Below are 72,089 nucleotides of genomic sequence, written 5' to 3'. Positions count from 1 at the left end.
ACCCCCTATATGTTCTTCAGGGTGAGACACCGATTGAAGAACTTTAGTGATGTGATCTTGATAATGAGGCAGTGGTTGCGGACCATGCAGTGGGAGAGGAGCATCAACCTACGACCGAAGGCGCTATCTTTGCCGAAACAAATATTGGTCCGGAAGTGCACCGAGTCCGTTGCAAGAGTAAATAGTTGCATCGAGTTCGTATCAGGAAGACTGAAAACTAATACTTTATCTAATTCTGCTGGTGTTGAGCACTCTTATTATTTGCCTCCTAGACAGAATCGTGGCAAGCCACTAGTTAGGTATTCACCAAGGGAAGATTAGGTATGCTATTGCTTATTCCGTATCTGCTTATCGACTCTCACCACAGTACAAGGCAATGGTAAGCCAAATGCTAGCGAGCTCGTTTGGATGTGCTTTTAAAATAACTGTAAACGCTTTTGGTGAAAATATTTTTGAAAACAATCCTTAGTAAAAATGCTAATAAATCTTGGAAAATCACTTAAAGTGCTTCCTGAAAGAAGCACATAACTGGTGTTTTTTGTAGAAAGCACTTAAAGTGCTTTTGGAATTCAAAAACATTTTCTCTAAAAGCGCTTTCAGTCATTTAAAAAGCACATCCAAACGAGAACGGATTGAATGACTTAATTAGTTATCGGAAAAAGTTTGGTAGGAAACTTGATTGTATGATGTTTCGATGAAGTTATAAGTTTCCGCGTTATTTACGATTTTGTTTGGTCTTTTATTTTCTTGTTACATCCGATTTACTCAATCATTACATATAAAAAAATATTTTGAGTAATAACCTAAGAAAAGGCCCTATGTGATCATATGGGAGGACTTGAGAACTCAAGGACCCTTTTTAGTGGCTCGTCCCAAAAATTTCAAGGCTGGCTCTGATCACATACATACTAACAAGCCTATATATATTTACAATAAGCAAATACCGACACATTTCTTTTACAAATCGTTCTGTGAAGATTTGGTACACTGTAGTTGAAGTTGATTAATTACTCTAATTAAGGCCCCATATTAGTAGGTTTTAAGCATTCTAAACTATGTATTACATCTACTTTTCGGTCCATCACAGTCGACATGGAATAAATTATAAACAAGCTAGGGTTGGCAATATCCATCACCATCAGCATGCCTTTGTTATTCCCTGGATATCATAGGCTATAAATCTAACCCTATCTTCCTTCGCTTTTTGTTTTTGTCAAAGATATCTTCCTTTCTTTAAAGCATACGTCTTTTTAGATTAGGTTTGATCGACCAAAGATTTAATGCTGCATTCGTCATTACTTTTCAGTAAAAAAGTGGGAGGCAAAATATTAAGCATTACATATATATGTGCTTCATCCAATTAGGGGTAGACTAGATATTCATGCAGATTTACATAAACATATATACGTGGTTTTTTTTTTTTTATTACAAATGAAAGATATACTAAATTAATCTCAACTACCGAGAAGAAAATTAAAACTCAAGTGTGGAGGGTTGAGTAAATAGTTCTAGCCAACTTAATTAAACCTAATTACTTGATGAAACTTAATGTGCAGATTCAAAATACTTGAATTAATTATGCATAAATTAATCTTGGTTTTAAAACATATATCTTATGTGTTAATTTATATTAGAGATTCTTTGGCAATTGGCATGTTGGCTAACAATGCTCGTCTAGCAGACCAAATCCAATGTTTGCAATTGATTTATATTATCGTCTAGAATTAACAAGCTATTGACTTGTAGACTTGTAGTTGGTGGATGATGGTTTTATATATTATATGTGTATAATATTTAATATATTTTAAACATGTGGTCAATCGTTTTAGTTATATTTAATAAAGTATTAATAATCATACAAACATATATTTGTTTATCGTAATGATCTTTCCGGAAGAAACATACAGAATAATGCAAATTCCCAACAACCCCTTCCTTCGTGACAACTGATTTGATTATGTAGGGAATTACAAAGGAATTTAGTGTTATCTTTTAAGGGCAATTGGGAGGTGGCAGTAGTAACTGGGTGAGAGAGCAATACCATGAAAACGATCGAGAACATGGCCAACAAAAACTCAAAATGATCGTTCACTACAACTGTAATTTAAGTTGTGCTCACTTTTCTTGTGGTGAACACAACTTTATTTGAAAATGAAAATATATATAATATTTCAGGTCGTTAGTTGCTCCGATCAGTTTTAATAGTCTATTAACAAAACATGACAAATGTTACTCAAATAACATTTTCAGCATGTGTACAGAATATGGTACATGTCATTTTTTGAGCTCACACGGCCATGATCTAAATCATCTATTTTTTAATGTCTACCTTAAAAGATTAAGTACTAAAACCATTATGTAACTATTTTACATGATGGTTTGAGTGTTTAAGAAAGATACTAACTAGTAAGTGACTAAAGATTTTCGGTTTAGCTGATTTTTGTAGAGTATCATAAACGTAACAAAACTCTGCATATTTTCAACATAAAATTTAGGGCTTTTACATGTAAGGCTATGATAACATATTTTAGCGAAATCAGCTAAATCGAAACACTACATTAGAGAAAAATACAACTTAGTTTGTCACACCAAAAAAATTCCACAGCTAAAGATGAATTAGAGCATGACAAGTGGATAGATGAAGTTATATTTGTATTTATGTTTCTATATTTTTGTCAGAGTCTGACGTGCATCGCCGAGAATTTCCCTTTTGAGATTCAAAAAATTGGAAAGGATTTGAATAGCCATACTTCAATCTTGCCAGTAGAGACTAGGGTTTATAAGAATTGCATGCAATTTACAGATCATTATTTTGGGATCAGTCTAGAAGTACAATCTAACGTCTGCAATCGTTACATTCACTCTAGCTTAAAACGAGATCTACCCGTTATAAAGATCCATTAGATCACTATGTGCAAGATCTAACCATTAATTTTCCGAGGAACTCAGTGGTATGTACATAAAAGAAGAGATGCAAAATAAGAGCTACCTTTCAAATTATAATTAGTTTCAGTCGTACATTATGACAAGTGAGACCAAATCACTTTCCAGATATGCAGACACAAAATTACATCAGTGGGAGTAATGCCTGGTATCATTCTCTGGAAAAGAACACCAACAACTTTTACAATCAAAGAAAACAGATCTGGGTTTCACAATCAAAATTCTTCAATTACCTCGATATTCGTTAAACGATTACAATCTGGTGTGGTTAGACTAACATGATTTCTATCTTGGAATTAGTATTGGATTTGCGGTGTAACCGCAGGAAGGCGAAGAGGGTGAAACAAATAGTTTAAACTGTCTCACATAAGCATCAACTCTGAGAGATCATCCATTGGTATTTCGAGGCCAATTGAATCATGATCTTGCAGGCCGTCTTCGTCAAAGTTCAACCAAGTACTGAGATCTTGATTCTCTTCCAGTGAATCTAATTCAGGTAGTTGCAGGTTTGCAAAATCAGTGGGTTCATCTGCCTCTTTGGACGAAGGTGTACGAGTATTACCCGGTAATGACGGGCCCACCCCACTCCTTGTATTGCTGGCATTAGCAACTGATTGACTTGGTAACTGAGTATTTTTTTGCTTGGAATTTCCTTGAGTTTTGAATTCACTTCCAAAGGAGTCCAACGACGTGCGACCAGCTTCACTGGGCAAATTCTTTCTTAAATTATCTGAATGTCGGCCCCTTTCTCTCTCATTTTTCTTTTCCTGTACTTCGTGATGAGTGTCGTCAAGAGCTGAAGTTACCATTGAGGAGGCACTTCCACCAATGTCGGTAATCAGCACTTCCCTCTTCTTCCCCTTGTTCAAGTTCAACATTGAACCATGCTTGGAAGAAGCTTGACCAGACGGAAGAGCCACTGATGAACCCCTTTCAAGATTATCACCCCCTTCGAGATTATCACTATGGGAATCATATCTCCCACTCACATTTGATGCTGCCCCTGCAAAATCAAATGGAACAACACATCTTACATTTCTATTTACTTTGTACCCCACAACAATTACTGATTTCAATTTCTGAATGATATAGTTAGATAAATTTTTCCCTAAAACTGGAATCATCTAAGAACAAAAAAGGAAAGGGTAAAGAAACATATAACATATGCTCTGCAAGAAAACTCGCAACTTTCATGGATATAAATTAAATGAAAAGCAGTTATGAACATCATAACACAAGTATTTAAAAGTCTAGTCAACATACCGGATCTCTTGACTTCCGCTTGATGGGAACCTCCATTGCAGGTATTACTAGCAGTTCCAAAGCCAACACAATCAATAGATTTTGCAGCACTGTTGCATGACGGTTCAGAGAACATAACCTTCTGTAGTTCAGGATCACTAAAGCAACTAATGCCCCTTTCTTCAAATTTTCGACATCTAGAAAGTGTACGTTTGAGAAAAGCCAAAGCTACTTGTTTTGAAACCTTACGTACAGCATTTTTTGAACCATAATTCCCATGGGAAGCCTGTAATCATTAAGTTTATGGAAAATGTTCAGTAATCCATCTCTTATAAAAAAAAAAATGTTCAGTTATCTATCATATGCCAAGGTTCACCATTGGTCTGCTTAAAATTTCACCTTCTACATGCAATTATGGCAGACATTAGAATTCCTCATAAACATTCACATAAAGTTGGCACTAAATTTTCCCAAACCTGTGCCACCCCACCCTAAAAGACATCAATCACACCAACTACATCAATCAAGGTACCCACATCATTAACAAAATTATAGAATAAAAAGCACCACACCCACCTCAAACCATTGCCTAATGAGAAAGATGGTATTGCCAGGCACATGCACTGCGGATTTTAATATGATATGGGAACAAAGAAAGATTGCCCAGTGCAAAGAGGACATGAATCGCTGTGGGGGCTGTCTGTTAGTACTCCAAGTGATTTCCGCGATGGAAGTATGGTGATCCCCAGCGGACAATATTGTTGTTAATATTACGAGGGCAAATTTGAAATAAAATATTATTAAAAGGGGATGGGGAAATAGAAAACTGAGTGGAAATAGAATCACTCAATCCAGGGTCCTAGGACTGGTAAAATTAACCAATGTAACATGTGAACTGTGAGGATTTGAAGGTAAAAGAGTCTCACATTGGTAAAAGGAAAAACCTTGCAAGGGCTTATAAGAGGTCGGGCTACTCCCCATATTGCCAATTGGTTTTATGGTGCAACCCCAACTTTAGTCATGGCTTCACAGCAGGCTGGTCCACGTGTGAAGCCCAACGGCCACACGTGCTCCACGTCACCCAATTCGTGTTGTCTATGTGTTTGGCTTGAAAATTCGCCACACATGAGAGGGCATGTGAGGATGTGAAGGTAAAAGAGTCTCACATTGGTGAAAAGAAAAACCTTGCACGGGCTTATAAGTTATAAGAGGTTGGGCTCCTCCCCATAATGCTAATTGGTTTTATGAACTTTCTTCATGCACACGACTTAAGTGCAATGAATCATTTATAGGTTGAGATGCTGGAGTAATTTGCCCACAGGCAGACATCGAGAAAAGTGAAACCGTAATATTCAAGGTTCACTACCTATATGATAACAAATGTATCCATTGCTACGACATTAATGACTTATTTGTTTGAAACTTAGAAGTAGGCATTGCCTAATTTTATTTGTGCCTAACTTTTTTAAAATTCATGTTTTACTTTCCTTGCTCACATCTGTCAATAAACGCAGATTATGCTCCAAAATTCTATATTTGTGAATTTGTGAAAAACAACTTAAACGGATGAATAATTTGAAAATGAATAAATAAAGCTGAAAATAGAAACTAATTACCAATCGTTTTCTGTAAGCCATCTCAATAAGCTGGTCCATTGCAACTAGTTCAGTTCTCCTGTGATACGAAACCATATTAATCCAAAAAATCATGGCTGAACTAAGAAAATAAGGTAAATAGTACAATAAGTAAAACTGCCAAGGCATTCTCAATCCTACCGTCTTTCTGTAGCTCTTTCTCTCTGGATAGTTTTATCAATTTTTGCTAAGTTTTTCTTCTTCCTCGCAATCTATTAGTTACATAAAGAAACGTAAGAAACAAGAAAAGGAAAAATTGAAAGGGATTTATAATTAGAAAAATTAATGTGGAAAGTCAATAAGATGCATAAATACAGTGATTCATAATTCACATAGCTAGTTGAAACAAGAATATCTATGAAAAGGCAACCTGTTGATGCAGCTCTTGCTCGAGTCCCATTATATCTTGATTAATCACATCTTCTCCCTCTGTTAGATCAGGCTGCAGCAAGGCACACACCAAAGGAGAAGAAACAGGGAGAAAGGTAAGAAATCTGGATAAAACACCAAAAATTACTGGCATAAAAGTTTTCCAACACACTAATAAGACAGATGAAGGCGTGAAATGAATGCTTACCAATCTCTCCGGACATAAACCAATACTCTGTAGCTCCAGAAAAAGTCTGTCATCCAGGCACATCAACTGATATTGGCGGTCAGAGGAAGGAAAGCTAGGAGTATCGAGTTTCCTAGGTTGCAGTTGCTCCACATCAGAATCTGAAAGGTCATCATCTCCATGCCACTGTTCCTGGCTGTGTAAAAAACCGGACGTGTTTCCATTACCAAGTGTACAAGTTTTAGCGCTTCCATCACAAGAAAGTCTGTCCAGCATGCAATATCTCTGAGTCGGAACATCTACTTTCGACTCAATTTCGGATTCCATTCCGTCCCAATCTTTGGGTTCAACATCAATATGATTCTGATTAAATGAACCACAATGAGAATCATCAGTAGCACACCACAGGTGTATATTTTTCCCTTCACTCTGATGGTAAAGTTCTTCACTTTCACCTTCTTCAATCAAAGCAGAAAGAACTCTTTGGTACAATGGAGTGACCTTTTCCAACCTTTTCATGTCAAGTTGTTCACATAAAGCATCAGTCTTCAATGAATCTTGACTAAAATGGCCCCCTTCTCTTTCCCCAGAATGCTTAGGGATTGCTCTAGGCATCAAAACTTCCTGAACGAATTAGTTCACAACTAATCAATATCCACAAAAAAGTTCGGCCTATTTCCTATACAGCCTTTTTCTTCTTTGCTTTAGTTGAGTAAATAAACTCTAAAGAACTGAAAATTCAATGAAATGCATAAAAACAAATGAAAGTCACGAGAACCCTGGCTAATTATATTACCAAAATATTGTATTCATCACTAAACATCTGAGACAAACTCTCACCAAGCTCCTCTGCAAAACTTAACTGATCCAATCCAACCAAAATACATAGGGAAAATAATTGTAAGTGTCCGGCCTAAGGATACTCATTAAATTTTACATTCATCAAGGTGGCCAATTTAATACCTGCTGCTGCAAGTAGGATATGTCCTCTGAGCTGAGAGAACCAAAAACTAATTCCATTTTCTTCCAAAATGGACCAGAACAGGCAAATTCTACAAAAACCACACAAGCTTAAGTCAAAAGTATGAATGTATAGCACAAATATGCTGCTTTTGATAGAACTGTTGAACGCTCTGTGTGTGTATTAAAAGGTCAAGAAGCATACTACTAGCATTACGAGCAGAATTGGCAGCCAAAAATAGTTCTTCATGATCATCATCAGATTCACCTGATAAGGACATGGCAACACGTATTAAAAGGTATTATTCCCAAATTCTATATTTAACACAAGTGTTTCCACCATATTTCATACAGAATTAGTTAAATTATGCAACATGCATGCCAACAAAAAAATAACATAAAAAGAAAAATAGCAAAAAAAAAAAAGTCTATCAAGGGGCGAAGGGAAAATCTAGTTTTGCATGCAAAATTGAAATACTGATTTCAAATGTACTTTGAAGAATTTCAAATGCAAAAGACAAAATAGAAAATCAACTTTCTTAAACCAAAAACATTTTTAATGCTACCTGTGAAATCTGACGAACCATTGCATGTTGAAGGAACACAAGTTAACACCTTGCGATCTTTAATCTTTTTTGAGGGTGGACGACCTGTTTTACTAAGTACCATAAAATATCGATGAGATTTCAGTCGAAATACTAAATTCATTGACACAACACAATACATGCGGGACAGATAAGGCAAAGTCTAGTTACCTTTTATTCTTATCGGACAAAGGTTTCAGGCCTTGAAGAGACTTCGTGGTTGGTAAATTCTCCGATTTCTCCATAGTTGGAGGACTCCCAGGCCTTGTCAAAGATGAACCCCTTCCACTTCTTCCTTGTCTTCGCACACTATCCCCAATTTCTTTAGTTGGTGACTTATTCTTCTTGTAGGGGAATAAGTGAGCCCCAACTTTTTGATCTGCAGCTAAGGCAATGTCAATGCTGTCCATTCCCTTATCTTTCAACTTGTTTCCCCTAGCTGCAGATTCTTCACTTCCAGATAACCCAAATGGAGATGAAACGTTCTGAAGTTCTCTTTTAGATTTCGGGGTGTGATTATCTAAACTGCTCGTAAGTTGTGATCCGTTGGTCCCAACAGAAGAAGTTCTAGCACTAAAATCAGAAGCTGCAGAGCTGTGACAGGAAATCTGAGCCTCAACATTGTTTGGTGTAGGAGCAACTAAACTTGTTCTCCTTGTGCGAGAGTTTTTATGCGGTCTCTGACCAACCCACTGAGCCATAGGTTGTATAGAAGAACCACTCGACATTGCACGCTTTTGATTACTCATAACACTTGCCACTTTGCCTTTGTTTTCACCAGCAGGCTGTTGCCAACCTTGACAAGGTGCAGACGGAGAGTGAACATTGGGCGATGAGTCTAGATTCATGATGGAACCAGTTCGTGGCGCCCTAGAAACCTTTCCTTTTATCACAGTATTAAGACTGCCTACAGGGTTCTCCTCCTTAATATTTAGCCTGATGCACAGAGCCATAAAAAAAAAAATCAACAGCCTAATTTTAACCTCTAAAAGTGAAGCTTGCAAATAACAGAGTCAAGGTTATGTGCTGGTTTTAATCACACAATTCCTAACGACTTCAAAGTATGATAGGATGATAACAGAACGAAACACATACTTAATGTCTCCTTTCACAACCCTCTGCTCTAACACAACTGAACGGTCTTTTGGAACAGGAGCATTTTCCAGATCATTCTTGAGTACTGTACAAGTGCTGAGATTACTTGACTCAAAAAATGGTTCTGACTTGTTGATTCCCCCGACTCCAAGTGAAGTTTTTAATCTGCAATATATGAAAAGAAAGAATATTAAAAAGGAAAAATCATTGTCATTTCCTTTTACCATTTCCAAATGTGGATAATCATAAAGAACAACTGCAACAACCGTACTAGTCCAAAAAATTGAAAAGTAAAATATTTGCCCAACCCAAAAGTCTCTCTATGCTCAAATACTAAATAGTAAAAAACTGTGAACCTCAAGCAGAATGACAAATTAGAAAACTTATTTTGATATTTTACATATATGTCTACCTGACACCTTGTACATCACAAGAGCGTAGCTTAAGATCACCACTCAGCTTTGGATGCGTAGCTCGTTGTATATCCCGTTCGCCACCTGTAATTCTATGACTCACTGCTCCTACCGAACGTTTCTTTTTTACTTTTTGATCCAACCCTTCACCTCGAGCAAGCAACCTACGGGTCTTTTCTTCAATCCTAACAGAAGCCGCATTAACAGCCTGAGGTATTTTTTCATCCTTGTCTGTGACTACCTGCTGCCTTGAGGTAGCAGCTGACCTAACATCTGCCTGATATCATAAAGAAATGGTGCACATCTTAAGATATGTATATAGAAGTTTGCACTGATCATCACCTAAAGAAGCATGAAGCTAAAAAGTAAATTAAAAGAATTAATTTAGTATAGAATACTGGTCCGCTAAATGCATGAAAACTCGTCAATCAAGACAATTAATCGTGACAGGAATCTGACTACAAAGCATGAAAACTCACCAATTAATTCGTATAGCCACAGTTTAAACATTCAATGCATGAAAACTAGCCAATCAATCTAGTATAGAATTCTGGTTTTAAAAGTATGCTTGAACTAAGCTTCTCTTATTTTGTACTTGTCTATGGTTTTTTTCCTTGAAATATAAAGACTAAAGCAGGTTTGTTTTTTATGAACTACGAAGCTAAAGTAGAGCAACATTAAGAAAAGAAATTGCTAAGGGAAATCTAAATCAAATATAGCTTTTGCTACATTCAATGTCGTTTAAAAAATAAATAAAAAATTGCAAGCAACACAGACCTAATTAAGTAGGATAAAATCACAAGTAAATCTGATTACTAACCCGCACATCAGCCACTGACGTCCTAACACGTTTGTTGAACCCAACACTCTTAGTCCTGTCTTCTAATCTTTGAGTCATATTTTCATGAGGATTTTTATAAATCTGACTTCCCAGTTTCACTATGTTTACTCCATTTGATCTCTCACTTGATGAAAGATCACTACGCTGTCTCTTCTTTGAGCTTAAAGCTTCTTTGTACTTATCCAATTTGAAAATAGATTCACGCAACATTTTTACTCTGTCCCTGGTAGAAAAAAAAAGATTGTTAATATATGTTATCGAAATTCTTAGAACATAATCATTTCATGTAACGATGTGATAATCAAAATATCAACAGAGATGATTTACTACAATTATGTAATTATCAAGATGAGTGACCACCAACATCAATGGAAATGGTTTGCTGTAAATTTACACTTAAATATAAACAATATCAAGCAGCACAACTTCAATTACCAAATGCACCATTTTGATTGAGCAAACATCCTTAATTACTTTCGAGACATGATGTACAATTCAGTTGCAAAAACTGTCAAAGTGAGTAGTAGTTGTAGGGTGAACAGACAATACCTGGCCCTTCTAGAGGCATCTTGCACACTTTCTTTGAAGTGCTTTAGCTCCTCAGTTGCCACCGGAGGTGGAGGTTTCGAATGGCCAACTCCAAGAGAATGGTCGTCTGTTATACTCCCAAGAGGAAAGCCCAGAACCCTACTTAGTTCTCCTGAGCGGGTGTACTTTTGATCGATTAACATAATAGGCTCCAATGGCAAACATTGGGGCAAAGAAGGCATAGTTGATGACAGTGTTGCACTACAGCGGTTTACATTATGCCCAGAATTTAGCATTAGTCTCTCGGCTCCTTACCTAAGCAACTTCTAAACCTGTCCTAAATCAACTCGAATATATTAGTACCTGTTATCACATAATGACCAACAAAAGGAGTTAGCGTCTTATCAAGTACCTACCTGTGTCAACAAGCAACTACACTGCGGTAAGCTAAAATATCCGCTAAATGAAAGTGCAAAATACTAAAGATAACTTCTATTCAACAAGCATATAATGCCGGTAGCTACATCCAAAATGCCCACTTGAGAGAACCAAGAATGCAAGCTCAATTGAGCCTCACGAAACCCTTTCGCCTATTTGGGTAATGTTAAAATTTACGGCATCAGAAACACAAACAGATGTTCTTTAATTTCCTTTTCCACAACTCTCTGGGTAACCAAAGCGAAAGATGTCTAGTTGGATCAAAGCCCATTGTACTTTGATCACATCTTTGACATTAAAATATCAAATTTTGCTATAAAAAAATAAAAATTAAAAGAAAAAAAACAATCATAAATTACTCCAAGGGCAAACATTTCGACATAACGAAATTTTTAACTTCTAAAATTTCCATATTCTTCCAAAAAAATAAATTTAAATTTATAAAACAAAACTCCATCCAACTATACCCAAGCCCTTTTGGCTCAGAATTTTAAACTTACATTTTCCCTTAATTTCCCGGGTTTTCCAGCAGCAAAAACATACATGAGACTTAGAAAGAATTAATTAATAAAAAACTAACAAATCCAAACAGCATGCTGAGCCCTAAGCTGACCACAAATAGAAAAGCTAGGGTTTGAGCTAAATTCAGGCGAAATTTAAACGGAAAATATATGAAATGAAGAAAAATTGAAAAGGGAGGATTGGAAGAGTACCTGAGATTCAAGCAAGTCAAGCTCAGATTAAAGTTCAAACCACGGCAATCGGGGAAAGAGGAGTACGTAATTAAAGCGGGAGAGATTAAGTCGAGCTGTATATATATATATATAAACACACACGTTTTACTTTGTATAAAATATAAATACGCACACGTTAATAATAAAAGCGTATACTGATTGCCAACTTACACGGGTTGGGGCTAGATTTTATTTAAAAAACGTTTTTTTAGCCAAAATGATTTTCGAGATTGAAAATCAATAGAAATTGTCCCTAAGATTGTTCATCATCCATTATTTTGGTCATTCCGTTAAAAACTCTGTTAAGTGTCCCAGAGCTCTTAGCCGAAAATTTGGACAATTTTCAAAATTTCGTAACTAAATCGTTTCTTAACCAAATTTGATAAGCCATGATGTGAACAAATACTAAAGCTAATTTTTACTTACACGTCATTTATTGACTTCTGAACTCGCAAATGAACTCCTCTTAGTAAAGTTGAACACTTATTTTGTCTAGTTAACAGAGATAAGTTTGGAGACTTAGAGCTCTATATATGACATGAGAGTGAGATCCCACATCAATACTTGTTCAGATCATCACTAACACTCGTGACCTAACAAATACCGAATTTTTAAAACGTTAGGTAGTTATTTGGAATCCTTATTTTTAAAAGGTTAAAACCAATTTGGAATTATCCTTAAAAGTTAGGTAGTTATCCGTACTTCATCCTTTGTTTCTTTTTTAACTGAAAACTTGTATGGTAACTATTTACTTTATTGATTTTTCAAAATTTAGCTTTCAATTTTTATTTTTTGAAAAACTAAAAGGAATTATCAAACAAGTTTTCAATTTTCGATTCTCAGAAAAATAGAAACTAAATACGAAATTCACTTTGAAATTTTTCGTAATTTTGTAGGAAAGTTTTAGTTTAAGAAATGAATTGTACACAAGATGGAGAATGGTTGTTGTGTGTTTGCAATCACGAAAGAAAAAGATATGTAAGACCATCTCCAAATTTGATGTTAAATATGTCAAATAAGATTAAAAGTCATTTAGGTGTTTCTCTAAACTACCATTAATTTTGATTATTTTTTAATTGTTAATGTAACTCTAGGCCCAATAAAATAGTAAAATGAATATTTGACACATCCATTAGAAAAGAAGAGAATTTAGCACTTGTATTCAATTTACTACATCAGCCATCTAATAAAATTTTGACATATTATATTTGACATCTCCTTTAGAGATACTCTAAGATTTTGTATTTTGTACGGTGTGATCTAATTTCTCTTCCTATTTTTCGATCCTTATGTTAGACTTATTTGATAAATGAGAATTCAAGAGCTACAGTTTCTCAGTAAAAGAACAGTTACATTTCACAAGGGAAAGGGGATGTCCTTCTATAGGGCATGGGCATAGAGAGGCGTATGTCGCATGTTGTCGTTGGTTCTAGACTTCTAGTACAAACCATTATCTCACCCATCAAGTCAATTAGTCGTTTGATTTTGGAAGACGTGATGAATGTGGTAATTAAGAGCCTTCACATTTAGCATCTCTAGAACTTGAAGGTTATATAAATAGAGTGAACCACCACATTGACTGTCTCTATCCCACCACCATTGCTACCACAAACACCTTACCATCATTGTCGTCACCACCACTACTGCCTACCATTGTCGTCACCACCACTACTCCAACCACCATAAATGCAAGTTAAACATTTTTATTTTCTTTACTAAACGGTTTTGTACATGAAATTTTGAACATAAGGTTTACTTTAGTCATATACATAGCTAGTTTTACATAAAAAACAACCCAACACTGTGACTCTACTTTTCCCATTCAAAACATTGTTAAAAAAGATAATGTATTATGCATCGACCTGTGACGAAATATAAAATTATTTATCCACTTAAATAGAATTTCTTGATAAAAATAAATACTTATTTGGGCTAGTCCCACTTTATACATTTTATTATTGCAGCATCATCCACTTATTTCTACAACCATATCCTACATATGAAAATTGACACCAATTCCCTTGTTGCTACATATTACAAGTACAATTTACATATTTTCTTGATCAACTTTTTGCCACCTTGTGTGCCCTTTTTGCCACTGTGAATTTCATTCACTACGGCAAGCTTACAGCCCTCCTCATTGTCCTCAACTTTTCTGCCAACTTTTGTGCTCTTGTGGATTGTTTAATCTCCTTCCTCCTCAATACCTGCCATATGTAAATGACACAAGGTTTGTTAGAGTTAAATGTTGATTCTGGTCCTGTAATTTCAATGACGTTCCACCTTTCAGATTTTCACAATGTTAAACCTGTACTGTGCTACTTGTTGCAACTCAAAGACAATGGCTTAAATTCATCAATGCTTTCAACGAAATTAGCATGCCGGTGGTACATATGCAGATAAGTTGGGTTTTTTCGAGTTGAAAAACACAAAGTGCCCTTAACATGCTAATTTTGATCAAATTTGCAATGATATTAACTTATTGTCTTTGAATTGAAACAATTAATAAACTAAGTTACCATTATTCTGAGGACTGAAACTATAGGTATCAAAGTGCAACTTCACCAAACTACCGGGACCAAAATCATAACGTAGAGTTTTACTAGTTACCTCTTGCTTGCGCCTTTTTTCAGACTCGTCCTATTCCAAATAAAGGTGAAAAATGGTTCATTAGTGAACTTAAAAAATTGTATTCAAAGCAAGAGAAATAATTTTCTTGTGCATAATACCACACTTTGCTTCAGCTTTGTGTTCTCCTCTTTAAGTTGATTCAACTCAGCTTCCAATTCCACAGTGTATGCCTGTAAGTAGTAATAATAATGCAGATTAATGTAAGGAGAGAGGAATTTTGGATTCCATTCGAGTAATCATATACATTTCTCTTCTACTACAGGATCCTCGGGTACGCAATATTATTAGGTCCCGGTCCACCTTGGAAACCATTTAACCGTCTGATGATTATCATAATCATTTAAGTGTTTCACTAACAAAAATGTTGTGTTCGTTCATCTATATCACAGTTTGAGGTCTATATGGTTTTTAATTTGACTAGTTCTTTCTACGGATGATCCTTCGATGGAGACTGAAAAATAGATAACTCATAAACTAATTATATATAATGTGGAGCAGGCCTCACTGTGTATATAAAGTGATGCTAACTAGTTAGTAACTTAGAAAGGCATTGACTACTCGTTTGGACCCATCATTAACTACCTGAACAGTTCATTTTTTTAGGTCACCAATCAAATATCATCCTTCAAAATGTTCACTTGAAGCAGAAACATTTAGCCATATGATTACAGTCGTGAACATTTCATCGTTTATCGACAATATTGGGTCATGTTGAAGATGTCACAATTTGAAAACTACACTTTTTTTTTTATTTGAGTGAATTTTTGCAAAGATGATCTTGTAGTCACAGCCTTCAAAATGATAGGTTCACATCATGGAAGATGGTCAAGGAGGAAAGAGACTCGAGACTTCCACTCTGGAAAAAGTAATACTACTAGACTAGATAGCAAGGATAATGCAAGGATCTTTTACAAAACAAATTTTTACACCCCATAGTGTGATTAATTGTAAGGTATTTATTTTCTTTTTATACACAAGCTATAATCTACCAAAACAATTTACAATGTATGGTGGGGATCCGAACTCAAGGTGCATAGGGGAGCATATCTACTATAGCCAATGTGGCTAACCCCATGTATAGTAAGAAGTGTGAGATTTTTTAGAGTGCTAATAACATCTCTTTTTGTGAAGGGGAGCAACATAGAGTTAGCCACACAATGGGCCAACCATAATCTGCATTGAACTTGCAACAATGTGACTTGAACTTGGAACCTCTCCCTTACAAACGGAGAGGATACCACTAGACTCTTGTAAAGTGATCATCTACAACAACGTAAGAGTACCGACTAACTATTGTTCTTGTTGTTCTAGTGGAATACTCTTTTTCATTTTGTTAAGAGATGTCCCAAAGTTTGATCCTCCTTATCAATCTTCTTGGCATATATACTGTCAACGTGTTTCACACTTGGGAAAGTATATCCTTCTGTTTTGGTGCTCTAGTTGTGTCATTAACTTGCTAATATTTGTTTTTATTGTAGTTTTATTTGTACTTTGACACTTTATTTTGCTTGTTAACTCCAGCAAATCTTTAGTTTCCGATTTTTCTTCATGATATATTACTTGCAAATTATTTTGTAAAAGGATTCAATATTGGTAAAGCCACGACCATAAGTTTCATCTACAATCTTCATATGCATTTTATAAGACTATAATTGACTATAGTACCTGTTTCCTGGCACGAGACCTAGCTGCAGACTCTCGATTCTTGATCATCCTGCGTTGCCTCCGCTCCACTACTACCTCTGGTGGACCGTCTATGATCCTCTTCTTGTTCTTTGCCCCACCCCCGCTACTCGATTCTGGCAAACTATGACATTTCTCAATGTCACTAAAACAAGATGATTCTCCCATGCTCTGTGTACCAAACATTGGGTATGTAGTACCAATTGGATATCCATTTCCGGAAAATAATTCGCTTTCCATAACGTTTTGGGGGCTTAAAAATGCTGAGGCAAACACTTGCCCCCCAATTCCAAAATCTGCATCAAATCTGTTACCACAATGCTGTTGAATTGGGGTGTTTGCCACTCTCTTCTCAGAAGGCTTGGACTTGGATGGCGATTCTTGAACAACCCCGGCTTTTACAAGGAAATCTTCTAGGGTAATTTCTCCGATTGTTTGCTGGCGCTGTGGAGGTCCAGAAGGACCAGAACTGCCAATGCTGCTATTGGGGTCATGGAATTGTGGTCGACTTTTGTCAATTTCGGACCACACCTCATCTACAGTTTTCTTGCAAAGCGGGGTGGGAATACAGAACGAGCCCTGTCGAGACAAAGTCTTGGGCTGGAAAGTTGTGTCCTTATCATTGGCAGAATCTTGATCACCTTTGCTTGGTTCTTGGTCTTCTTCGACGCTCCAAATGTTGGCAAGGAACTCGTCCATGTTCATGGACCCGAAATTCCTCCCACTCTTGCATTGAATTTCATCAAGAGTGAGTGAGAATATTGAGTTCTGTTTAGTACTATTCATTGAAGGATGAGAGCTGTCTTTCGACAATCCTTCTTGTTGTTCTAGCGGTGGATCAAGTTCCATGTTGTCATTACCATTGTGATCATAGCCAACGCTTCCAGACTCATCAGAAACCACCATTTTATCATAAAATGGAGCAAATCATGTAAGTTATGTTATTTTTAAGATCAGATGCTTAAATCTTAAGCTTATATATGACGATAAAGGCTGAATTAGCACCTGCACCCAAAAAAAAAAAAAAAAAAAAAAAACCCACAGAAATCAGTTTTGAGTCTCTGCATGCAGTGGAGTTTCAGTGAAACAAATTTCCAACTTCATCAAATCAAAATAATATTAATACCCCAACAAAAAATAAATCAAAAGATAACTAAAAAATAAATCAAGAAATCTATGCCATTTTCTTTTTGTTTTTTCTTTCTAGCTATAGCATTTTCATCGGGGAAATGATAACCGCACATCTTATTTCTCCTCTGCACACCCCACTTCATGTCTTGCCATTTGATTAAATAAATTAAACAGAAACAACGGCCAAGGTTAAATTGTGTGTGCGCGCGTGTAAAGTTATTTTAAGAGCATTCACCCCTACAGCCGAGATCGTGAGTCCGATTAAGATAAATGCAGAGACGTGTAAAAGCCAAGACTCTGCAATCTGCATGCACTTCTTTTAGTCCATTGAATTCAAGAAAATACCAAAAAAAAAAAAAAAAAAATCATGCTAAAATGAATAACTAAGAACCCTTTCATATCACAAAATTAAATTAAATCCCAGATTATTTTTTTCAAGAAATCAAATACCAGAATTTTCAAGTAAATAAGTAAAAAGGAAGAATAAAAAAAGCACCTGAGGGTGATCTGCTACAATGGAGCCGCAGAGAGCATCCCCTGCGAAGGGCAGGAGGGGACTTGAATGGGAGGAGGGAGGAGAGTCTGCAAGTGTAACTGCCATTGCAATTGCCACTGCCACTTTTATATTTAAGTGGGGTCCTTTTTCTTGTGTGGACCCCGCATTGTTGTTCTGTTGCTGGACACGTTCGGTGCCACATGCCCGTTTTCTTCTGGGGGAAAATGGCAGAGTTAGGCGCTCAGTGTTTGATCATGTCAGTCACCTGGGTATGATCAACATTTTAATCCCATAACCAGCCAACATTTTAGTTCGAAAATGCTAATTTTACATGTGGCCTTTACGATTGATTTGGGTGACTAGCACAAGCCACACTTTGTGTCGAGGTCACATTTAGGGCCGGTTGGTATTGCTGTATTTTTTTATACTGTTTTTTACTGTGTTTTAAGAATAATTAACTGAGTATTAGGTAAACTGTATTTTTAAAAGCGTTGCGAAAATGAAAAGCAGCATAAAAGCATTTGGTAAATTTTAATGTAGACATGATATAATTGTACATAATAATAAAAATGGACATGATAATGAGGGTGATGACGACGACAATTGTGACCATGGTAATAGTTGTGATGGTAGGCTGTAGAGATAACAATGGTGATAGGGTGACGGCAACGACCATGGTGGCAGTCATGGTTATAGTTGTGGTGGCAGCGATGGCCGTTGTGTTTATAGTGATGGTGATGACGGTTACGGCAATGATGGTAGTGATAGTGATGGCAGGTAGGAGACGAGCTTCTTCATCCCTACCATAGGAACTCATCTCATCTTTCACATACTAATTTTCTACATGTTAGTGCATTGTGAGAACCCTTCAGCTGTACAGATTAAGCATTGTGTAAAACAAACCCAAACGTTTGTTCATCCAAAACTCGCCCTGTGCCTCGAGGATTATCCTTGAAACTCTTTGTTTTTGTGGTCTCGAAACTCTTCTCCACTGAAATTCTCTGGCACAAACACGTTTTTTTATTGGCTCATGAGCTCATTTTAGGAGAATAATATACATAGAAAGGATTTATCGCCACTGTAACATCCCAACAATAACAATAGACCCGTTCCATGTAAATTCTATTTTAGACAATCAAACGTTTTTATTTTTTTCTTTCTAAGAAAGTGATTTTCACCCCCTTTTCAGAGACCCCGCTTTATTTATAATCATAAGGTTGAATAACTTAAACGAAATCAACCACCAAAATTAACAAAGTTATGTAACAAATTAAAAAAAGCGTGTGAAAATTACTTCTCTTTTTCTATTTCATATCTATTGTATATATAGGACATAGGAAAACAACAGCACGTAAAAACATGGTACTTTTTTCATTTTCTTTCACGAAAGGTACACAGCTGATAACTCCATTCACTGTCGAAGAAACCAAAAAAAGAGACAAAAATACGTGCTACGTAATCACTACAAAACAACAAGAGAGTTAGGGCAGAAAGGGGCAGTAGTTACAAAGTTCCAACAGAAGGTTACGAACTTCATTCCGACAGGATGGCAATCTCCCCATGAACTCGATCGGAGGCCCCCGCGCTTCATGAGCCTTCACGTTACAAAATTGTGTTTTATGTCGAAATGGGACCTTCATTTATCTTTGTTATCACCTTGTGGGAGTTGCAAACCCATTAGCCCAAGCAAATTGGAAGCAGGACCAGGAAGGCCTTGCTGACTAGAAAATGAATCGAGAAGACTCTTTACGAGATTCACATCCACATCCACAGGAGTGAAATACTCCTCCATATCTTCTGTGGCATGCGACGTTCCCTGCATACACAAATTCAATTCATTTATCATCCCACAAACAAAAAGGTTATCTATTAAAACCAAGTTCATTTTGGAAGAAAAGTGCATGATTTAGTGCTAGTCCGAGGAATTAAGCAGGCCGTATCACTTCAGTAAGATCACATGTATAGCCACAAAGAAGAGTCTTGCTGAAAAATTTCAGTGAGACCACCACGTGTGACAAACAAAAAACTTTGGAAAGCTAAATTTATTTATTCATACGCAACCATATGAGGTCAAACATATAAGAATTAAAAAAATTCAACCATACCTCATCTTTCTTTGGAGCTTGTTCATCAGCACGAACAAAACTTTTCTTGAGGGTTGTAGATTTCAACTCTTCATTTAAAGCATCAGAATAAGAATGCATGAAAGTATCTTCTCCATCCTCACTTTCATCTTCAGACTCATCTGTGAATAGCAAACCAAGCAGCTTAACAACATTATGATCATGAACCTCAAATCAAAACATCACTCCATCAAAAAAAAGCATCAGATAACAAAGTTGGGTCGCCCTTCAGATTGGTATAAAACTTGCGACATATCACTATAATCTTCTCTTTTTTTGCATGAAATTTCAGTTTTTACACAAGTGATGAAAGGAGAATCTTGGTTGTTGCTTCACAATTTCCATGAGCATGAACAACATAACTCAGTTTTCTTTATTCAGGGTTTCAAGGGTTATGCCAAGCATCCTTCTTTAGTTTATTAGATGATAGAGAGCAGACAAATAGAGGCATGAAAGGAATTAGACAGCAAGCTGTGCCTCTTTCCTTTAGAGGGAGGGCAATAGAATTCCATCTACAAACTGAAATCGATTTTTCTGAAAGCCCTATAACAGTTTGTTGTGCATTCTAGAAAAGACTGCATGTCATTTCAAGAACATTTTAAATGTTGAGCATTTATTAGATAGTTGTTCAAATTTAACACAAAAGGCTTTCAATTAAACCTGTGTGCTTAGGAATGGTTTTCTTTTTGTTCCTTGTTTTTTTGCTTTTGGTGCGTGCACACAATTTACTCAAAGTTTTCAAATTTGAGACCATTACAATAATTGAAAAATTAAGTCTATTAAGGGAATGATAGAAAGATGTACAACTTACTGAAGTCCAAGTCGGATGAGGACCCTTCCTCATTATCATCATCACTAGGAGCATCCTCGTTGCCTTCAAACTTCATTATTGATTCTAGATCTTTATAGAAACGGTCCGCGTCAAAGTCCACCTCTTTTAGGTTCCTTCAAAAGAAGATTATAATATATAAAACAATCAACCGCGTGCTCATCTTTGAATCAGTTAATAAACTCACCAACATCTAAAAACTAACTTAATACAGAGTCTACTCATAAGTGACCAGGAAACTTTATCAAATTCATGAACAACCAGAGCTTGGGAATAATCAATTCGCATAATCAAGCTTGTAGCTTAATATTGAGCTTGGTTCATCAAGGAAAGTCACTACACGTACTCACTCTAGATTACAACAGCCGTAAGACTGAGCAAAGCAAGAGCTACATGGGCTCAAAATCCACACTAAGTTTTAAGTAACTTTGCAGGTAACTTTCGTGACTCAATCTAATCCTACAATTACTGAACATACATCGAATCCAGCAAGCAGACTTTTTGCAACTGTAAACCTAGGAGATGCGAGTTTATTTCTTAGATAGGTGATACATTCTAAGGTCACTGCACTACATGATGGCAAATTGGAACATTTAAAAATTAGCCGCCACCACTAGAAATATATGCTCATTAATGTTAATGTGATCTTATTTCTGTGTTTGCTGAAAAAAATGGGAACCAAACCCATGAACAATTGACACGGAAACACAAGTACACTAACCTGCTCTCGGGAACCTCAGCTCCCTCGTAGCTTGACATCTTCTGGACAAATGCCTGCATGGTTTTTGCTATATCACCCGGATTGAAACCATCAACGTTAGAACTGGATGATGGACCAGCATCGTCCTGCTCTTTTGACTTCTTTTTCTTTTTCTTTTTTGAGTCATAATGTTCCATCTCCTTTTGTCTCTCCAAAAGTTCTGAGTTCAACTCATCCTCTCCATTGTAAAGCCAAGAATCATCGTCAGAAGGCGGAACCTCTCGACCCCTAAAATTATCGGCTGAATTAGGTAAAGCCAGAATCTCATCTATGCGTCTCACTGGAGCACTCATCATCTCACTGCAAGAATGGTAACGCCTTAGTTAATTGCCAACACTATAAGAACACCAAAGATCCAATTAAGAACGGCATCTAAATGCAAATGACATTCAACCCAATTTAAGTCTTTGCATCTAATATCGACAGAAGCATAATGCTTATACATTACTAACATATTCACTATTCGTAAAACAACCATACTACCACCACAATGATAAAACCATATGTACCTTGCCCTCGAAAACAAAGCACTACTGCGATAATACTCCTCTGCATTCCGCATCAACCTCTGGTACTCTTTCGATCCGGGAAGCAACCCTTCAAAGTACCCACTCCTCTCCAAAGTCTCCTTAAATGCCTCCCAACTACTGCCTTTCCCTTCCAACCCTTCCTTTCTCCTCTGCTGATACATCATCTCCATCCCACACGCAATCTTCATCCCTAATTCGGCCTCCATAAACGCTGCCCCATCCTCGCTCCTATTCGGCATTGGATAACACTTGGGCGCCTGAAACGCCTGTTGCACCAGCTGAGCGTACATTGCCCTCGACATCTTCACCGATACGCACACCAACTCCTCCTCCCTCCCTCTGCTTAAGAACGTCTCCATTTTTGCCGCATACTTCATAGTATCGATATCACGGTCGTAGAAACCCTCAACGGCCAAGGCAATCAGGCACGGTTCCTGACTCAACACCTGCGCCACCGCCGCGGGAACCCTAACCCTAACCACATGCATATTCCTCCTTGCCTTTTCCGGATACTCCAATATCCGATTCTTCACTGCAAGCTGAACCGGTTCAGCAGCAATTGCCTCCTGCCCGAAATTCACAATGAAATTCAAGGAGTCAGTGAGGGTTGGGTTCGGGATTCGAGCTTTGGGGACGATGTGGAGTTGGCCTTGGCGAATAAACACGCGATTGAGGCTGTTTTGGGGGTTGAGCCACCGAGGGAGGTGGTAGGCGGCTTCGATGAGGAGGAACTCGCCGTCGGAATCCCAGACTCTGATGGAGAGGTCGCGGAAGGTGGAGGAGATATGGAAGAGAAGAAAGACGGTGAACCACTCGTCTTCGAAGTTGTCGGCGACGCGGAGCTTGCCATGGAGGTGGGGGAGGTGGCGGTCGGCGGAGCAGAGACAAGAGGGTTTTGGGAGCGTGGATAGGGAGAGGGAGAAGGGTTCGTGCTGCCATATGTAGTCGGCAGTGAGGGGAGTGAGGGTTTGGAGGATTTGGAGGTGGAGGGACTGGAGGGAAGCGGTGGTGGTGGAGGAAGTCAGGGAGGAGTCGGGAAAGATGGCGTAGAAGACGGTGTCGTCCGGGAGTCTGGAGGCTTTTTGGGAGAAGATGGAGGAAGCTGATGGGTTGGGGTCTGGTGGTGGTGCTGCTGCTGCCGCCATTGTTTTGCTGTCTCAGTGTGTCACCCGGTGCTGCATATAACTTCTGTAGTTCTGCCGCTTTTTGTGAACGTTCTAGGTTTTTTTTTTTTTAAACACTTGATTCTAACCTTTTTCAAGGGGGTGGTAGAACACTCGAAACTAACGCAATAAATTATTATAAACAGTTGGAGTCTTAAGGTCATCTCCAATTGGCGAGATGGCTTGTTTCAACTTTTCAAGAAATTAATATTTTAATAAACAATACATGATCGTATTTTCTACAATTTCTAATCGATGATCAAAGGATCATAGAGCTCATTTTAGTTCCTTCACAAAAAATCGTTTCCAACCGAGAACCAAAGGACTATAGTATGGAATGTGAATAATTGAAATAAAATAAGGTAAGATAGTATGGAATGCTAAAAAATATGTGAGAAATAGTGTATGAAAAAATTAGAAATTAAAAAAAAAAAAAAACTTCCAAAAAACCAAAAGAAAAAATGGGCTAGGACCCAAAAAAAAACCATAAGCCCAAAATCCTAAAGTGAGCTGGGCAAATGGAAAAGAACAAAAAATAAAATGAAATTGGGCTAGCCAGCGGGCTGGTTGGCTAGCTCATTTGGGCCAGCCGGTTGGTCCTTTGGCCATTTTTTGTCCAATGGTGCTCACGAGCCATTTGGCTTAACCCTTGGTTAGAGACGGTTTTCGAACTATTTTCAACCATCTAACGTCTAGACCTTTTGGTTGAAAATGGCCTAAAGATCTAATTATATCTTCAAATAAATCGATTCAGGTGGATTTTCAAAATGATAGTGTAGACATCAAAATTTCGGTGAAATGAATGTTAACCAATAATTAAAATTTCAACGCTCACGTGTCACATAAATTTTACATGTAGCGTGTGACTCAACGAAAAATCGAAATAAATTGGAAAGGTCATCAAATAGGACACGTGTCAATATCTGGCAGAAATGATTTATTTCATCTGATTATTTAAATCCAAAAAATCAAGTTTTGGAATTCTATAAATAGGAGGCCAAGGCATTCATTTCAAAGGAGAAAAAAAAAAGAGGAAAAAGAAGAAAAAAAGGAGGAAGAAGAGAAAGAAAGAAGGGAATTCACATCACACCAAAACCTTGAAGCCTTGAAACTCTAAAGCTCTCAAGCAAATCCCTAAGGATCAAGAAAACACTCTTCGTTCTTCGTCAAATCAACCTTCAGGATCAAGCCCCAACGGCCCTTGAAGAACTTCCACCAACTCAAGATCAAGCCCCGACGGCCCTTGAGGAAAGTGTTCATCGTTCATCATCCATTCATCCTAAGATCAAGCCCCAACGGCCCTTTGGATCAACAACCTCAACAAATCCACACCTACACTCAGTCTTCAAGATTAGGCCCAAAAGCCCTTGAAGATCCGCTCATCCATCAACCTTCAAGATCAAGCCCCGACGGCCCCTTGAAGAAATCCAGACACCCAGTCTTCAAGATTAGGCCCAAAAGCCCTTGAAGATCCGCTCATCCATCAACAACCTCAAGACATCTGTTCAGTCTTCAAGATCAAGCCCCGACGGCCCTTGAAGAGAAGTGTTCATCGTTCATCATCCGTTCATCCTAAGATCAAGCCCCAACGGCCCTTTGGATCAACAACCTCAACAAATCCACACATCCAATCAGTCTTCAAGATTAGGCCCAAAAGCCCTTGAAGATCCGCTCATCCATCAGTCTTCAAGATCAAGCCCAAAAGCCCTTGAAGATCCGTTCATCAACTGTTCATCCCTAGATCAAGCCCCGACGGCCCTTTGGATCAACAGCTCATCCACAAACCTACACCCTACGAAGATAGAATCAGAGGATCAAATTACAAAGAGATTGTAACCCCAAAATCATTAAACATAAAATATATTTTGTACACCGTATTCTTGTCTCTTGTTTCAGGAACTTTCCGTGTTTACAAATTTGGCACGCCCAGTGGGACCTATCTCTACCTCTCATCTCTGTCTCCGTTCAAGATATTCAAGCAGAGTCCATGGCTTCAAACAAAGAACAAGTCATGACTATCGACACTACCTCCATTGAAAAACAGCTGGTTCAGATGAAGGAAACAATTGCAAGGCTGATAAAGACTGCAGAGGAGAAAAACTTGCAAACCGCCGGACTCATCAACCGTCTGGAGGCGCAACATGGTGTCATAGTGAAACCAAGCTCTCTTCCAACTAAGAGAACCGAAGAAGGCTTCAACCCAAATGCCTACGAACTCATGTCAAAGGCTAGGCATGACTTTGCTTCCTCTTCAAATCTTGGAAAGAAGGTTTCAAACACCGTCAACGACAAAGATCGCGACCTCACCGAGACTCAAAAGAAGTTGAAGGAGCATGATTATGGAGTTGACAACAACAAGGCTGGACTTGGCTTCACACCAAATGCACCCGTGAAGATTTCAAGCAAAGTGAAGAAAGCTAGCGCTCAACACATCAGCGTGAGCATTGAACAAGACCAAGAAGAGCCTAAACCCTCCCCTCGGACGTCGGTCTTCGATAGGATGAGCCATTCAAGCTCCAGAACTTCAGTGCTTAATCGCATTGGTGGTCAAGACCGAACCCCTGTCTTCAAGAGGCTTAACGCGCCGACATCCCGAAGCTCTGTTTTTGAAAGGTTGTTAAAACCTAAGAAACAAAGCAACACAGCTATCTCTCCTCTGCGACGATCAGCTTCAGAAAGATTTGAAGATAATGGTAAGCCTTTTGGAAAGAGGAAGACAACACCAAAGGAAGAAAAGCTCGATGGGTTAGGAGAAAAAGACGACGCTCGAAGCTTGATTCCTTCAAGGATGGAGCGCCAAGCAATCCTAGAGGTCGACACAAAAGGACCACTGAAGGTAAGGAGGCGCATCATCGTCCACACTGGCAAATCTTCATGCCAACGAACCCAAGAGAACGGCACTGAAGAGGAGATCCAAGATGTTTTCTACATCACGGTTCAAGAAGGTACAGAAGACGAAAGCCCGAGGAAATACTCAGAGTCCCTACTCTCCGACCCTGATCCAAGCGGCAGTACAACCATGCAAGTCATGACCACTGGAGCAACTTCAATCGAGGAGCAGCTAGCTCAGATGAATGAAGCAATCGCAAAGCTCACACGGACTGTGGAAGAAAAGGACTTGCAGATTGCCGCACTTGTCAGCCAACTAGATGCGCTGCCCGACGTGAAAGTCGACCCAAATATTGGCCTATTAAAGAAAGAAGACGACGAAGAAGAGGAGCCACCAGTGGAGAAAGTTGAAGAGAAACCGAAGCTAGACCAAGCAACGACATTCATGGGATCTCTCTCTATCCAGCAGCTACAGGAGATGATCGCAAGCACTGTCAAGACACAGTACGAAGGAAGCTCGCATGACTCCGCACTGTACTCAAAGCCTTACTCCAAGAAGATTGATGCTTTGAAGATGCCAAGGGGTTATCAGCCCCCAAAATTCATGCAGTTCGATGGAAAAGGCAACCCGAAGCAACATGTCGCCCATTTCGTTGAAACTTGCAACAATGCTGGGACAGAGGGAGACTACCTCGTCAAACAGTTCGTGCGTTCGCTGAAAAGTAACGCTTTTGACTGGTACACCGACCTCGAACCCGAGTCTATCAACAGTTGGGACCAGCTAGAAAGGGAATTCCTCAACCGTTTCTACAGCACTCGTCGTACTGTAAGCATGCTAGAGCTGACCAGTACGAAACAGTGGAGAGATGAACCTGTCATCAACTACATAAATAGATGGCGCTCCTTAAGTCTGGATTGTAAAGATCGGCTTTCTGAAACCTCCGCCATTGAGATGTGCGTTCAAGGCATACAGTGGGGACTACACTACATTCTTCAAGGCATCAAACCACGAACATTTGAGGAGTTAGCCACCCGCGCCCATGATATGGAGTTAAGCATCACCCGTCATGGGAAGAAAGAACAGATCGCCGACTACAAGAATGACAAAGTTTTGGGGCCCAAGGTGGATAAGGCTGCGTGGAAACCCACCAAGGAAGCAATGACGGTCAACACAACTCCAGTCAAAACCCATACACGAGGCAAGGCGATTCAAACCGAAGCTTTTCGTGATCAAGAGATACGTAGACGCACTTTGAAGGAGCTTGAGGAGAAGACTTATCCATTCCCCGACTCTGACGTGGCTGCCATGCTAGATGACTTGCTGGAAAAAAAGGTGATCGACCTACCTGAGTGTAAACGGCCAGAAGATATGAACCGTACTGACAGTCCAAGGTACTGTAAATTCCACCGCTTCATTAGTCATCCGACAGAAAAGTGCTTTGTGCTAAAAGATCTCATCATGAAGTTGGCTCAGAAAGGGATCATCGAGCTAGATCTTAATGATGTGGTGAAGTCAAACTATACCACCGTCACTTCTGGCTCTTTGAACTCAAAATCTTCACCTCAACCGTTGGGGGCATGCTCCAAAACCATGTCAGTCAAGTCAAGTGAAGATGAAGGATGGATTCATGTCACTCCAAAGAAAATGTACAAGAAACATAGGTCTCCTCCACAAGTTCACCAATCGGAAAGGGGGCAAAGCAGCTACCGTCAACCTTCAAAGCTACATGAAAGTGTTGAGGATGATGAAGTTATGACACAAAGATCGTCCGTTGCCATCACGATGCGCGATTTCTTCCCAAAAGACTTCTTCAATCACTCAGTCAAGACTCCTTGCTATGAAGATTGCAAGGAATGCCTCTCTAAGATCGCTTGACAACAACAATCAAAAGCTCCTCGTTCGCACGAGCCTAAAAGGCGACAATCAAAAGCTCCTCGTTCGCACGAGCCTAAAAGGTGACACCAAAAGCTCCTTGTCTGCACGAGTTGAAACTGCAAACGACGCCAAAAGCTCCTTGTCTGCATGAGCTGAAACTGCAAACGGCACCAAATGCTCCTGGCCCGAAAGAGCATAAACTGTGTACGGCAAAATCATCACCAAAATCATCATAAAAACCATCACTCATTTGAACTACGTCATGACTTGATCCCTCCTCAACCAAGGGTACGTAGGCAACTTGAAACTTTAAAACTTCAAGTACAGTCACATCTCAAAAAAAAAAAAAAAAAAAAAAAAAAAAAAAACGCTTTGAAGAATAAAGAGCAAATTCAAGAATGCAAACATTTTATTTCTTTGAAGGAAAAAGTCTGATTACAAAAGAAAAAGGGCGGAAGACACTACTTGAAAACTATGTCCCTAAAACTAAGGAGGCGGTCTTCAAGCAGGCCTTCCAAAGCCTTCAAAGTCTCTACCTCAGTGAGAGACAGGATGGGCAACTCCATAGCCATGTCTTTCTCTTGTTCTAGGCGTGAAATCTCCTCTTGGCATTGAGAAAGTGTAGCTCTCTGCTCCCCGAGAACACTTTCAAGTTTTGATGCCTCGATGCCAAGCTGTTCTTGTTCTCGCATCAACGTATCTAGATGTACCTGGACAGAAGCTAAAGAAGTCTCTGTAGATTGATAATCTCCCGAAGCAGCTTGCTGAGAAGACCGGGCTTGGGTTAGTGACAAGTCTATTGCAGCAAGTTGGTGAGCTCTAACATCTGGACTCAACTTCTTCGAGGAAATAGCACGCAAGGAAGAATACTCAGTTGAGGCGGCCATAATTTCGGCGATCTTGATCTTCAAGGATGAAGAATCAATGTTAAGATTGTCAATTGCAGAAATAAGTTTCGACAAGTCCTCTTTAAGCAACGCAAGGTCCTCCGACGGGCATTTCAAAATCCTCCCCTCAATATGGCTCTTGATATCCATTGCCGCACGAAGATTGATGCGATGAATAAGCTGCTCAGTACCACTAAGGTTTGGCCCTCTCAGAGAGATCTCAGAGCTAGCTGGCAAAGGTGTAGAATGCATGACGGGATCTTGCATGCCTCCACCTACACACGGCAAACTTGGGAAACTTGACGAACTTGGGATAAGCTCTGTACCAGGTGGATCCCCAATCTCCTCGCCTGTGGGTAGGTCGCCTCCAAATAGCATCTCCGTATAAGAATAAATACCTGTGGTCGCCAAGTCAAAAGAACAAGAAGGCCCAACCTAAAGAAAACAAAGAAAGCTGTTAGAAACAAAAGCTAAAACAATGAAAGCAGAAGAAGTCATAAGAGAGAAGAAGATGCATACGTCTTTCTCAAACGACACACTACCATCGAGTTGAGGGAGCCTAAACACTTCTTTCTTCTTATGACGAAAATTGACATCGCTATCAGCCTGAGCGCCTTCAAGACGTCGCTTGTTTAAAACTTGTTGACCCTGCCGCAAAACAAGTCCATCTTCGTGCGAATCAACTTCATCACCGGCCTCTTCAGATACATCCAGATGTTGAGAAGACAAGCGTGGGCATTGAGGGACTAAAACCACTGGTCTATCTTGCAAAGTAGCAGCACTCGCGCAATCAAAAGATATCAGTTGTGTAGGAACCACAGAACACCCCTCCTTCAATACATTGAGGTGTAAATGAGAAGAATTGGTACCACTTGCCATCCCCGAATTCTCATAATATACCTTTGACCACCAACTTATGTAAGCACGGGTTACTGGACTACTCTTGAACTCGTCTTTTGCCGGCAAGGTGATAGAAGCATTTGTACATGCACGGGTACAAGACTCCCAATGCATATACACGGCTTGCAAGGAGTCTAATTGGTTTTTTTCCTTCAGCTTGCCTGGCACATGTTGGACAAAACCAAATTGCCTGCTGAAACGGTGGGGACTATACGGCTGAACAATGCATCGATCTTCTTGCCGCAAAGAAACATACCCTGAGCGAAGACTTACAAGGTAAGATAAGTCTGAGAAGCGAAGATGCGAATTGTCCATGATGCCTCGCCGCACCGAGCCAACTCTCGCCAGATAGTCCATCTTCAAGCCTTCGCAGCTTCTAAACAGTGCTTGCGCCTAGGAATCATCGAGGCTCTTCGAAGAAAGCACGCCAGAATGCTTCGTCATCAAAGGCCCTGACTTGTTTAGAGTTGAAGAAAAAAAATGAGTACCGAAGTACTCACCCAACCAACCATACACATAATGGTAGGGAAGAACCGCGGCACGATCTTCAGTGTTTGCTGAGTTCGAAACAACACTCAAGCCATTATAAATATTGGCCAAAACCGGGATAGCAAGACTGAAAGATTCACCTGCAGCCATCTTGCTAGCAACTTTGAAAACCCCAGGACGAACAAAGTTGACGTCGCCGATTGGAAAAACAAACTTACAAAGCCAACAAGCTAAGAAAGCAGCTAGGTAAGATTCTTCCACATGCTCTGATGCTATGCCAAGGTCCTCAAACGCTTTCAACTCGGCAGGGGAACGGCGCCTAGCTGAACCAATGGCACCAGATGGATATGAGTCTCCCTTTGGCTTAGTGGTTTTGTTGCAACTTCTTCTCTTCGAGGACTTCTTGTACCTTGTGTCCTCCCAATACCAGAAGCGGATCCATGAAGAAATCTTCACGCCTGATTTACTTCGAGCATCTTGGAAAAGCTTGTGATATGCCCAAAATAAACAGCGACAACTCGCAGGCAATCCTCGGTTATTGCAGAGAGAAAGTTCCTCCGCACTAGGAACGACCTCGTCATAAAACTTACCTTGGATTGGCAATCCCCCTATCTTGTGGAGATCCCAAAGGGAAATTGACATCTCTCCTTGAGCTGTATGAAGCGTGTTAGTCGCTGAACACCAATGCTCGAAGAACGCATGAAGGACAGAATGATGGAGATCATAACTAAACAAAGATGCGTACACGGCATGGTAAAGGCCCATGCTAGTAAGCACATGTTTAGATCGGCCCAAGACATCTTCAAGCCACTCCCAATAAGACTCATCAAAAACAGCTTCTCCGGTAGTCGACAAGGCATCATTCCAAGCCATAGCTCCGCTGCGGATGTGATCTCCGAGAAGCTTAAACGAAGCCGGATGACTGTCATGAGCATGGTGTGAAGGGTTCAAGATAAGAATCCCCGGTGTGCACGCCTCCCTCTTCGTATTTGATCGAACAAAGTTTGCCACCTTCCAAGATACTTCAGAAGACCACGACTTAATATGCATGGAGTTGTCTTTTGTAGGAAGAGCAAGCGCCTTAAGGCCAGTCAGTGGGGCGTAAATCTTCAGAGTTGTTCCCCTATCTTGCGAATCATTTTCCTTCGCAAGAATGGTAATGGTGTTGCTCTTAAAACATTTGAAAAATAAAATGACCGCAAAAAAAAAAAAAAAAAAAAAAAAAAAAAAAAAAAAACAGCCACAAAACTTGAACAGCAGGACAACAGACAGTGCAATGGTGTGCAGCGATGACGGTGCAGCAAGCAGCAACAAGAGGCACAACAACGTCACCACCGAGGAAAATTATGATCAAAAGGCACTACACAGCATAAACTCGCTGCAGTCTTTTGCATAACCCCACACGGTAAAAGTGACACACTGCAACAAGCTCCAAGCAGCGGCAAGAGGCACGGCAACGTCACTACCAAGGGAAGACTGTGACCAAAAGGCATTACACAGCAAAAATCCCTTTGCAATCTTTGCACAACACCACTCTTTCTACACCACCAATTTACGCGTTCCTGGGTTCTTCGTCGATTTGGCAGCCTCAGCCTTGCAGATCACCATATAAAAAAATTAATAAAATATATATATATATATATATATTATATATATAATAAAAAAACAAAAAAAAAACACAAAAAAAAAAAAAAAAAATGCAAGAACAAAATATAAAAGACAAAAAAATTTTAACGAGGTTCCTCCACAGTCAGTGTAACTGGAGTACGTCCTTGGAGCAGTAGGAGCTCACCCAATAATCCACTATCAACCAAATGGGAGTTTACAAAGTGTTGGTAATCTCACAGCCCAAATAACCCAATACACCCAAAAGCTCTCACACACCAAAGAAACAAATAGAGGAAGAAATATAATGAATAATTTCTTCTCTATACATATAGCTCAAAGCTATTACAAACAACAACTACTTTGGTAGATGATTACTAACCAAATGAAGCAGCAGCTTCTCTTCTCTATTTGCAGTTTTTTTTTTCTTTTTCTCAGCAGAGTATTGAGCTCTCTCTTCTTCTCTATTTTCTCCAAAACCGAAATGAGCTATCTTCACTTTTTTTCCTTTGCTTCAAAGGCTATTTAAACCAACGGATGTGGAAGAAAAAAACAAAAACACTTTCCTGTTTTTCCTCCCTAAAACAAGGAAAATGTTTCTCCTTTTCTTCCTTTATAATTTTTTATAGCCAAAAGCATTTGCAATTGTTGTCTAGCTGAAAGCATAGCCAAGTTGGCCACTTTCCAACATAAAAAAAAAAATAAAAAAATAAAAAAAATAAAAAAAAACATTGGTGGATCAGCACCACCGAAGGAAAAAAAAAAAAAAAAAAAAAAAACTTTGGTGGATCAGCACCACCGAAGGAAAAAAAAAAAAAAAAAAAAAAAAAAAAAACTTTGGTGGATCAGCACCACCGAAGGAGAAAAAAAAAAAAAAAAAAAAAAAAAAAAAAAAAAAAAAAAAAAACTTTGGTGGATCAGCGCCACCGAAGGAGGAAAAAAAAAAAAAACTTAGTGATGTATATGTTTTATTTGTATTTAACACAATACACTGAATAAAATAAAGTATGTCCATTAATCTCCAAGAAATTACAAGTGTGTACACAAAAAAAAAAAAAAAAAAAAAAAAAAAAAGAAGATGGAGCTTTCACAAAGGATGTTCACGTGAAGCCCCATTACTTGGCAAAACTCTAGAAGCGGAAGGCATCGGAGTGGGAGGCATTGAAGCTAGAGCATTCCGGGCCTCAATACTGGGTGGAACGCTAGATGACCCAGGAAAAAGGTGCCTCTGGAGGAAAGACGAAAACCTTTGATGGTCACTTTGAATCCGACCTTCAGATTCTTGCAGCTCATCAAGCTTCCTCTTCATGCCCGTCGAATAGTTGTTTGCAAGCACGTGCAAACTTCTATTCTCATACTTCAGCTGCTTGATCTCTTGCTTGAGACTTTCCACCTCTGCCATCAACGATTCAACCTGACGGGAGCGAGCAAGTAGGCGTTGGCCCATGTTGGACACAGAGCCTGCACACTGAACGCTGAGAGCGAGGGACTCTTGAACGGCCAACTCATCGGACCGTCCTGACAGCAGCCTACTATCTTTTGGAGTGAGGAGGTTCCTAGCTACTATTGTAGCTGTTGTGGCGTCCTGCATCACGAAGTCTTCACCTGTAAGAGGACCGTTAGAAGATAAAAAAGAAGGGCGCCATACATTACCTTGACCGGGTGCAACCGGATCGCTGCTGAGACTCAAATCTAAGCAAAGGTTCGATGAGTTAGTCATTTTTTTTCAAAGGTGTTCAGAGAGAATGGGTGGATGAAGATAATTCTCAAAAGGCCGGAGACGATTTTCAAGAATGGGCAATTTTCAGAGTGTGTATGTTGGAGTGATCGATACCTCTGTAAAAAGCCAAGCGACACGACCACCGATTCAAAAATCCGGATTTTCCTGCGTGAAGTTCGGCGACGCGTTCGCGGCTTTTCAGAAAATGCGTTCAATTTTGTCAAAAGATATCTGACAAAGTCGAGAACACGTGGAGGCCATCATCGCAACTACACGTCTTTAGCCGACAAGCGCAAAGTTCGGCGACGCTTTCTCTGCTTTTCAGAAAACGCGTGCAACTTTGTCAAAAGTGGCGCTCGTTCAGAAATCGAAGATGCGTCGTTCAGATATCGAAGAGACGTTTGTCGACAAGGGTAAAAGAACGGTACCACCACTTGCTATTAAGAAATCCCTATATGTGTCGACCTTCGTCTCTTATGGCAAGGCAGACCTGAAGAAAATGCCCAACTCTTCCTCACCTCTGAGGGCGCACTCCCAGCAAAGCCTCTCGAAATACACAATTCTTCTTCTTCCTTTGAGAAAACCTATTCAACCTTTGAAGATACCAGATGCCTGGAGTACAGATGACCCAGGAGGAAACGATGGATTGAAGCATGTGCTGATTCATTCACCGCTTCTTCAAAAGCAAAGGTATCTCATATCATCAAGGGCAAAAGCAAAAGTATCTCATATCATGCTTTTTCCCTATCTTTTCCTTTGCCCTTGTTCTCACCTGCCAAGACAAGGACAGAGAAAGCAATATGTCGGAACCTCCACTCAAACCAGTTGCCACCAAGAAGTGAAGCACCATTTAAATGCAAAGGTTGCATTCAACTCCTGCATCGGAGGACAAATACTACAAGAGAAGATGCTAAACCTGCATAAGGAAATACCACTTCTGCAAAGGGGAGCAAGTAAGGCAAGTGAAAATGATACATCGAAGCATGTGGAGACAAGCACAACAAATATATGTGTTGATTCATTCACTGCTTCTTCGAAAGCAAAGGTATCTCATATCATGCTTTTTCCCTATCTTTTCCTTTGTCCTTGTTCTTACTCGCATGGCAAAGTGAAAGAAGCAATCAGCCGGCACTTGGAGTCAGTCTTCCGATCTGGAACCGACTACCTGGAATCTATTCCTGATTGCTTACCTAGTATTGCTCTCGAGTAGTCATCTTCAACGGTTGATACACTGCCAGAGAAGGGACAAGGAAACTTCAATCTTTCCGATTCGTATTCAATACGAATTGGAAAGATTGAACAAAGAAACAGGTCAGCACCTCCACCTCGTACTTGCCTGCCATATCCTGAAACCGCTCAGACCTTCGGGGAAGACCAAAAGAATCCTGCTGCCCAGTTCAAGAGTAGCACAAAGGAAAATTAATGATTGGAGGAAACCAGAAAATCTTCCAGTCGAACTCAAGATCAAGCCTCAATGGCCCTTGAAGAAATCACAAGTCCGATTCAAAATCAAGTGTTCACCACCCTTGAATCAAATTCAACTCCAGATAAAAGGAGTAAGTTCAGACCTTCGGAGGAGACCAAAAGAATCTTCCAGCCCAGTTCAAGATTAAGCTTGTGGAAAATCAACGATCGGAGGAAACCAGAAAATCTTCCAGTCGAACTCAAGATCAAGCCTCGATGGCCCTTGAAGAAATTTCCAGCTCAATTCAAGATCAAGCCTCGACGGCCCTTGGGTTGACATCTACATTAAGGGACTTCAAAACGCATCTTCTACACGTGACAAGCACATGTCAACGACGCGCCTTGAAGTGGGGGCATTTGTAGACATCGAAATTTCGGTGAAATGAATGTTAACCAATAATTAAAATTTCAACGCTCACGTGTCACATAAATTTTACATGTAGCGTGTGACTCAACGAAAAATCGAAATAAATTGGAAAGGTCATCAAATAGGACACGTGTCAATATCTGGCAGAAATGATTTATTTCATCTGATTATTTAAATCCAAAAAATCAAGTTTTGGAATTCTATAAATAGGAGGCCAAGGCATTCATTTCAAAGGAGAAAAAAAAAAGAGGAAAAAGAAGAAAAAAAGGAGGAAGAAGAGAAAGAAAGAAGGGAATTCACATCACACCAAAACCTTGAAGCCTTGAAACTCTAAAGCTCTCAAGCAAATCCCGAAGGATCAAGAAAACACTCTTCGTTCTTCGTCAAATCAACCTTCAGGATCAAGCCCCAACGGCCCTTGAAGAACTTCCACCAACTCAAGATCAAGCCCCGACGGCCCTTGAGGAAAGTGTTCATCGTTCATCATCCATTCATCCTAAGATCAAGCCCCAACGGCCCTTTGGATCAACAACCTCAACAAATCCACACCTACACTCAGTCTTCAAGATTAGGCCCAAAAGCCCTTGAAGATCCGCTCATCCATCAACCTTCAAGATCAAGCCCCGACGGCCCCTTGAAGAAATCCAGACACCCAGTCTTCAAGATTAGGCCAAAAAGCCCTTGAAGATCCGCTCATCCATCAACAACCTCAAGACATCTGTTCAGTCTTCAAGATCAAGCCCCGACGGCCCTTGAAAAGAAGTGTTCATCGTTCATCATCCGTTCATCCTAAGATCAAGCCCCAACGGCCCTTTGGATCAACAACCTCAACAAATCCACACATCCAATCAGTCTTCAAGATTAGGCCCAAAAGCCCTTGAAGATCCGCTCATCCATCAGTCTTCAAGATCAAGCCCAAAAGCCCTTGAAGATCCGTTCATCAACTGTTCATCCCTAGATCAAGCCCCGACGGCCCTTTGGATCAACAGCTCATCCACAAACCTACACCCTACGAAGATAGAATCAGAGGATCAAATTACAAAGAGATTGTAACCCCAAAATCATTAAACATAAAATATATTTTGTACACCGTATTCTTGTCTCTTGTTTCAGGAACTTTCCGTGTTTACAGATAGTGCCTAAAATTCAAATTTTAATTGCAATTAACAAAGGCTGTCAGCCACAACATTCTTCTCCTATAGGTATGAACCACCTCACAATCTGCTGTCCACCTTTAATAACTATTCATCTTTCCTTTTTTTTTTTTTTTTTTTTTTTTTTCATAAACCTTGTTAAATTTTGTCCATGATTTTATAAAACGGAACTTTAACGAAAAGCTCTCGGTACTGTTTACTTTAACAAAAAACCATATTTTTACACTAAAAAGTCAATCCTGGTACTATTCACTTTACCCTTTATTTTGTCATTATCGTTAAAACTCAAAGTTTTCAAGCTATTATTATTAGTTTTCCTTTTATTCAATTCCTTCTATCTAACGACCGAAAATTGAGAGTTGTCTTAGAAGTAAAGATAGGTGTGTAGATAGTGTCACCCTTTACTTTATCTTCTATTTTAATGCAAATATATTGTTATATTAAAAAACAGTTTTTTCGTCTCACTCTTGTGTTTATGGTTCAATGACTTCTGCCCGACTAAGATACAACTATCAAATTTTATAATATGCACCAAATTCTAGATTCTTGCAAACGCCCAACTAAGATACAACTATTTAATTTTACAATCTCCCCAAATTTTAGAATTCTAAATAATTGTTTTATGTGTTTATCTCTAGAGGTTTTGTACAGGAGAAAAAGAAAGAATAAGATGCGTTACGTTGGAAAGGAGGGTTCAATTATATAAGCTATTTTATATCCTTTCAAATACTTGTTGAATGTGTTTTAAAATACAAAGCAAACAGTTGTATCTCTTTATCCAAACGTTTTTAATATGGGGTACAATGTGGGCAAGCCCAAATCACAGTAACCAGCAGCCCAAGCATTATCCTCATTCCAACAAACCCAATTCTAATTACTAATCTAACTTGCAATTTACAAACCTATTATGACACTTAAAACTACAGTCTAGTAGTGTTTTTTTTCACTTGTAAAAGAGATCTTAGATTCGATTTGTCAACATCACAAACAAGTTAGGTGTTTATAGTCAGGAAAGTGTCGTTTTCCATATAAAAGAAAGAAATTGTCTTTGCCCTTCAGATCTTTTCTTTATCATTCATGAATAAATTTGTTTGCAACTCGTCATTCATAAGATTCGAATTTAAGACTCCTTACATAGAAATGAAAGGAATGCTATTAGATTATAGTACTAAATAGCTCTACCTTACATGAGTTGAACCAAAGACATTTCATCTACAAGTGGAGACAAATACTATTAAACCACACTGCCAACCTTTTGATTTAATTAAACTCAAACTTACGTAAAGAGGATAATGCTTGTTGAACCATATGTTTTCACAAAGTAAAAATAAATAAATACAAATATAAAAGAAGTGGAGTAGGTGTGGAGATGTGTGGGGATTGCAGTGCCTTTTTTTTTTTTAGAGCTGCTAAACACACCCTGTTGTTTTATTTTCCCACCCACGTTATATTTACACTCACTATAAAAAGTTTAAAAATTAAAATATTATTTTCCCACCCACTATTATTCCTAAAATAACCCTATATATAATTAGAGATAAATTTCTCTTAAAAAAGAATATAAACAAATAATATTACTCTCTTCCAAAAGCTAGAAAAAAAAAATATACTGTTTCCTTTCCAAATTCCAATTGGGGTGGGAATGAAGAATTCTGGGTTTTCATTCTTTGCTTTTCCCCTTTTGTTTTCTTTTTCATATGCATTTTCCATTTTTGCCATATATTGTGGAGATTCTCTTACTTTGTCGCAGATTTTTACTTTCTGGGTTTGTTCTAGTTTTGTAAGTTATTGGTTAATTTGTTCAGAGTGATATGTGAACAGTGGTTTGGCGCTTTTGGTCCCTCCTCCTCTTTCATGCCCTTCATCTTCTCTCTTATCTATCCCCTGTGTTTCTCACTCTAAAATACCAAAAATGAAATTAACCCACAAACCCTAACCCCCAATGTTGATGTTCCTCTACATGTAATCTCATCCTAAACCCTCTATCACTTCAAGATCTCCCCAAAACCATGTATCTGGAATCTTCACTTCCTCCCATCCCACTGATCCTCGCCGGAGCCCCAGCAACAAGAACAACCCCCTTAGAACGACAACAAGGCATCGGCCCCGGCCCCCACGTCTCCCTTGTCCAGGAACAACCACCCTTCTCGCACCTACACCCTACACCCTGCCGCTCGGATACAGCAGCAACAGAACCACCACGCCGAGATACGACGAGCTGTCAGCAAAAATGAACAGCAACAACAACAGTAGAGAGACGACGAACGGTTGTCGCCGCAATGTAGCAGCGTCAACAAGATTGTGACGCCGCTGATGTCCCCCGCCCTCGCTATTGCTTTGCTGGACCCTCTGCTCTATGTAAGAATTGGCTTCCATAGACAAATTTACCCTCACCTAATGAAAATGAATTCCAGGAATTCTCATAGGAAAACATGAAACAAATTGCACCCTAACCTAATGCAAATCATCTACTTCTTCAATAGAAACGTCATCTTCTAAGTTCATTCTTTTTGCTTTCTTTGAATGATTTTGATTTCTCCGAATGAAAGGAGATGGGAATGATGAGTTAGGGTTTAAGGAAGACAAATTTTCTAAACATAGTGTGAGAGTTATCACGCCTAAACTTTTCTTTTCTCTTTTTTTATAAAAAAAAAAAAAAAAAAAAAAAGAAAAAAAAGTTAATGCAAAAGGGGGTAACTAAGGTCCTTATTAGTCATTTTACTAGTGGACAAATTTGTAATTAAAAAAATCATAAAAAGGTGGGTGGGAAGATAAGACATTAGGGTGGGAATAACATTTTTTTTTATTTTATTTTTTTTAAAGAGTGAAAACAATATGGAAGTTGTTGTTTTATCCCTAAATATATATGTGTGTGTGTGTGTATATATATACATATATATATATATATGTATATAAACGGGATAAAATCACGTTTTGAAACTTCAAGAAGTAGTTTGCTTCTAGAACAATCCTATAGTCCCACGTCTTCAATTAGAGCAACGTAGTGGCTTTTCCAAACCGCTCCACTTCGTGAAAATGGCAAGAAACTGCTCCATGTCTACTTTCTATAAAAGGATGTGATCCAAAAGCAGGGGGAACAAAAAAAAGAAGAAGAATAGGACACAGAGAAAACAACTGAGAATAATGGACGGCAAAGAAGAACAAAGCAAGAAAGCAAGGGTGAAAAAAGATAGAGACAGAAAAAACGCTACAGAAATTGAGAGACAACATAGAAGAACAGACGGCAGAAATCTTGAGAGAGTTGGAGAGAAATCAAAGAAGTGAAGTGCTGCGGAAATTCAAGGAGACAAAGGCAAACAGAGAAGTGGATACACGGCAAAGGAAAGCAACAAAGCATTTAAAGGTATAAATCCATCCTTCTAAATCTTTCTTTGTTTGGTTTCTCTCGGCTTTGCAAGAATAAAAAAAAGAATAAGCAATTTGCTTCTTCAACCTCTCCCATTCCCTTGAAGCAAAAATGGAGGTGGTTGTCGTAAACTTTTAAGTGGTCCAGACCACCCAATGGAGCTCGAGACGAAGCTCTATGGCCAGACGCTCTCCGCTCCTTATCACTGCCATTAGTCCCATGAATTTCTTGTGGGTGGTCTAAACCACCCCGTGAAGTTCCAATCAAATTGAGTGATCGATGCTCTTCATCGTCCATGCTCCATCCCAAGAAAGAAGTCATTTGCGGTCCTACTCCTCCACCACAACCTAGCTTCTTGTTGCTACCGTTAGCCCTATGAATTTCTTCGGGGTGGTCTAAACCACCCCGTGAAGTTCCAAACAAATATGAGTGATCAATGTTTTTCATCGTCCATGCTCCATCCCGAGAAAGAAGTCGTCTGCAGTCCTCCATCTCTACCACAACCTAGCTCCTTGCCGTTGCTGTTAGTCCCATGAATTTCTTCTGGATGGTTTAAACCAACCCGTGAAGTTCCAATCAAATCTAAGTGATCCATGCTCGCCGTCCATGCCAAGAAAGAAATGAGCAGTCGATGTCACTCCCTGCCGCAGTGAAATTTTAAGTGGTCTGGAACACTCGACGAAGTTTGAGACGAAGTTCCACGGCCACATGCTCTTTGCTCCCTGCCATCATCATCGGCTCTAAGAATTTCCATGAGAGTGGTCGATGCTCTCTGTCGTCCATGCTCCATCCCAAGAAAGAAGACGCGTGCAGTCCTCCGTCTTCACCACAACCAAACTCCCACAAATAGCACGAGTCTGAAGAAAGCAAAAGCTGAAAGTAATGGAGATACAACAGTCTTGTGTAGAGTGACAACGGAGCTGCCAAACAACAACGACAACATTCCTCTACTGTTGCAACGAAGAGCGGTATGCTCATTCCTTGGTGACAAGTCTTGGGGAAAGCCCAGCCAACAACTGCGAGTTCTTTATAAATAGTAGAAAAAATAGTCATCCTGCCCTTTTTGTTTTGAGTACACGCCTAGGGAAAGAAACCACTGACTCTGATGGTTGTAGCAAATGAGAGGAGCGTAACCCCTACTTACCGTTGTTCATTTATTTTCTTCTCGTGCAAATACGGGAAGTGAAAAGTAATGAAGATGAACAAAGCAATCTCCACTATGATTTCAAGGACCATATCTGCTGGGTTGTTGTATGTCTTTCATAAAGATCCCATTAAAATTGGGATAACAAAAGAACAAAGAAAGCTATAGTAGAAAATGGAAAATAGAGAGGGAAAAGAAGAAAACATATTGTTCATCACTTATGGGTGTTGCAACAAGCTTCGGTGGTGAAATCAAAAAAGAAAATGACGTCTTCCTACAATCAGGAAGGTCCCAGCAAAAGTATATTTAAAAGGGAACTTTAACGAAAAGCTCGGTATTGTTTACTTTAACGATAAACTATATTTTTACACTAAAAAGTCAATCCTGGTACTATTCACTTTACCCTTTATTTTATCATTTTCGTTAAAATTCAAAGTTTTCAAGCTCTTTTCAATAGTTTTCCTTATTTAAAGTGATGTTCACATAGGGTTCCAATCCTATAAAAAGGCTATTTAAACATGGCCCCACAAAGAAACAAGACAAAAACCTCTAAAAGGAAGATGTCAATTGCTGCTTCTATGTCTTTTGTCCGAGAAATAGAAGAAGGATGGATGAACCTCCATGCTACACACATGGGCTATATGAATATGGCCTCCATCAAGTTGAAATTATTCATGAAGCCTGAAATGCGGAGACAAAAGATACGGCACTAACCAAAAGTCAAATGCCAAAATATAAGTAGATTAATTTCACTTAAGGCGCTCAAATGGCACGAAGCCATCAAATGTCAAATGACAAGAAGCCACATTAAATACCAAATGGCACTAAGCCGTATCAAATCCCAAATGGCACAAAGCCGAAGAAAAACCACCAAATGGCATGAAGCCGTATCAAATATCCATTACTACAAAATTACCTATAATTGGCGGTCCAAAATTTGACAAGAAAACATAATTTTTGTCCGATATTTGGTAAAAATCCAATATAAACTCGTGCAATGTCGGATAACAGAACCGACATCATTGCTAGCGTCATGAAAAGGCTTTTGATGTCGGTTAGTCTCTTTAATCCACCACAAAAAAGGAAAGCAATATAAAATAAAATAAAGATAGCAATGTCGGTTAAAAGTGACATCTAGACTTACGTCGGATACATATGACATTAAGTACTGAAAGACTAGTGTCGGTTCTAAGCGATATCACCTAATAATTGGAGAAATAAAATAACCACTATAAAGTGACACCACCTAATAATTGGTTTTTTTTTTTTTTCTCTTTATAGAACTCCTCTTCTTTTTTTATCGTCTTCTTCACCCTCTCTCAATCCTCACCTTCTTTTCTTCACCGTTTCCAGTAAATCGACGTTGCTTGCGTCCTATTTTGCTTCTCTGTGTCACCTTCCCCTCGCCTCCTGCATCTCAGATTTCAAAACAAGTATATTTGTTGGTCTCAAGCAGAAAATCAATCAAGCCAACTCATTAAACACCCCAAAACCCGATCTTTAATCCCGTCCTACCTATCCCTAATCCTTACTTCTTTTTTTCACCCAACAAAAAACGCCCATAAACCCAAGATATATATTTTTTAATATACGATTTTTTTTCGTATTTTCCAAACACCCTTATAAAACCATGAATTAAATTTTCCGAACAGCCACGTAATTGATTGCAAGGAGGAAGAAAAAATTTGTCAGATTTTGTGTTTGATGTGAAACCATGAAGCCAAGGGAGGGAGGAAGATGAGAAAAATAGTTTGGATCGATCGCCGGTTTAGCTGTCTTGCGAAAATCAGAACTCGAAGGCTCGAGTAACAGCCCCTAAAAGGGAAGCTGTGGAGACGGCGTGCTCATCACTGCAGTGTTGAAAGAGAAAGGAGAAAGGCAAATGTTTTGATGCAAAATATGGTTGTTGTTGATGCGGTTGTTGCTGCTGCTGCTGGAATTGTGGTTGTTGAAACAACGGCATTTGCTGCTGCTGTTGTTGCGGTGGTTGTTGGGAGAAGAAAGAGCTGCTTTGCTGAAAGGGTTGTGAAGGCTGTTGAATTTGAAACGGCGATTGCTGCTGTTGTTGTTGTGGTTGCAAAAAAGGAGCAAAGAAAGAGCTGCTTTGCTGAAGGGGCTGTGTTCTCTTCCTTTTTATTTAGAATTTTGTGCGGGAGTCTACTCGAGTGGTGTGAAATTTTCAAATTTCAAAATGTTTGAAATTTTGCAAAAGTTTAGTGACCCGTGTTTTTAATTTTTTTTTTTTTTTTAACTTAAGTATATATGAATTTATCACACATTATGCCTAGACCTGCATTCGTGTCGTGTTTTCCGTGTTCGTGTCATACCCGACATCTTAACGGATCGTGTCGTCTAACACCTGTTAAAATAACCAGGTAAAATGACCCAACCCAAAATCGATCCGATAATATTAACAGGTAATTGCTCCAACATACAAAACATCAAATGTTCAAAAGATTTGTAAAATTAAGGACATTGGAACATTAGAACATTGTAACCTTGCGCATTTTCTTCCACACATCCTATTCTTTCACAAGATGGACACATAGTGAGAGTGGTTGTTGGCATATGCATGTACAAAGGTTGGTTTAATCTGTTAGTGTTTCACATAACTTCTTCAAGAGCTCACAGTCTACCTCAGTTTGCTTAAGCTTTGTCCTACTATATCCTAATCGTTGTTTGGTATGAAATTATGAATAGTAAACCTGGCATTCGTGTCGTGTTTCTCGTATTCGTGTCGTTTTCGTGTCATACCCGATAGCTTAACGGATCGTGTTGTGTAATACCCATTAAAGTAAACGGGTAATATGACCCGACCCGAAATCAACCTGTTAATATTTTCAGGTAATATGACCCGACCCGTTACCCGTTAAGAAAAATATATTTTAAATCAATAAAAATGAAAATGAAAAACATAATTTGACCCAAAAAAATGTAAAATATAATACTAAATCAGTATATGCATACTAAATTTCGGAGTTGACTCCTTAATGAAAGTTGTAAAGCTTTTTATTACGAGTGATTACATTTTTCACACTTCTACAATAATTATTATTAATTTTATTAATTTTTCACCAAAATAAATAACATTGTTCATGAGATTTGGAGGGTTTTAAAAATCTAAAAGACCATGTAACCTTGCCAATGGAACTCAAAGTTTACATGTTATTCCTTTTACAAAATCCTCAATTTTCATAGATCATCATGACATAAGATTTTGTGGTATATATCCACTTCTGTAAATATTTTAAATTGACGATCAAATTAGTTCATTGTATTCATATACGATCAAGGAGTGTAGCTGTAAAAAATCATCAAAATCAGAGTTAAAATAACCGTTAAATCGTGATTTTTCATTTATAACCGTCGAAACATTTTGTCTCGTTACTTGATCTCTGAATGTTTGTTTTTTGCAATTTCTGGCGTATGCGATCTCGAAGCATATATAAACACGTTTGATGGTTGGATCATTGAAATTAGTTTCATATGATGCGTATCCCATCAAAACGATACATTAACTAACACTTACAGTTTATTTATATTTTCATTAAGTATAACATAAGATTTTGTGGTATCCACTAATGTAAATATTTTAAATTGAAGATCAAATTCATTCATTGTATTCATATAGGGTCAAGGAGTGTAGCTATAAAAAATCATCAAAATCGGAGTTAAAATAACCGTTAAATTGTGATTTTTCATTTATAATCGTCGAAAAGTTTTGTCTCATTACTTGATCTCTGAATGTTTGTTTTTTTCAATTTTTGGCGTATGTGATCTCGAAGCATATATAAATAAGTTTGACAGTTGGATCGTTGAAATTAGTTTTGTAGGATGTGTATCCCATCAAAACGACAAATTCACTAACATTTAAGAGTTTATTTATACTTTCATCAAGTATAACATAAGATTTTGTGGTATCCACTAGTGTAAATATTTCAAATTGAAGATCGAATTCATTCATTGTATTCATATAGGGTCAAGAAGTGTAGCTGTAAAAAATCATCAAAATCGAAGTTAAAATAACCGTTAAATCATGATTTTTCGTTTATAACCGTTGAAATTTTTTGTCTCTTTACTTGATCTCTGAATGTTTGTTTTTTGCAATTTTTGGCGTATGCGATCTCGAAGCATATATAAACAAGTTTGACGGTTGGATCGTTGAAATTAGTTTCATAGGATGCGTATCCCATCAAAACAATAGATTCATTAACACTTAAGAGTTTATTTATACTTTCATCAAGTATAACATAAGATTTTGTGGTATCCACTAGTGTAAATATTTTAAATTGAAGATCGAATTCATTCATTGTACTCATACAGGGTCAAGGAGTGTAGCTATAAAAAATCATCAAAATCGGAGTTAAAATAACCATTAAATCGTGATTTTTCATTTATAACCGTCGAAAAGTTTTGTCTCATTACTTGATCTCTGAATGTTTGTTTTTTTCAATTTTTGATGTATGCGATCTTGAAGCATATATAAACAAGTTTGACGGTTGGATCGTTGACATTAGTTTCGTAGGAAGCGTATCCCATCAAAACGATAGATTCACTAACACTTGAGAGTTTATTTATATTTTCATCAAGTATAACATAAGATTTTGTGGTATCCACTAGTGTAAATATTTTAAATTGAAGATCGAATTCATTCATTGTATTCATATAGGGTCAAGGAGTGTAGCTGTAAAAAATCATCAAAATTAGAGTTAAAATAACCGTTAAATCATGATTTTTCGTTTATAACCGTTGAAATTTTTTGTCTCGTTACTTGATCTCTAAATGTTTGTTTTTTGCAATTTTTGGCGTATGCGATCTCGAAGCATATATAAACAAGTTTGACGGTTAGATCGTTGAAATTAGTTTCGTAGGATGCGTATCCCATCAAAACGATAGATTCACTAACACTTAAGAGTTTATTTATACTTTCATTAGGTATAACATAAGATTTTGTGGTGTCCACTAGTATAAATATTTTAAATTGAAGATCGAATTCATTCATTGTATTCATACAGGGTCAAGGAGTGTAGCTGTAAAAAATCATCAAAATCGGAGTTAAAATAACCGTTAAATCGTGATTTTTCGTTTATAACCGTCAAAATTTTTTGTCTTGTTACTTGATCTCTGAATGTTTGTTTTTTGCAATTTTTGGTGTATGCGCTATCGAAGCATATATAAACAAGTTTGACGGTTGGATCGTTGAAATTAGTTTTGTAAGATGCGTATCCCATCAAAATGATAAATTCACTAATACTTGAGAGTTTATTTATACTTTTATCAAGTATAACATAAGATTTTGTGGTATCCACCAATGTAAATATTTTAAATTGAAGATCGAATTCATTCATTATATTCATATAGGGTCAAAGAGTATAGCTGTAAAAAATCATCAAAATCAGAGTTAAAACAACCGTTAAATCGTGATTTTTCGTTTATAACCGTTGAAAAGTTTTGTCTCGTTTCTTGATCTCTGAATATTTTTTTTTTGCAAATTTTGGCATATCCGATCTCGAAGCATATATAAACAAGTTTGACGGTTGGATCATTGAAATTTGTTTCATAGGATGCGTATCCCATCAAAACAATACATTAACTAACACTTAGAGTTTCTTTGGGTTAAATATTAGGCGGGAAATGGATGGATATAGGTTGCAAAATTTCCCAAACATTAGGCGGGAAATGGATGAAACTCTTGAAATATTAGGTGGGAAATTAATTATTATAATTTTTTTATGTGTTTGGTATTTTTATATTACTTGATATTTTTATTTTTAATGTGTTTTATGATTTTTAATCTCAATCTTTGCCTATAATATACTATAAAAATAAATAAATAAATAAAACTTAAAATTTAAAGTTTATATAGAATAATAATTAATAAACAATATATACATATTCATTATATCTATTGCATTTTATAGTAAGTTTTTTTTAGTAGTTTAAAAAATTAAAATCATCAAAATAGCATTTTTCTTATCGTGTCGAAACAGGTTACCCGCGTGTCACTCTTGTGTAAACCTGTTAAGGACCCGTTATTAACGGGTTATTATCGTGTGACCCGATAATGACCCGATTAGTTATCGTGTTGACCCGAAACCCGTTATTTTCGTGTCGTTTACGTGTCGTGTTAACGGGTCGTGTAAGAAATTGCCAGGTCTAATGAATAGTTTGTGGCATTTCTTGCAGCCATGGATATCATGGCTGAGTAATTTTCTGGAGCCTTCTCTGGGTATTCTCTACACGTACTTCACTTTTCCTCTATAATTTGTTACTGATGCTAAATATATTATAAGAGCAAGTCTAATTATTTGATAAAAAGGATCATTTCAGTATAATATTGACATTCAAATGAAAAGAATGAGAAAATGCCTTGCGTGAAGAATGAAATCCAAATAACAATTAGCTCAAGAACTACAGTCCAATTCAAATCGAAAACCCACATTAGAACTACATACCTCCCAATAGATTAAACTATATACATCCCAGATAACAATTAGCACAAGAAATAATGCAAAATTTGGGAAGGACTAGGTTTAGATTTGGCAAGTTTAAGCATAAATTAACATCAGAGGTTTAGATTTGGCAGGTTTAAGCATCAATTAACATGAAACCTTAACAAAAGCTAGAAGAAAAAAAAACCCAAATTTGAAAACGCAGTTCTTGATCCAAATTCCAATTAAATTCAAAATTGCCTACTCATATTGAAATCCCAATCCCAATGGACCCAATCCCAGCTTTTCAATTTTTGGAGAAGTTGATTTACGGTAGTAGTGTTGTCGACGGCTGTGTTGTTGTCGAAGAGGAGAGGCTTACAGGAGTGGGGAGAGAGAAAAGAATTAAGGCTTTTGTTTTGATCAAATGGTAAAATTGGAAAATAATGGAATAGAGAAGGGGTTTTTTCGTCCAAAAAAGTTCTAATAATATAAGTGAAATAGAATCGAACGGTACAAATTTACTCTCATTTATCTTACGGCTATTATTTCAGTAAAGTCTTTAATAGTTTTTTAATTAATATAGAAGTGTAAAAAATATAGAAAAAATATATAAACGCTCGTATGGACAAGCTTTACAACTTTCATGAATAGCTTAACTTCGAAATTTGCCACTATAATCATATAAATCAATCAAAATTTAACCATTGATTGTTGTTTACATTTATGCTTCATTTTTCTCATCATATTTTGTTTTTTTTCTTTCATATTTTGTTTTTTGAAAACATGATCTATTAGAGGATGCAGGAAGATGAATGGTTTGGATAATTGATATTATGTTCCGAGTTTTACGGTTAGTGAAAATATTGCTCGATGTTTATAAAGTTTCTACAAACTATATGACATCGACTCATATTTCAATTAACTGTAAATATCAAAACATGATATCAAAGATCTAAATCGTTCATCTTCTTACATCTGCTAGATGATCATGTTTTCAAAAAAAGAAAATTCAAAAAATGAAATTCAGTAAGAAGAATAAAGCTAAATGATAATCGATGGTTAAATATAAATTTAAGGTTTATGGATTATATAATATTGGATTTCGAAGCCGACCCCTTATGAAAGTTGTAAAGCTTGTCACTATGAGCGATTGTATATTTTTTTTTACATTTTTTACACTTCTACTATAATTATTATTAATTTTGCCCTCAAATAAAAAACATTATTCATGAGGGTTTGGAGGATTTTAAAAATCTAAACGATAATGTAATTGTAATCATTATCTACTTGTGGAGGAATAATGATGAATCATGAGTGTTTATATATTCTTTCACATTTTTCATACTTGTATGTATGTATTCTTAGTTTTTACCTATACAAATACTATACTGGTTCATTTTAATTTTGGACAACAACATTTATCCTAGTAATGATAATAAGGAACTCTCATAATAAAAATAAATAAGGACTATTTTTTTTTTAAAACTTATATAGAATAATAATGCAAAACTATATATTTAATATAGAATATATTGTATATATTAATATGGCTATTGTATTTTATAATAAATCTTTTAGTAATTAAACTTTAAAATTATCAAAATTATTTTTTTCTTAAACGAGTCGAAACGGGTTACCCACATGTATACCTATTAAGAACCCGTTATTAACGGGTTACCCGATAATGACCCGATTAGTTATCGTGTTGACCCGAAACCTGTTATTTTTGTGCCGTTTTCGTGTCTTGTCAGAAATTGTCGTGGTTAATTATGCCCATGGTAGATAACAAAACGACACTGCATTTAAAATATTTAAAAATATTATTAGTGTCAGCTACAACCGACACCAGTTTTAAAATATTTAAAAATAATTGTTAGTGTCGGTTAGAAGCAACACGATCTTTTTTTAAACTGACACTAACTTTTTATCGGTTGAAAGCGACACGGTTTTCTTTTTATACAACACCACCATTTAAAAAGATTAAAATATATGTCGGTTATAAGCAACATTAATAGTCTAAGTCGGTTATAAGTGACATAGACAGTTTTTGTTGGTTATAGCCGACATTAATTCCGACACCATGTAAAGAAGGTGTCGGAAATGTTTTATCTGCCAGTATATTATATAAAACCGACACCAACTATCGACACAATAAGCTGCTTTCGTAGTAGTGATCAAATGGTACGAAGCCACGACAAGTCTCAAATGGCAGGAAGCCGTGTTTTATCCTAGCCCGCACAAGTTAAAACTGAGCAAGGCATCAAAAGCTCCAATAGCTCAAAGTCCTCGTCCGCACGAGCTAAAACTGTGCAAGGCATTTAATGCTCTTTGCCTGCACGAGCTGAAACTGCATAAGACATCAAACCCCAACAAATACATAAGGAACTACGAGTAACTTGATCCCTCAACGAGGGTACATAGGCAATCTAGGGCTCCACCTAGGTGCAGTCGCAAAATCAAATAAACACCCAAATCCGCAAGTTATGATTTATTCATGTTAGAATCAATGGGTTTTTCCTTTTTAATGAAGGATTGTAATTAATAGACGTATAGTCTAGAATGGGTCGAACTCAAATTAATAAAACCTTCTTCGGAAATGAATGAGGGTGAAAGTGTGTCAAGTGAATTATTTGTTTACATATTGTCTTCAATTTTTGCTCAACAATGCTTAGGGGAGCTCACGAAGTAAAGAACTTTACCCGGGGAAATAAACTGACATATTGACTACTAAATAAATTGAGGATCAAGCCGATGTCAGTTAATGCAGTTTTTGGTGATGCTGAGCAGAAGCGGCTGGGTAACTCAGACGTGAAGCAGTGTTGCATGAGCTTAAAGAGGCTGTCTTTGATGCCTTGGACTTGTTGGACCACATCAAGACAGAAGTGTTACGATGCAAAATGGAAGCCGAAGAACGAGCTGGAGCTAGCTCAAGTAAAGTACAACAGAAAGATTCTTTAAACTTGGAAGCAGGTCCTCGACACATAATCTCACAAACACTACCTTCAACTTCTTTGGTTGAAGACTCTGATGTGTATGGAAGAAATGAGGACAAGGAGACCTTCATTAGATTATTGCTAGCCGATGATGTTGACAACAAGATAGGTGTGATTCCCATTGTGGGAATGGGTGGGATCGGAAAGACCACCCTCGCTCAGTTCTTATACGACGATGTTGGAGTGAGGCAACATTTTGAGCTCCGGGCATGGGTTTGTGTTTCGGAAGAATTTGATGTACAAACTTGTGGAAGTAAGATCATTGTTACTACCCGGAATGAACGCGTTGCATCTGTGAAGGGTACTTTTGATGCCCACCGTCTGATGCAAATATCTGAGAATGACTGTTGGTTGTTGTTTGCAAAACATACGTTCAAAGATGCACGTGTTAGTGGAAATCCAAATCTTGAAGTGATCGGAAGACCAATCATTAGCAAGTGCAGAGGCCTTCCTTTAGCTGCAAAATCGCTTGGAGGTCTTTTACGATCTGAACGGGATGCAGAGGAATGGGAGAGTGTACTAAAGAGTGACATCTGGGATACAGAGTGTACAATTCTGCCTGCTCTATGGCTAAGCTACCACTACTTGCCTCCCCATCTCAAGCGTTGTTTTGCCTATTGTTCTGTTTTCCCCAAAGACCACGAATTCTGCAAGCAGGAATTTGTTTTGCAGTGGATGGCTGAAGATCTTGTACAACCCCAAAAGAAGAAAACAATGAAGGAAGTTGGAGAGATAAGTACTTGCGAACCTTCTTATTAGGCAACCTCTACCCATTGGCTAAGGTATGCTGTGATCTACTTCTAACACTACAATGTTTAAGGGTGCTCAAATTAGCCGGGGAGAACATTAGGAGTTGCCTAATTCGATTAGAAACTTCAAACATCTACGGTATTTGAACCTCAGTGGGACTCCAACCCAAAAACTACCTGATACGAACTGTATTTTGAAAAATTTACAAACACTACTTCTGGCTTTTTGTACATCCTTGACGAGTTACCAGTCGATCTGAAAAGGCTAATCAATTTGCGGGATCTTGATATGCAAGGTACAAATATTAAGAATATCCTGCCCCCGCAGATGAGCAAGTCGAAAGATCTCCAAACAATAAGTGACTTTATCTTAGACAAAAAGACGGGCTAACATTGTAGTGTTGAAGGGATTTCAACACTTGGAGGGAATGCTTCGTATTTCAGGACTACAGAATATTGTTAGGGAGGATGCTTTGAAGGCCAAACTTGGGGAAAAGACACAGCTCCATGAACTAATTTTGCATTGAGAAGGGGCACTAACGACTCACAAAAAGATCGAGAAGTGCTGCACAACTTGCAACCCCATACCAACCTAAGATACCTTACTGTCAGTTCTTATGGAGGTATAACATTTCCAGGTTGGTTCGAAGATGGTTCTTTGTCTAATCTAGAGACTCTCCAACTTGAGCATTGTGAATGTAGTTTGTCCATTGCTGCAGCATTAGGGCAGCTACCGTCCCTTTTAGAGCTTGAAATCGATGGGCTGAATGGAGCGGAATCAGTAGGTTCTGAATTTTATGGTGGCATAGGCACCAAACCTGCATTTACATCTCTGGAGGTTTTGAAATTCAGAAATATGCGGAAGTGGCAACATTGGAGGTAAGAAGAAGGCGGAGGAGCTTTTCCTAATCTTCGTGAGCTCGATATTCATGCTTGTCCCAAAATATCTGGGAAACTACCTTTGCTTTTCTTCGCAAGCCCTGAACAGCTGGACTTATACGATGTTAGTATAGAATCCTTTGCTTGTTCAGAAGAATCTATTAAACTCGTATCCCTCCGCCAGCTGAAATTATCCAATTATTCGAATTTGGTATGTTTTGTTGGTGGTGGAATGTTGGTTGCACCCAAATTGATCAATCTCTCGATGTATGAACTTGTGGTTACTTCCAAAAGCATACATATCAATCTCTCTATGCATGATTGTAACTAATGCACCTGTGTACATAATACAAGGCATGCTTTAAACACACTCCGAATCCTTTCTGATAACTGTTTACTAATTAAAAGCTTATATTGGTGCATCTGAGATTACAGTGCTATGGCCAGTCCCCTACACGTGCAAGAGCGATTTCCGACTATTGGTCCATGTGGAGTCCACACTTTGTCACCGGCCAGAAATCATCTACACACATGAAGTAACTGACCTTAGCAAAATGCCTGAGCTTTAGAGTAACCGTGTGTAATGGAGCTAGGTTAAACCACAATATACCGGCTTCATTACTAAGGTTATCTTAGGTAAAAAAGATGTTACTTGAGAGAATGGCAAACTCTGCTGATATATCAGATGTTACCTGGTTAACACAATTTCCGTACAGTGAAGAGAACGACGAGTTCTACAGTTTCGATCAAGCTTTGCTGTTGGAAGAATGAGGCCACTGTACAGAAATTAAAAGTCAGTTTTTGTAGTAGTTTGTGGAATGTGACTTGAAACTTTGGGATTATACATGTTAATGTGGTCTCTTGTTGGCTGTTAGAATTGTTAATAACAATCCTAAATTGTCAGTAATTAAGTTTAATTTGTTGTTGTCGCAACTTAGTATTACCACCTAGTATTACTCATCTTCGCTTATAAGTGAGGGTCTTATGTTCGAATCTCATGAATCACCGCCTAGTCGATGCCAATTTATTCCCTCCACCCTTTCATGTACATACATCGTTGTATCAGAAAAAAAATTAAGTTGTTCACTTTGACACAAATACAAAATTTAAGTCAGAAGACTCAGAACAAGAAGGTAATGAGTATTTTGACAGGATAGGACAGGATATTCCATCTAATCATTCCTTTTCTATATGTTTATGAACAGGAAAGTGTCGTTTTCATATATGAAAGAAAGAAATTGTCTCCTTCCAAATAACAACAAATCAACAAATGTAATGTACATGCTTTCAATGAATTAACCATTTACACAATCAACACTAATCTTTGGCACACTCATGGAACAATTTTGGGTATATTAGGTTTGTAATGGGGATGTTCTTCTCCGAGCAAAAGCGCCCTCAGAATCGCCTCACATAAACCAGTATAATGCACAATCAAATGTCCACCATCAGGAACTTCATGATACTGAATCCATGGTAGCTTACTTGAAACATATCTTTGGAGTTGAAACGGCACAACTTTATCTTCGTAACCTTGCCAGATGTGAACAGAGCGCTGGTTTTGCGGGAATGGGTTACTGAGATCCATTGGATCAAAATCCCACGGGGTGAAAGCCAATTTGAAGTCATGATGCAGAGTATCGAAAACCACCCGTTGTCGTAGCTTCTCCTGTAGGTGTGCATGCATAAATATTGTTACAGTAATCATGAGAAAGAAACGACTAATGTGTAAATCGGTTCATAGGAAGCAGCCTTTACTACCACACACCATGGAGTGAACGTTATGACTTGGTTTTACCTGAGTGAGCATTGGGAACCCTGGTATTACTTTCAGGACATCCATGTCTTTGGTGTTGAAGAATACCGGGTTTCTTTCCATGACAGACGTTGAGGGGAGCCATTTCTGAGTTACCCACCACCGCAGTAATCCCGGGGCAAATTCTGCAAACAAGAGTCCCCAATGTATGAGTTTCCTGCGGTAATCATCCTTTATTAGTTTCTCGGGAAGAGAAGGCCACCGGTAATTCACAACTGGAACTACTAAGGCCACACCTGCGAGCCTACACAAGCGAATGTGATATAAGAAACTCGAATAGCAGAAAGTCATGAATCTAGAATCCAAAACTCAGTGAATTTACCTGTGTGGTATATGTTTGATGCAACTCCAGGTGGAATATGATCCCATTGAGACTCCAATGACATAAAACTTTGACCCTAACTCTAACTGATCGGCTAGCTGTTCGATGTCAAGGGCTTCACTCTTGACCGAGCGTTTTGGATTCGGATCACTTTCTCCATAACCAGCCCGATCGTAGAACAGGAAATATATCCCCAACTCATCAATTAATTCCTGGAAACTGAAGCATTGTGAAAACTCAACCCATTTCGACATTTTTCTTTAAACTGATGCTTTAGAACTGCTTCCTTAACCGATCCATATAATCAAAATTAGGAATTTTTCTTGTAAACCAAGTGCATATTTGAACTCATAAACAAAGAAAACCCAATGATATTCACAAGCATAAATGTTTCAATTCGTTGACTTTTGCAGATACAAATATTCTGAACAGATTTTTACCAAACTCAAAAATTCAATTTTCTTTCTTACTTAATCAAGATTCATAGTATTTTGATACAAGCGATATTGGGGAGAGGGAAATCGAACTCAAAGACCTAGCGAGGGACGAACGCTCTTAACCAACTGAATCGTAATGCCGTTGCATACATCACTCATTTCATTGATTTCAATTGTAATCTATCTCCTACTTGAATTTAAACACAGAATTTGCTAAAACCCTGAGATCAAAAGTAGGAGTAGTTACTTGGGGAGCGAGGAAACTCATTTCCTTTGAGCTTCCAAAGCCATGAACCATGATGATCTTGTAGTTTGCCTTGCTCTTGGGGACCCCGCTTTCTCTGTAAGCCAGATGCCGTCCATCTGCAAGCTTGATTCTTGGTGAAGCTGCAGCAACTTCTTCTGCTTCTTCAGGCACATCGCTTGGTTTTGAAATCTTCCCTGAAAACCCAAAACCAAAAAATGGCAGATTAATTTGATCTAATTAATTTAATTTCTTGGACCCAAAAATTCGATTGAAAAAAGAAAAACAAAAAAATGAAAACTCACCGGGCATGATTTTCTCTGTTGGGTCTCTGGGATTTCAAAAGATTAATCGGTGATTACTGTAATTCCATTTTTTTCGTTTTTCTCTGTTTGTTTTTTTTTTTTTTTTTTTTTTTTTGGAATTGCAGAAGCTTGATGGGCTTTTACTTTTGTATCCAGAAAAGTGGCAGCGAACAAGTTAATTACCTTACTTTATAGTTCTTAGCCAACCTGGATATACTTTTGAATGTTCCCCTACTATTATTTTATTTCTATACGTACCCCACCAATTTTCTATCTACACCCTGTTTCCATCTTATATATTTCTCATTAAGTTTCCATTTTTACCCCTCACTCGTTCTCTTCTTTTCTTTTCTTTTTCTCCTCTACCACCGCACTCCGTTATCACCACCGACGAAAACCGCTCTAACTCCGGCGACCACAGCCACGACTTTGATGACGCATTGGCCGACACCAATCACCCCTTAGACTATTCAATATTTATGCTTAGACTATTTAGCTTTTTTTTCCTCCTCTATAAATTGGGTATTCAGCTACCCTTACATGGTACATGCCTCATTGCGACAATCTCACTGCCTCTTGTCTTGCTACTATTCCGGTTCATCTTGCTCACACTCGCCACCTTGACCTTGATTGTCACTGTATTTGTGAAAAGGTTTGCTCTTGATAGTCCTTGTGTTTACTATATTTCTTTTGCATTTAATTTAGACAACAATTGTAAAGCTGGCATCCTTTAATTCCCACACTATATTTGGATAGCAGCAAGCCAAAACCTACTCCTAACAAGTTGATGGCTTTTCAGTTGTTGTGCACTAGCCCCTTACTAGTGAAAGGGTTGCTTGCTGTAGCGCGTATTGTACTAGTGAGTAGGAAAAGCAGGTCGAGATTATTAATAACAGATGGAGACACCGAAAACATGTTTGGTGCCTTGTCCTTATCTCCTTCTCGGAAACTATAAATGATGAAAATCCTATGAATAAAGAATGAGAAACTTGTAGGTACCTTATATTAATTAAAAGGGAACAACAAAAGATTAGATACACAAATTTGAAATGCACTACGTGATTATTATTATAAAAACATATATTAAGGATATACAAATGACTAATTTGCAGAGCCCAAAGAGTTGGGCTGAGAATATTTTTTTGATTTACCAATCATTTGTGTGATTGAAACCGCAGCTGCTGCTGCAATTAGATGCTTCTGCGCGGCCATATGCCAGCTCACATCGACTAGTGAGTTTGGCAATTTGATTCTAACCAGCTGATGTATAGCCACGTGGCACATGTTAGCTGTCAGCCTGCACCGCAAAATACAAGAAAAACTTCCAATTAAGAACTAATTCGGATTATTATTTCTCAAATCATGTAATGAGTTAACGTTTTATTCATTACGAGCGATATGCGGCAATAATTTATACCGAAGTGAGAGAGTGAAGAGTGTTTGTTATTAAGGTCTAAAGTGAATAATTAATTTTAATTTGTTTAGTTGTTTATGTGACAATAGCTGGCTAGAGATTAATGGTTAAGATTAGATCTTTAGTCTTAAGCTCAGATGTGAGCAAGTGGCAAGGTCTCATAGGACTTTGTTTATTCATGGTTGGATGAGCTCATAGGCAAAGCCAGCCTTGATGGTGTGCAAATAATGCCACCATATAAGGCTTTTTAATTTAGAAGGATCCTTGATTACGATTTATTTTATCCATATATACATATAAATTTAAATTTGCAATGATAAACCAAATTCTTCTTGTAGTGTGACCATGAACTGGGGTCAACACTACCCAGTGGTGTTTTATTTATTTTGTTATTTAAAGCATGGCGTTTATTTTGTGTTTTATCTTAATTTCTTTTCTGTTTCATTTCATTTTTTCGGGTCTTTAAAAGCATGAGTTGTGTTTTATTTTCATTTTTTTTTTTAGTTATTTAAAGTATGGAGTTTCACACCCAAAAACATAGAAGATGTAAATAGGTACGTAGCCATCACACTAAGATTCTTTTTTATAGATCATCTCAATTATATATGATCACAATTAAAATGTAAAAGAAAACATAGCAACCAAAATGTTAGACCTTCTAAGGGCTTTTTTTTAGGTATGTAAAAATAAGGAGTTTCGAATCCAAAAACATAGAATGAAAATAGGTACCTAAGCACTACACCAATTTTTTTTTCTTTATCTCAATTTATATATAATCATAAAAATTAAAATGTAAAAGAAAACGTATCAACCAAAATTCTATACTTTTTAAGGGCCTCTCTCGGAGCCTCGCACAGGTCCCCAATCCTAGGACCGGCCCTGCTCATAAGCTCTCCTATATTCCCTATAGTCTAACGGCATTTTGTACTGATGTGATGAATGAGAATATACAAACACAGAAAGCATGACTTATGCTCTCTGAGATTTGGATTCGAGTTTTGCATCACCATCTTTCTCTCTATGCAATTCTTCTTGCTGCTAATACAAACTGAAATTATTATTGAGTTCCCAGAATCCAATAAATAGAGAGTTTGAATCTGAAACGTCGTGAGTTGAAGAGGAAGACTCTAACCACCAAGCCACCCAGGTATGGATCTCTAAAATTAATTACAAAACAAGTTCACTTATTCTAAACTCCGCTAAAACACAAAAGAAAACAGAGGATGAGCCCACCTCCCCTATCTGCACTTGGAGCAGTCCTCCAACACACAAATCATTGAACCACCCTTAAATTCATAATTTCGTACGAATAAATGAAACCATTTTATTGTATTTTTCTAGCAGGATGTTAGCATGCGACTTTACTTTTTCCGAGAAAATATCAAGAGCAAAAACTACTTTTGCAATGGATTGGTGTTGTAAGAGCATTTACTTCTGCACATAAAGTTTCGTGTTCGTTCCCTCAATTGACAATATCAAATGGTAAAAAATGTTCCTCCTTTCTTTACCTCTAAATAGTAATCCTAAATCTATGGTTTACCCATGCACCATAATATTCCTACGTTTATAGTTTCTTGCTTGTGGGACTTTGGTGCCTCACTTTTAACATGATTCTAATTTCTAAGCACAAGATAAGACCTAATTACAAGGAGCATTGCAAATACACACAGCTATTATTTATTTATTTATTATTATGCTAGAACTTAGTGTTACGGGTTTTTAATTGTTTGCGTGGATCTTGTCTTTTTTAGTTTAGCCATTTAGTGTTATTACTTTTAAGTTACGTTCAAATCTGTGTTTTGTAAACATCTTTTATACGTTCTCAAAGTTATTTGAATGAATATCTTTATTTCTTAAAAAATAAATAAATAATTGTTTTCATGAACTCAAAACTTCTTCCAACAAAATAAACAAGGGTGCCACATGATAATGGCTCAAATAGTACTACTTTATTCAAATTTCATTAATAAATTTCGTGACTGGCATTATTAAGCTACAATGTGATATATTATGAAATTTTCTTGCAGTATTCAGTATATATAAAATTGTATGAAAAATACATAAGTCACATAAGAAACCTGAAAAAAAAAAAAATATAACCAAAAGATGTAACATACAAAGGTTCTTCTCCGAGCACAAGTTCCCGGAAAATGGCTTCACATATAACACTCTCCTGAATCAACAGATGACCACCATCTTCAACATCATGGTACTTAATCCATGGTAACTTCACAACATACCATTGTCGTTCATACGGGACCAGTTTATCTTCATCACCCTGCCATGGGTGAACAGAGCCTTTATTAAGAGCATTGTTCAGCGCTAGATGGTTGGCCACCATCCTAATTAGTCCTTAGGCGTTTGAAAATTAAGAAAGTGCACCTAGACCGCTGAGACATCTGCCTAAACCCGCTTATCTCGACTCTCACTTAGACATATAAAATCAATAACTTTCATTTTGCATTTTAATTTTTTAATAAGATGTAAGAGATTTGTTGAATACTTGGATAAACACTCATTATACGCTCGTTTCCCGTGTTTTCAATATGTTCTAATACTTTATAATCTATATCTCATTTTATTTTTGTAATTTATGTATACCAATATAATTATGTGTGTTTTTTAAGTATAAATAGACACTTATTTATACAATATATAATAAATTTACTTAAATCTGTCTAGTCTGCCTAAGCCCCCGCCTAGTCCCCACCTAATCGCCTAGGCGTTACTCCAGCTCGCTGCCTGACTAGCGCTTAGCATCTTTTAGAACCTTGATTACGAGGAAATAGATCTTTAAGGTCCATGGGATCGAATTCCCAATTGCCAAAGTGCACTATTAGACTACTGTGGAGAGACTCATCAACTCCTTTGCTGTCTTTGTCTTATCCTGCAAACACTAGTGAAAAACTTGTTTATGTGTTTTATATTATATCGCACTATTTGGTAGGATTATGGGAGCGGTTTTTACGCAGGTGGCTCGTTTATCTCCATTTTCTGTTCATTTAGTTTCTTCGTGGGTTCTTCCTCTTGGTGGTGGTGACGAATCTACGATGGTAGCGCATCTACTATGGTGGAGCATTTGTTTTTCAGATTTAAGACTAGCAAGGAACGTCCCGCTCCATTCTGCGGGATTAAAAACCGTACGAAAAGTTTGTATATAGTACTATTTGCATACAAATGATAATACTTGATGTGTATTACATACTATTTTGCATACAAAAGATTTGATAGATAGCCTTATTAAAAATCGTACAAAATCTATAAACAATCAGATTGAGAGGCATAGCCGCACCTTGACTTTGAACCCTCTTGCATATTTTACAAAAATTAAATAAAAAAAAATCCAACAAAATTTAATCATAAATTTCATCTGGGTAATTATCAAAATCGAAAAAAAAGAAGAAGATTAAAAGGGTCAAAGGAAAGAATTAGGAGAAGAGTTAAATACTAATAAATCAAAGAAATTTGTTATTAATGACTGAGTATGAGTCAATCTGAAAATTTTTGATTAATGACTAAGAGTTAAATACTAAATCGAACAAAATTTAATCACAAATTTCATTTGGGTAATCTCCTACTTCGTAAATATGTAAGGCCTAATGACTATGAGTCAATCTGGAGATTTGATATAACATCTCAAAAATTGAACGAATAATTCAAATAAAATGAAATCAAATTAAAAGAACCCATAACTTTAGAAATTTTTTTTCCTAAACCCTGAAAATTTGAACGAAGAATTCTACCAAAAAAAAAAAAAAGTAAACCAATCTGATAAAGACATGAGTAAATTCATTTCATAAAGATGAATTCATAAGCTCAACATAGTTAATCATCCAAAAAGTAACAGAAGTTATCCACAACTTGACAGTTTTTTTTTTTTTTCATGGTGCAAGGATATATTTCCAACAGTTCTCTGTCATTTGTTTATATGCATTTGCACCTGCATCTGCATTTACTGCAGATATATTTTCACATGCACACAGTTTTCCCTCTTTGGGTTTGATGGAGTGTGTAGCCAGTCAGACTTGCTAAAGAGTTTTTGGTTGGAACTGAAGTCGAGCTGGAACGAAGAGATGGATGAGGAAACTGAATTTTCTCGCTGTGCTATCCGAGAGAATGAACGACAACCAAGAACCCAGCAGACTGAATGGCAGCCTTGTAATAACACAAACTAAGCAAGGGTAAATTCGGAACTACACTGTGTTTATGAACAGTTGTTTTTTTTATTTTTAGTATATATTGAATTTTTGTTGTTGGGCTCACTCACTTTGGGCTTTATGTTGTACTGGGCTTCATGCACGTGCTCATGTGCGTATATAAGATATTTTTTTTAATTACGGCGTGCTACGCGTGACTTATGCGTTTTAAATGTATTTATATGCGTAAATTGACAAAAGGAAAGTCAAATATTTGAAGTAAATGAATAATCCTAGATCATGCTAGAAGAAACCTCTCATAAACCAATTAAAGTAGCTAAATCCACATAATAAATCGATCTCTATAAAATTTACATTAAGAATAGAGAAAATAATGTTCAATAAACAACTGATTGAATCATACTATTGCTAACTCATTGTGAGGCTAAGCCCACCCCCTTCCTCCATAGTGTAAATATCATTTGTTACAAAAAAAAAAAAAATCATTTGACAACTAATTTAATCACATTATTATCCGCGTGCGAAAGATCTTTTTTAAAATCGGCATTATACACCTCTTAAGATGTTTTGAACGTGTTTAAAATTAGAGAAAATAATATTGAATGAACAACTGATTGATTCACATTATTGCAAGCCTATTGTGAGGTACTAATTAAAAAAAAAAACACAAAAAAATTTATTATTAAAACAACATTGTTAAAATGACGAAAATGCTCCTACTTTATTTGATGCATTATTTTGGAATGCTTTTGAAGTTTTTGGTCTTAGAGCCATTTTTGTCCAATTATTTTTGTTGAAACTTGGTGACACCAAAATCACTATTCACTTTTCTATTGGCTTTGTATATGGAAGATTTTCGTTGGGCTTGATGTTGTATATTCGTTTGGGCTATACTTGTATCTGGTTTGCCTTTGGCCTTTCTATTTCTTGTATTAGCTTTTTTAATTAATGAAAGTTATCTACTTTGACAAAAAATAAAAAATAAAAAATCAAGTACAATTACTCCATTTTTGTATAACCTTACTTTACTACCTAGAGTATCATGGTAACATGATAACAATGTTTCGTTGGGTCTATGTTTTTTTACTTTTAATTGACAACGTCCATAAAATTTGAAATCAACAATTAACGTAGTAGGGACTGAATATCATTAAATTAAATGAGTATCCGTTTTTTATAAGTTAAATAATTAAGTATTAAGTAAGCTTTTACTAGAAAGCCAAATTGAAATTATTCCAAGGCAAGGCAGGAAAGAAAAAGGTACCTCTCTTTGGGATTAGGTGCTTGCGAAAATTTCTGTATGATTTCTACATGGCGTTTGTTGAGGAGTATTGGATGATTTACAAGGGAACCACTTCTGGGTCATCCACCGACATGTCCCAATTATCTACTACTCAATGACGTTTTCCTAAAAGTATATTACTATTATGGGGAGGGATTTGGATCCTCTCCTGAACCCAAGAAGAAGATATTTATGATCAAGTAGTGTGGGTCGTTGGATCTTTATTCAACGACTACAAACATGAGAGGTCCATTTAAAGTTATATTAATTATAATTGTTGAATAAAAATCCAATGACCCACACTGCTTGGTCAGGAGGATCATCTTCTTAGGCTCAGGAGATGATCCAAATTCTATGGGGAGCTGATTTTCACGCATCCTTTCTAGCCTCTCACAATTTTTTTTTTATTATTTTTGTACATCAGATTTGAATAAATTGAACTACATTAGACTGAATAAATCAAATTACTAGTTTAAGCTAATAGGAAATGTGTTTCCAATGTATATTGATGAGCCAATTTAATATTACATATTTCACCTTATTTTTAGTATGTTTTGGTAATTATTTTGGTAGAAGTTTGATACTTTACTTTATATTTTCAACATAGGACATTCGATTTCCCCTGGAGCAAAACATGATCAAACAGACGAATTTGGAGTGATTCAAATTGGAGGACATTTGTGTGTTCCTTAGCTTGTTCGTGTCAAAATTTTAGCAATTTCTACCAAGCGGTTATTTTCTGGCAATGTAATACAAGAGCAATGCGCAGTGTTGGAAAGCTACGTTTCTAGGCTTAAATTGCGTTTTTAGAGTCCAATATGATCTCAAATGGGTTCGTGGCCTTCTGGAGAAGTGTTCAGAATAGTTCAAGCTTTTAATCTAGCTATTTTGGGCCGGTTTTGGAGCTGATATGGGTTCAAAACGTGGCTGTGCAGAATTTTGAGCGAATTTACCAAGTCAATTTAGGATTATGTATCCTAATTTATTTCAATTTATTTGGTTTCCTAGTCTTATTCTAAGACCTTTTACTATGAGGATTTAATTAGAGTATTATAAATAAGCCTTTTGGTTGGCTCTAGTTTTTCGTTTTTATGCAATTTTTGGAGAAGATTTTGGGAGAAGCTTTAGAGATTTCAAGACTTATACTTTTAAGGTGTTTTCATTCTAGGACTTTGTGATTTTTATTATGAATATGCGTAACTAATCTTCTCTGCTAAGGTGAGGCCATGATCCTTAGCAAGAATATGTAGTCTCTTTTTAATTTGCTTATGAATTTATGAATGCAAGTTTTGAATTGTTAATCACCGGTTTAAACTATTTATTTGTCTTAGTGATTCGCGACCACTACGAAATTTAAAAAAGTAATTTGGGGCACGTGGGCGACGCGTGTGGCCGTGCCTTGGCCGGTGCGTGTGGCGTCGAAATTTTTTTCTAAAAATATGGGGATGTTCCTGAGGTTGAGTAGATCATGTTGGTGTATTCATACACCCCATTTGAGCATTGTATGAGAAGTTATTTCGTGATGTTGGTTATGTGCTTTAAAATTAACGTTTTTATAGTTGTTTCGCATATAGGTGAGACTTATCCCGAAGACGATCGCTGTCACTCGAGGCAAGGGGGTTACGACCCTTCTACATATCAGTGAGTGGGCTTTTGGTTTTCCGTATATACCTATATACTTACGTTTTTCCCAGAAAGTGAATGGAAACGTTTATACATTTATATGCCATGCATTATGTTTGCCGTTTGTTTATGTATTATTAGTAGCATATATGTGTTTGTATGTTGGTGCTGCGGGCGCACAGGTAAGTGCCAGGTGAGTATAGTTTATGTTTATGTTTAATAGTGATTTAAGATACATAGAGAGCTCATAACCTGCACCCCTGGTGTTAGTGCTCCCGCCCAGAGTTGGGCACAATCCTTCACGTGATGTTCACCTCCCGCACCACACGCTCATCTTGAATCCAAGTTAGGTGCACAGTCCTGTCATACAGACCACTTCAGGTGGTTCCGACTCGTAAGTGACCCGCGATTATTCGCCCAGCCTTCACGTGATTGTAGCACTTGAGCGTACTTATTATACACTCAGTCCTGTCGTACAGACCACTTTAGATGGTTCCGACTCGTGTGTAGGTATAGTTAGTGAGATGGAGATTTGAGCTCTATATTCAGCCGTACAGGTCACGTTAGGTGACTCCGGCCGACAAATTACATGACATTGATTTGACATTCCTGAGCACTTGCATTCTATTTAGAGGCATTTGACATGGCATATCTCCGAGCATGATTTATATATATATATATATATTCTATTTTTTTCTGGGAAGTATACGGGTTTTACGGCGAGAGGTTAGAACTTTGTTTATGAAATGGTTTTTGAAAAGCTTTGTTTTTGCCCACTCACACTTTCTGTTTTGCGCCCCTCCAAGTTCTAGTTGGCTAGCACTCTTGGTGGCTCCCCAGAGGATTTTCCCAGCATATCTGACAGATTATCACCAGTATAGGACCACCTTTGGGTGTGTTTTTGTAGTGTTGTTTATCCCGGACTGCATTAGATCTTTGTGCTCTGAACTTTGTTTTCACACTTTCGCTTGCACATGTATGTTCTTACGTTGCGTATAGCTGATTTTTATTTATTCGTACTTTTATTATTATTTTATTAGCTTCCGCACTGTGCACATGGTTACGTCACTTCCACGTGACGGCCAGCATACCTTGATCTCAGTCGGGATGTGTCAGTTTGGTATCAGAGCCTAGGTTTGGCAGTTTGGTGTCAGTTTGGTATCGGGGCGATACAGTAACCAACTTCAGTGAGATCATTTCCTTTTCCTAATATTTCATGGAACATAAATGAGTGCTCCTATCTATCCATCATATTAACTCAATGTTGCAGTATATCCATCTCAGGTTGGTAAAAGTTATAACAACTAATGCAGGATTGAAAATAAGTGCGAGTTCATACTTGAGCGACGGGCAAACTCAAATCTTTGGTACTTAAAAAGCCATGAATGACAATGATCTTTTCTTTCGCCTCTTCTTTTGGAACTCCCAATTCCCTGTAGGCCAAATGCCTACCATCACTGAGTTTAGCTCTAGGAGAAGTGACAGGAGGACCGCCCGGTGATCCACAGAATTTGGGAGGGGGAGGCTTTAGTGCCTGATATGCCCACCCTAGAAGACCCACTGTCAAAGCTATTGCTACTGGTCCTATCATTTCTGGGAGACAATAATACCTCAGTCTATCATGTTAGTAACACAATCATTGAACAAAGATATATATAATATTTGCTTTTGCTGCGTGGTACAACATAATGAATCCTTTCAAGATAGGTACCTGGGTCATTTGATTTTAAGATTTAATCCCTAAAAAAATAGGGAATGCAACTCAATTTATTAGTTATGTGCATATAATACCTAATTGAAATAGAAGCAGCAATAACGCTCGTAAAAATATACCGCGTCAGATAGAATTCTACAGAAGGAACAAGAAAGTATATCAATTTAGTTCCAAAATATGCAAAAATCCAATCCCAAATTCATTTTCGTCACAAAGATTAACAACTTGTTCTTCAAATACAAAAGTGTTTCTATCTTTGAACACAGATAATGGCATTTGGAACAATCAAATGCAGGTAAATCAGGATTTCAGCAAAACTATAACAACCCAACTAGCAAAACTATAAGAGGGCTAGTGCTGTAGTGGAAATCAAGCACTGTTATGGCCCTCCTCACCCGGCTTCGAGGCTTCCCCCGCCCCTTCCCCCCGCGAACCCCACCTAACTATTGACCCAACAAAAAAACAAAAACAAGCAAAAATTAAAAATAATGTAATAAAAATGAAAGAAAATAAGAAACTGACCTGAAAATAGTAGAAAAGAAGTAGGTCTGGTCTTGCTCTGTTCCAGCCTTGCTGAAGCAGCTGATGATCCTTGCTCAATCCATCTAACAAGTGAGTTTTAAACAAAATTATAAAATCAACTAAACTAATAATAAAATTAAAAAAAAAAATCCCAAAATCCTGGAAGAAATCAAAACCCCACCTTAAAATAAAAAAATATAAAAAATATAAAAAATAAAAACTAATGAAAAGGTTTGAAAAGTTCTAGTTTTAATAAAAAAAAACCATGTTATAAGCTTTGTTTAATGATTAGTATAAGGCCCATATTAAAGTAGTTCAATTAAAAATGGCCTAATTATAATAAATTATGATTTATTGATCTTACCCCTAACTTTTTTAGGTTGAGTTCCAGATTTTCGTTGTTAATAGAGTTTATCGTTGTTTTGCAAACCTTCTTCTTTTTCTTTGAAACAAAAATATAGATCCTCATCCTATTTAATTTATATTTTGTATTATTTCGTTGAAATGTGATTGTCGTTATTATTCATAGTGTATTCGAGGTACTGTTTTTCAATTTTTCTTCGTCAGTGGAGTTCACTGTTTGTTTCTCCACAAAATAAATTTGAGATCTGCGTACTATTCAATAATAACGATGGGTCACTGTTTCTGGACTGTAAAAATAAACTATTTCTGGATTTTAAGTAACATTGTTTCTGGAATCTAAGTCACTGTTTTTGAATCCAAATGAAATAAACACATTGTTTCTTAAATGTAAGCTAGAAAAAAAAAATGAAATTCACTGTATTTGGATTCAAAACAAAATAAGCACTCAGTTTCTTAAATATAATCAACTGTGCATGAAAGAAAAAAATAGTCAAAGGTTAAAATATAGACTGTTTCTGGAATTTAAGTCACTTTTTCTAAAATTTAAGTCACTATTTTTGGACTTTAAGTCATTATTTCTGGATTTGGTTTTTTTCTTTCCAAATACATTGTTTGTTTGTGCACAAACAAAACAAACATTGTATCTATTTTTTTTTTTCCAGAAACAGTGTTATGTTTTGGGTTCTACAGAAACAGTTTTATATTTTGTTTTTATTTTTTATTTTTTATTTTTTATTTTAGACACTTTTTCGCCGGTTTATGCCATTAAACTTCTTTGAACTTGTTTCAGCGGCTTTGTTCCGATGAATACTTCCTTTTTCAACTTTGATTTGGTTGCTTTTGAAATAGGGGAATTCGATTTGATAGGAAGACAAGGAGTTATTATTACAATTTCGTGCTAAGTTGAGGTTGGTGAAGAGTCAGGACAATATTGAATCCAAGCTAAGATATAACAAAAGCTAAGATATCATGGTGAAGTTGGTCTTATGATTATCAGTAAGCCATAGGAAGCGAAGCTGAGAAGAAGCACGGCTACAAGGAACTGGAGCAGAAGGTAAAAGATTAAGCTGAAGAGGTAGATCTGATGAAACCCTACTTCTTCTTCTTCCTTCCTCTTGATCATAAACTTCATGGGCTCTCTCTGCTACTCTCATTCGATCTTGCAGCACTCTCCAAGCCCATGCAAAACCCTAGATCCTTGCTGCTACCAATATTTGGAGCTTTGTCAAGGAACAAAAACGGCTTTTAAGCATCCCCTAAGCTCAGAGCTAACGCCATATGGAAGTGTAGATTTGTAGCGGGTTGGGTTTGTAAGTTTGACCCGTGAACAATAGTTTTAGATGGTTTTTTTATTAAACTTTGAGTCATTTTGGTTAAATAACATTTTGGGGTGGTTTTTAGTTAAATATTTGTTGGCTTATGCCCTATTCATTAAAGCTCCCTAAAAAAATAAAAATAAAAAGACATTGGGAATATTACTCTGTTTGCTCGAATATTGCTCATTCTACCCCTTCTTCCCTCTAAGAACCACAGTCAGTAAGTATAGACAACACATATGACTGAAGATGACCCACAAGAAAAATTGAACGACTAAATGACATGCAATAATGCCAGTATGCCACTCGATTTTGTTCTATTTACTTTTAGAGGAAATGAGGGTGAGATGTGAAGAACATGCGTTTCAATGCTCCCTTTCATCATCTCTTGATTTGGTAATTGGGATAAAGACAGGTGAACATAGTTAAGTCTTGGAGTTGTGAGAATCGTGACAAAAACAAAACCAGACAAACATACATAATGATTTCCGTTTTCTCATTATGCATTCTAATATTTCGAATATAAGAGAGTAGTGCGGAGGAGAAAAAAAGAGTGCACTCATCATTTCCCTAACATCAATCGTATGGTACTGACTTGCTACCTTTTTTTTATCACATGCGAAAAAGTTCAATGGAACAATATTTTCAAAACATAAACAGTGTTGCCCATGAGATCTAACTCGGGCAACAGTGTGTTAATGTATATTCTATGAAGCTATAAGAACAATATTGCAGGGAGAGAGAGCTGAAGATATTTTTTGTATTGATTACTTAATGAAGAAGTTATTACATGAATGAAGTATTTATACAACTCACTAGCTTTTAACAAACTAACTGCCTATCTAAGATTTAGACAAGTCTCAACATCTCAAGTGTACAATCACTAGTACTATAACTCTATCATCCCCCCTTCAAAACAAAAAAAAAAAAAAAAAAAAAAAAAAAACTGATTCTTTGATAATCCAAGCATGAGATTGCTGGAATGAATCTTAAACAAAGGTGCACGTACATCAATCTCGATGTGCTTTGTCCGTTGATGTTGTACTTGATTGAAGGACAATGCTATAATAGATATATTGTCACAAAATAACACAGGTGGTGTTGACACTATGAGTTGCAGAAAACTGAGAATCTATTGAATCCAATCAAGTTTAGTTGTGGTTCTAGATAGTTCCCGACATTTAGCTTCAGTGGAAGACCTTGAAACTGTCTGTTGCTTTTTAGAAAACCATAAGGTAGGATTGCTGCTTAGAAACACCACTAAACCAGTAGTAGACCTCCTGTCATTAGGGTCACCTGCCCAGCCAGCATCACTAAAAACCTTTAGTGTCAAGTCTCATTTGGAATAAGTGATACCACATTCCTTGGTACCTTGCAAATAACGCATGATTCTTTTAACAGCAATCCAGTGAGAAATCATGGGATTTTGCATGAACGAGCAGACTTGATGTATATTCTATTAAGCTATAAGAACAATATTGCAGAGAGAAAGAGAGAGAACTGGAGATATTTCTTGTATTGATTACTTAATGAAGAAGTTATTACATAAATGAAGTATTTATACAACTCACTAGCTTCAAACAAACAAACTATCTATCTAACATTTACAAGTGACAACATCTCAAGTGTACAATCACTAGTACTATATCTCTATCATAGTGGAGGTGAAAAAGAATGCCAGATTCAAATTCTATTTTTTTTATTAAAACAAAAGAAAAAAAAAGCCAGAAAAATGAGTTTCATTCCAACTAAAATGTGGCTGCAAATACGTGAGATACGAAATGTGGCCTCTTTAAAAACTTGCCATAAATAACCTCCAAAAGAGGAAAGATACTCATATTGACCCACTCATATGAACAATATTAGGAATTTATTTCACAAATATATACAAATCGAAACAACTTATAAAGATAAGCGAATAAGATCATTAGTGACTTTGTATAAACGATAAGAGGAAGCTCACTCTCTTCCCCTTTCTTTGCCACATCTCTGCCCAAATCGGTAGTCACTCTCATCTCAACCATGCATGTGTTGGAGCATAAGCATGGCAGCTGGTTCAATCACACAAGGTTGCTACAATGGAGAAGAAGAAGGAGTTCAAAATTGTTCTAAGTGTTAGTGTAGGTGTCTATCAAATTGCGTAATGAACGGACAAGATTAAAACACTTTAATGGTGTATATCTTGCCACGTGTCCAGTTAGTTAGAATTTAAGTAAAAACATGTGTGTTACACGTGATCATAGTCACGGTGCTGAGATGCATGAGCAACAATTATACAGCCAAGTTTGTAGGCGAGGTTGGTGGATTGAATCCAACGTGAATCGAAGAGAGCAACGTACTCTCATTCTTGAAAGTTTTTCTCTGTCATTCTCTTTGCAAATTCATTTCAATTTCTTATTAATTGATCACCATTTCCATTGTAAAATCTAGCTCAAAGTAGCTCAAACACTAACATGGTCTCAGAGTCAGGTTGGATTTAAAACTGGGAGTGAATCTGTGAGGTTGTGAGTGAGCATCTAAGTTTTCAACAAAGAAATCAGAAGCTTGGAAATGGCTGGATCTAGCACCGATCTTCGTGCACCAGTATTCACTAGAGTCAATTATGAATTCTGGTGTATCATAATGAAAACAATTTTCAAGTCTCACAATATGTGGAGCTTTGTTGAAGATGGCTTCACATTGTCAAAGGAAGAGTAGGAAACGGATGAGAAGCAAGTCCTTGCTAATCAGAATCTCATCTCTAGAGATGCAAAGGCATTGGGACTGATACAAGGTGTTGTGAGTGATGAGATCTTTCCTAGAATCGCAGACTAGGAAACTGCAAAAGATGTTTGGGATGTGCTTAAGCAAGAATTCAAAGGTTATACTCAAGTCATGGCAGTGAAGCTACAAGGTATTCGCCGTGATTTTGAATATGCTAGGATGAGAAATAATGAATCTATCTGATTATCTAGCTATATTGTCTATACTTATGAATAAGATGAAGATGTTTGGTGAAACCTTGCCAAACAAGAGGCTAGTTGAGAAAATGCTAATTAGTTTAACACCTGCATATGACAATATTGTATCTGTTATTAAGGGGACTAAGAAATTGGATGAAATTGATCCAAATGAGGTAGTTGCAACACTAAAAGGGTTTGAACAAAGATTAAAGGAGACACATTGAAGATGAGGAAGTAAGTGTGAAGGCAATTAGCAGTCTTACTATCCAAAATAAGAGTGGATCACAGACCACTGGATACAAAGGGAAGAAACCTTTTAAATTTAGAGATACGAAGGGAGACTTTAAGAGTAATGATAGGTTTCAAAATGCTGTCAAACCCTGGTACAACAAGGAGAACATAAGAGAGGCTTGTAAAATTCGTGGAAATATGTACTATGGTGAACACAGATTCAAAGGGAAGCCTAAGTGTCAACACTATGGCAGATTTAATCACTTTGCTAGAGACAGCAGAAGTAAGCCAATTCAACAAGTTCAATTGGCTCAAAGAATGAAGAAGGAAACCTCAATGTTCTTTGCTGGCAATTTTGAAGCAATGTCAAAAGTGAGCATGTTTGGTATATTGACAGTGGATGTAGCAACCATATGACTTCACATGAGTCTATGTTGATCAATCTAGATAGAAGTGTTTCAACCAAAATCAAAATGGGGAATGGACGGATAGTTCAAGCTTGTGGGAAAGGAACCTTGGTGATTGAAACCAAAAAGGGCACCAGACACATTAAATAAGTAATGCTTATGCCAAGACTTGATGAAAACCTCTTAAGTATAGGGCAAATGATGCAGCATGGTTATTTTCTATTATTTGGAGATGATCAGGTTGCAATCTTTGAAGATATGAGTTTGGAAAGTCACGTTGTTACAGTACAAATGACTGGCAATAGATGTTTCCCATTACTCATGAAAGACATGAATGGTTATGCACTAAATGCCAATTGTGAAGGTGATACTTGGGAATGGCATAAAAGGCTAGGGCATTTGAACTTCAATAACTTACAATTGTTGTTAGTTGAGGAAATGATACTGGGATTGCCAAAACTCAAGAAGTCTTTTGGAGTATGTGAATGGTGCATTTCTAGAAAGCAGCACATAAATGTCTTCAGTAAAGAACAGACTTGAAGAGCAAGCAAGATTTTGGAATTAATCCACTCAGATATTTGTGGACCAATGCATGTTACAACATTTGGAGGAAACAGACGTTTCTTGACCTTCATTGATGATGCAACCAGAATGTGTATCACAAATCATAAGTGTTCAAAGTATTCAAGAAATTCAACGCCATAGTTGAATTGCAAAGTGGCTACAAAATTTTAAAACTAGGAAGTGACAGAGGTGGAGAGTATAACTCCCATGAATTTAATCAATTCTGTGAAGATTTGGGGCCTGAGAAATAGTTGACAGT

General features: G+C 37.4%; 4 protein-coding genes and 1 pseudogene across 5 annotated transcripts; 1 reads left to right on the top strand and 4 right to left on the bottom strand.

The window, feature by feature from the left end:
• Positions 1-2,972: 2,972 nt before the first annotated feature.
• Positions 2,973-12,083, bottom strand: LOC137715878 (uncharacterized). Of its 2 annotated transcripts, XM_068455235.1 has the most exons (16): positions 11,948-12,083; positions 10,818-11,159; positions 10,248-10,491; positions 9,427-9,704; positions 9,015-9,179; positions 8,091-8,855; positions 7,902-7,993; positions 7,541-7,603; positions 7,339-7,427; positions 7,172-7,237; positions 6,397-6,999; positions 6,190-6,261; positions 5,961-6,031; positions 5,802-5,859; positions 4,207-4,471; positions 2,973-3,946 (listed from the first exon to the last, which is right to left on the bottom strand). In XM_068455235.1, the coding sequence occupies exons 2-16, from the start codon at positions 11,090-11,092 to the stop codon at positions 3,306-3,308; spliced, it is 3,747 nt and encodes a 1,248-aa protein (XP_068311336.1). In that variant the 5' UTR covers positions 11,093-11,159; positions 11,948-12,083; the 3' UTR covers positions 2,973-3,305. The 2 variants fall into 2 exon arrangements, with proteins under 2 accessions (XP_068311336.1, XP_068311337.1); XM_068455236.1 differs by lacking the exon at positions 7,172-7,237.
• A 1,750-nt stretch (positions 12,084-13,833) lies between these two features.
• On the bottom strand, positions 13,834-17,994 carry LOC137715308 (ABSCISIC ACID-INSENSITIVE 5-like protein 1). The gene is made up of 5 exons (XM_068454590.1): positions 17,910-17,994; positions 16,265-17,287; positions 14,698-14,769; positions 14,579-14,608; positions 13,834-14,175 (listed from the first exon to the last, which is right to left on the bottom strand). Exons 2-5 carry the CDS (start codon positions 17,186-17,188, stop codon positions 14,083-14,085), a joined length of 1,119 nt encoding a protein of 372 aa, XP_068310691.1. The 5' UTR covers positions 17,189-17,287; positions 17,910-17,994; the 3' UTR covers positions 13,834-14,082.
• Positions 17,995-19,261: 1,267 nt separating this feature from the next.
• Positions 19,262-23,365, bottom strand: LOC137715307 (protein ecdysoneless homolog). Its single transcript, XM_068454588.1, has 5 exons — positions 22,131-23,365; positions 21,583-21,921; positions 20,844-20,977; positions 20,015-20,154; positions 19,262-19,725 (listed from the first exon to the last, which is right to left on the bottom strand). The coding sequence occupies exons 1-5, from the start codon at positions 23,294-23,296 to the stop codon at positions 19,546-19,548; spliced, it is 1,959 nt and encodes a 652-aa protein (XP_068310689.1). The 5' UTR covers positions 23,297-23,365; the 3' UTR covers positions 19,262-19,545.
• A 19,650-nt stretch (positions 23,366-43,015) lies between these two features.
• LOC137714367 (putative disease resistance RPP13-like protein 1) lies at positions 43,016-52,942 on the top strand (annotated as a pseudogene).
• Positions 52,943-53,308: 366 nt separating this feature from the next.
• LOC137716025 (uncharacterized) lies at positions 53,309-55,449 on the bottom strand. Its single transcript, XM_068455414.1, has 5 exons — positions 55,296-55,449; positions 54,994-55,187; positions 54,310-54,521; positions 53,970-54,231; positions 53,309-53,840 (listed from the first exon to the last, which is right to left on the bottom strand). Exons 1-5 carry the CDS (start codon positions 55,300-55,302, stop codon positions 53,505-53,507), a joined length of 1,011 nt encoding a protein of 336 aa, XP_068311515.1. The 5' UTR covers positions 55,303-55,449; the 3' UTR covers positions 53,309-53,504.
• Between the last annotated feature and the right edge of the window lie 16,640 nt (positions 55,450-72,089).

The sequence above is a fragment of the Pyrus communis genome, chromosome 14 (genome assembly GCF_963583255.1).
Source record: "Pyrus communis chromosome 14, drPyrComm1.1, whole genome shotgun sequence".
Taxonomy (NCBI): domain Eukaryota; kingdom Viridiplantae; phylum Streptophyta; class Magnoliopsida; order Rosales; family Rosaceae; genus Pyrus; species Pyrus communis.
Note: the sequence above shows the minus strand (reverse complement) of the source record. Positions and strands in the feature narration are given on the sequence as shown.

Coding starts and splice junctions, on each gene's coding strand:
- LOC137715307 (XM_068454588.1), bottom strand. CDS start 23,296: ATGGCGGCAGCAGCAGCACCACCACCAGACCCCAACCCATCAGCTTCC. Junction 21,922..22,130: donor GCTTTGTTTTCGAGGGCAAG/GTACATATGGTT, acceptor CCATTCTTGCAG/TGAGATGATGAGTGCTCCAG. Junction 20,155..20,843: donor CTCATCCGACTTGGACTTCA/GTAAGTTGTACA, acceptor TGCTATTCACAG/ATGAGTCTGAAGATGAAAGT.
- LOC137716025 (XM_068455414.1), bottom strand. Junction 54,522..54,993: donor TGAGTTTCCTCGCTCCCCAA/GTAACTACTCCT, acceptor TTCAGTTTCCAG/GAATTAATTGATGAGTTGGG. Junction 53,841..53,969: donor GGTTCCCAATGCTCACTCAG/GTAAAACCAAGT, acceptor GCACACCTACAG/GAGAAGCTACGACAACGGGT.
- LOC137715308 (XM_068454590.1), bottom strand. CDS start 17,188: ATGGTGGTTTCTGATGAGTCTGGAAGCGTTGGCTATGATCACAATGGT. Junction 14,609..14,697: donor CAAAGCTGAAGCAAAGTGTG/GTATTATGCACA, acceptor TATTTGGAATAG/GACGAGTCTGAAAAAAGGCG. Junction 14,176..14,578: donor AAAAAAGGCGCAAGCAAGAG/GTAACTAGTAAA, acceptor TACATATGGCAG/GTATTGAGGAGGAAGGAGAT.
- LOC137715878 (XM_068455235.1), bottom strand. CDS start 11,092: ATGCTAAATTCTGGGCATAATGTAAACCGCTGTAGTGCAACACTGTCA. Junction 10,492..10,817: donor GATGCCTCTAGAAGGGCCAG/GTATTGTCTGTT, acceptor TTTTTCTACCAG/GGACAGAGTAAAAATGTTGC. Junction 4,472..5,801: donor TGGCTTACAGAAAACGATTG/GTAATTAGTTTC, acceptor TAATGATTACAG/GCTTCCCATGGGAATTATGG.